Raw genomic sequence first — 61,202 nt, 5'->3', positions numbered from 1 at the left:
AAAATAATGTAGGAAAGGACTAAGTTTTTATTGATTTGGAACCAGGAAGGAAGAAAATTATGGAGATGGCGATACTGAAATATTTTCTAAACTATTAGCAGAAAAGGAGAATTCTTAGTAAACACAGGCTATACAACTTAAATAACTGAAATTATGGTGTGTCAGAACACCCCATTTGAGCACCGATGTCCTTCCTTTCCCAAACACGACCTCCAGCATCACTTCCACCCCTCTCAGCTGTGGGCTGATGCAGAGCTGCCTCCAGGTCTCTTCGTGGCCCGTGTCCAGCACTCCCTTGTCCGCAGTGACTGCTCCCTTCTTCAGCAGCAGCAGGCACACGATGCTTGCCCAGCAGTTGGGGTGCACAGCCCCGTGCTCCCCTTTGGCTCCCCATCCTTAGCTGTGGTCGCAGCTACGGGGTTATGGTCAGCCACCAAACCGGCGGAAGGAATCGCGAAGACGAATGGTGTCTCTGTCTGCCCCGTTACGGTCGTGCCCATCAGCTCTTCGTGCTGCTGGCTGGGTCCGTGGCTCTGGGTCGCTCTCGCCGCAGCTGACTGAGCGGTGCTGCCGGCATCCTGGACAGGCGCTCAGCTCGGAGCGCTGCTCCCTCCGTGCTGCCCAGCCCGGCTGCCCGGCTCCCGCAGCACAGCCCGGCCTCAGGGCACGGCCCCGGCCCGTCCGCCCGCGCTGCCGGAGCCGTGCTCCGGGGCTGTCCCGGGGGGAGCCGGCCTCTGGCAGAGCGGGCCGCGGGCTCCGGCCTGGCACGGCAGCGCCGGCCGGGGGCACGGCGGGGCCGCCCCGCTGGCTTCGCCCGCTAGAGGGCAAGAGAGCCCCGCACAAGCGCGGCTGCCCCTGCCCCGCAGCCCCCGGCCCGCTGCGCCCGGCACGCCCTGCCCCGGCGGGGTCAGCGGCGCGGCCCCGTGGGGAGCAGCCCCGGGTGGCCGCTGCAGGCCTGGGCTCGGGGCCGTTCGGCATGAAATGTCCTGGGTGGCCACGTTGCCGTGGAGGGAGAGGTAATCCCTTCCATCGGGAAAGCTCTCAAGGCCTTTGGCCGTTCCAGAAAACGGGCATAGAGCCATCACGGAGCTGGCACGGACCTAATCCGTCGGGGGACGGCGCACCGGGCTGCTGCCGCGCCTGCCGCAGCGCACATGGAGCGGTAAGTGGGGCACGCACCCTGCTCCTGCCGAGCTGGGCCGGTGCCGAGAGGCACCTTCTCCCTGCCCAGCAAGGCGGTGGGGACCTGGCTGCTGTCTGCAGCTCCAGTCTAGCACTGGTAAGTAGCATGGAGCCGATGGTCAAGCTACGTGTCTTGGTTGATGTACGAAGGCCGCCTCATCTTTCAGGCAGTGAGCTGTCTAAAGAGGAAGAATATCAGCCAAAGGAAGAGCCCCCGGGATGCCCTGCAGCCTGCTGACAAATCCAACCGAGACTGCAGCTACAACTGAGCGCCGACAGTATCGGAGCATGAAGAAGGCAGAAACTTCGGAGGAGGCACAGCGTGTGCTTGGGCAGGGAAGGTGTACAAAGCAAAGCACTGGCCGTGGCAAAGAGGTTCTCACAGTTCTGCAAGCCTTGCCACACAAATTGCTTGCCATGTGGAGGCTTCTGCAGTCACCTGCACACATGGCAACCCTGATTTTCTCCCTTTTTCTCCTTTCAATCAGTGGCACTTTGGCTCTCCAGCTGGAGGGTCATGCAACACAGTGGGCAATAAATTCATTACTAAAATAAGCAGATACAAGCTATGTAAAAATAAACACATCACAGAAATTTCATACATGTTTGGCAGCTTTCATACTTACATCACCCTATCTACTTTCAAGTATCACCAAGGACATGAATTCAAAAAGACTGTGTTGACACCTGTGTCAATGCACTTGACTTTATCCTAATAACTCCCTCCCTAGGATGATCACAAAGACCATATCCTGTCAGTATTTGTTTATGTGATTCACTGATTCCTGTACACTGCAAAATACCATAACACCATTAAAAGATATACCACTGTTGCTGTGTATTGCATGGTGACACTGACACTGGTGTTTTCTTGGACTTTTCCATCTAAATTGCATGTTTTACACTACTCTGGTGTGAAATTTTGATGAACTGTCCTTTTCCTGCTTAATTCTGGAATTTTTATAGGAATCTTTTTGGTCATAAATACTGCTACTTTTTTCTACACTCTCTAAAGTAAGAAAGTAAATACATTCCTCCAGTTTAAATTTTCTGAACTTGTAGACATTTGTTTTATTAATCCAGTTAACCTGAATCATATGGCTTTTTGTTTTGTTTTGTTTTCTTTTCACAAATGTTTTCTTTATTTCCAGTCAATCTAATGTTTGATAATAATGACTTTCAGTCATTTTTCATTGCTGAGATCACATGAGTTTTCTTTGGAGTGTAAATTTGTGTAGCTGTATTAATAGTTTAGTGCCCTCACCAGCCATTCTGGGGAAATGCTCAATCACATGTATAAGGCAGCAGGTGGGATCCATGCAGTTCTATCTAGACCTCTGTCATGTAGAAGTCTACATCTAATATAGGCTCCCTCCATACACGAGGAAGAATTAAGCATCTTTAACACATGAGTCATGTCATCCTAAAGTAGATGCCTAGAATAGGTCAGATGATTTGTGTCCTAAAATTGCTCCTATTTCTCTGTGTTAAAGAACAAGTCATTTATATCTTGATGTTTCAATTCTAGCAGCCTCAAGTGAGATGAGATTAATTAATAGTCATATCCAGGTTTATGTCATGCTTTGAAATACCCTGAAAATTCTTATTTGTCAAGCAAGCTGAAAATAGCATTACTTTTTATATTATTCTCCATTTATATATAAAAAAGGCTTTAAAAAGTTTTCTGCCTCAAGACATTTTAGTAAAAATGGCAAATGCCTTTTGTTTCATGGGAAAGTCATAACACCTCTCTTTTTAATAACTAAGTCTTTCAGTTCTCTCTCTGCAAGGTTGGAAAATAAATTAGTTAGATACATTAAAGGTCCAGAATAAGAACCTGCTCTTGGTGAAATTATACAATATGGGGGGAGTTAAAAAAAAAAAAAAACACCAAGAAAAAACTGTTTTGGCAGGCTGGATTATTTTTTAAATGACATTCAAAAATGATACGTGAAAAGATCTTTTAAAACTAAACTACGTGGCAGAGTACAGGTGAAACAGTTTTCTTTTAAAAGTGTCATAATATCTAAAACCTGATAGAGGTGTCACACTAGTGTGGTACATGTGAGGAGAATGTGTGCCAGGAACTCCTCAAGAAATGCAGGATCCTTCTGACCAGTTCTGCTCTCAGGAGTTAAAATCCTGCATAAAGCTGATGAGTAAGCTCTTGATGACTCACTGTGGCAGATGCAGTCTTTAATTCCAGGAGGGTATAAGGGAAGTGGGTGTGAATCTCGAGTAGAGGGGAGCTAGGGATGTTCCTGCCTCAGTGTCTTGGGGATAAAAGTGTAGGTTTTTAAAACAGCCCCAGCTATCAGCAATGCCAAACTTCTGTAAGGGGTAAGTTTGACATTACACATCACATTATGTGAAGCAAGGTTGGAATACCACCTACTCACAGATGGGTATGATTTTGGGGATGTCCTGCATAATTCATGTGTGGCTTTGATACTTATGAGTAATTCAGACATCAAAGCCTCAACTTAGATAACACTTTTATAACACTAAACTTCCTATAGCAAATAACCTGTAGGCTTTCATTTAAGTCCCTTAACAAAACAAAACAAAGCAAAACAGAAAAAAAAGGCAACTATTCCAATACTTTCTTCTTCACTTATTTTTTCATAAGGTAAGCTGGTGTGAAGTACAAGATAGAAAATACTGAAGCCTGAAATAGAGAAAAAAAATCTATATAATACTCTTCACTGGAACTAGAAATGTAAATTTAAAGCACTAGAAAGAAGGAACCTCTTTCCTTAGAGCACACCAAATACCAGGCCCTTATGGTCACTCGACAGTATTCCCCTCTGCTTTGCCAGTGGCACAAACCTTCACTTTTCCACAGTGCAATTTTTTAACAAGCAATTTTATGTTCTCTTCCAAGTTAGCCATTATGCATGGAAAAATCTCCCCATTAATAACCGTAAAGCTCCTTTATTGTTCTCCTTCAAAACTCCTTAAAACTTCCTTCTGACACCAAACACTTGTCACCGGCTGAGCCTGTTGCTTTTTATTCTCAAGGCTGTTTTTCCCTTATCCTTCCCCCATGGGTTTGTGCTATACACCTGTTGTCTTTCATCATGGGTTAAGATCATAAGCTCTTTGGGCATAGACCATCTCTCTTATTACATGTGTCTACAGTATCCGACACAATGGAACTGTGAGCCCTGAATGGGGCCTCCGGGTGCTGCCATGATCCACTTGATAAAGAATGATGATTTTTGACATGGTGAGTTCTGCAGTTTTTCCCAAGTCATTCTGCAGTTGTTCACGCTGGTATAACCAGTGTGTGAGAGCAGTGTCCTTAAATCCTAAAAAAAAAAAAAAAAAAAAAAAAGGATAAATGCTAAATGCTTTGGAAGTATTTGCTAGAGAGCAAGGACTTTACTGCTTTGGTGTTGGGGTTTTTTTTCTGTTCCTGCATATTGAAATGCATGGGCTGACATGCAGCAACTCTTTCTTTTTGTAGGTTTGTGCAGAACTAGTGATGTGTCTGCTCTGAAGCTTCTGCATCCTGTCCTTCAAATTGCAATAAAGACTGTTGGAGTCAAATAAAAGGGGGAGGGGAGGGGGGGTGGCTCCTGCACCACTGGCATGAGTCAGTTCCCTAAAGGTCTGTGTGGATTCAGGACACAGCTTTTCCTTGCTGCAGTTTCCCTGCTAGACATGGAAACTAGTTTCTCTCCCTCCTCTTGTGTTTAGTCACATTGGCAAGCGGGGGGATGCAGGAAAGCTGTACCAGCCAGAGCTGGACTGCTGCCTTTTGTGGTGGGGAAGGCAAGGAGAGCCACCCCCTCCATCACATGCCCATCGAGCAGGAGGACATGCAGAGTCGATTATTTTTAATTAACCCCCTTGCAAAATTCTCCTTTTCTAGAGTTCTCTTTCCAGGCTCCATCAGTGACCTTCCTGGACCCCGCTACCTCAGTGGTGCACATCATCATTCACACCATGCAATCTCTTCCCCCGGCCCCCAAGATATTATATTTCTCCTCCTTTTCTCCCTGCCTCTCTCTCTCCCCCAGCATTCCCAAATGAGCCTGTTTTTAGGTTTTGTGCTCAATTCAAGGGGCTGCCAGAGTGCCTTCTCCCTCGTGCAAGGCTCCGCATCGTGCCCAGTCCTTGAGCTCTGCTCAAGAACGCTTTTGCAAATGCAGGAGACCTTCTGGCCCTTTGCTGATTCACACAGCTCTTTTTGGAGGGCAAAACCACAATAACACCAATTCTGGGCATCATAAGAAGAAACAGAAACCCTCTCTCCACTCCCCGAATCTCTGCCGACAGTTTTAAATAACTTCATTTTGGGCGGCGGGGGAGGGGTTGGGGGCAAAGAGAACACGTATTTCGCACTGCACCCCTGTCTCCCCCCATACCACCTCCTACTCGCTGCTCCCTTCCCTCCACCGTGCTCTTACAAACTGGGGCCGAGCTAGGAGCCGGTGGCTCTTACAAACTGGGGCCGAACCGGTGGCCCGCGGGGCGTCCCGGGTGGCGGCAGGGCCCCGACTCTGCCCGCACCAGCAGCGGCATCCCCGAAACTACCCCCGGCAGCGCAGGGGCAGAGCGGGAGGGCTGCGGACTGCCGGGGCGGGGGGCCAGAGTGGAGAAGGCAAAAACTGCTGCGTGGGCAATACTGACCCCCACCACCCGCCCCAGCTCCCGAACTTCCCGCGCCCCGCCGGTTTGCCCACCGGAGCTGAGTTTGAACCCCGCTTGGGACAGCGGCAGCCCGGTTACCTGCGGCAGAGCGGGCCGGGCTGCGGAGCGGTGCGGGGCGGGCTCGCCTCCGCCTCCCCTGCGGCGGGGCCGGGCCCCGGGCCGAGCTCGGGCTGGGCGGGCAGGGCGCTGCCCGCCCCGCTCCCCCCGCCAATGTCAGCGGGGACTCGGGCTATGCGGGCATCTCCCGAGGAGCCCGCTTCCCGCAGCGGGCGGGCGCGGTATATTTAGCATCGCGTCGCTTTATTCCTCCCCCAAAGTTTCGCCCACTTATTTATTTATTTGCCGGCGAGCGCCGCGCTGCCGCAGAGCAGCAAGAGCCGCTCCGCGCCGTGCCGAGCGCTGGAAGCGGCTCGGTATTGCAGCAGGTAGGGCTGAGCGCTAGGACCTCGGAGAATCCTTCCAGCAGCAATCAGGACTACCTTAAACCCAGCCCAATGCCTCTTCCTGCGCCACTCTGCGTGCTGGATGGAGATCCACAGTCAAGAGCTGCAGCTCAGTGCTGGAGTACAACATTTCACAGGGAGCCCTGCAGAAGCAACACCTGTTTCGAGCCAGCCAAGAAAGACACAAGCACTTGTATGTTGCTGCTTTGCTTGTGGATCGTCAATAATCCTAAACCAGTGGACATCTGCTGAGCCTCCTGAGAATTCTGGATAATAGATTTGGACGTCAAAAGTTTTTTTTTTCCTTTTTCTTTTTTCCATTTTTTTTTTTTTTTTTGGATTTATCTCAGCCAACAACGTGAGATTTCCCCCCTCCCCCTTTGCAGGATTCATGCTGATGTATGCAGTCTGTTATAGAGTAAAAACAGCGCATGCCTTTCTGGAGTCAGAATCCATAAATCCTGACGTAGCCTGTGCATCTTAAAAAAAAAAAAAATCCCTATAACGCCTAGGTATTTAAGTTGCTATGGTCATTCTTATCTTAAACCAAATGGAGAAACTACGGATTTTTTTCTTTATTACAGTTGGATGGGCTGAAGACCGTATTGCTTGCTAAGAGCTGGGGATATATGCATTTATATAGATATACACATCTATATGTTTATAAATATGTCAGTGTGTGAGTATAAAGTGGTGGTTTCTTAGACTAACTGGTTTGACCTTGAACCTGTACCAGTCAAAACAGAATATTACTTTTATTTATGCATTTAATGGATTGAAGAAAGAACATTTTCTCTGTAACTGCGCTAGGGAGGGGAGAGGAGTGGAATATACCTAATCTTATATCTCCTGGGTTTGGCACCATCATTATTGTTTATTCTCATTCTCTAAAAGCAGAATCTTCTGATGGCTCCCTTAGGTGAAGTTGGGAACTATTTCGGTGTGCAGGATGCAGTACCCTTTGGGAATGTGCCCGTTTTGCCGGTGGATAGTCCGGTTTTGTTAAGTGACCACCTGGGTCAGTCTGAGGCAGGTGGGCTACCCAGGGGGCCTGCGGTCACGGACTTGGACCATTTAAAGGGGATCCTCAGGCGGAGGCAGCTATACTGCAGGACTGGATTTCATTTAGAAATCTTCCCCAATGGTACTATCCAGGGAACCAGGCAAGACCACAGCAGATTTGGTAGGTATTTTCCTTAACCCTTTAGTGGTCATGTGATGAAATAATGGGGCAGAACTGCGGGCGGGGGGACGGTGGGGGGTGCGAGGCGGGCGGGAAGGGGGGCTTGTGTTGATGGCTGATCCGCCGAGGGGAAAAATGAATGTGTCCGGGGGTGCAGATGTACACGAGCGGCAGCACCGCGGCGGAGCAGGAGCCCTTGCCGGGTGCTCGGTAGCGATGTTTGTGTAGCCCCAAGTTCGGCTTAAGAGCAGACGCGTACTGGGAGGTGGTGGTGGAGGTGGTGGAATTTTTGCTCGGGACGTTTCTGCTGAATGATTTGATTTCACGAGTTTAAAGGGTTTTTAATCATTAACCACCACAATTTAAAATTCACCGAGTTTCCTGGAGGGAGTGGCTCTCGTCCTATACGCAAATTGACGAGGGCTTTTCTTTCGTTTTCTCTGCCGATTACCTGCCCTAGTAAACTGCTCGAATTGCACAGCCTCTCTGGTTCGCTGCTCGGCGAGGATTTAGCGGCAGAGCACGCCGACCCGCAGCCAGGCTCTCCGCCCGCCCGAGCCCGCACCCGCAGCCGTGCGGCAGTGCCGGTGACAGGCGCCCCGGGAAAGAGGGAGCGCAGGTGGGGTCCGGAGCCAGCCGAGAATCCTGCGCCAAAACCTGCCTTTCTCGAGCTGTGTGGCGTGTCAGGCTGGCAGCGAATTTGAAAAGAGCGTTCCCTGGGTTTCCTTTCCAGGGGACACTATTTGTGACTCAGCAGCGAGGGCTGGAGGGCTGCTGGCCCCGGCCGCTCCGGAGAGCCTGTGCATGCACACACGCACACATGCACATGCACACGCGAGTCCAGTGGGCCTGGTGCTTCTCGGCTGCCAGGGAGTCTCTTAAAGGCCCGGCAGATCGAATGTATGAAAGTGACTAAAACAGCCTGGCTGAGCTGATACTTTGGGGTTTTTTTTTTTTTTTTTTTTTTTTTTTTTTTTTTTTTTTTAAGGAGGGGTGCGGAAAATATGCCAGGTTAGCTCGCCACGCTCCCAGTTGTTGGAAGGAGTTAACTTGTGAGTGAACCAACCTGACAACACTTAAATTCGGTCGTAAAAACAAAGTCCTGTGTTGATTTTTTTTCTCTCTTTGTATTTTAATGCCAGATGTTGAGCGATATCTAAGCTGCATTTTATTGCTTTGTGAGGCTATTTAGATAATGCCGGTGTTGAAGGAGATGATCTCCAAAGGGCTCATAAGGGAAGCGGAGAGGGAGGGACGGGGGAGGAGAGGACTGAGGCTCTCGCATGGTCGCAGGTTCATCCTCCATCCCCCTCCATCCGCTGCTCCCTGACACTCTCACGCTGCTTACAGGCTCTTCCTCCCTCCCACGCCGCCCTCCCGCGGTCTCCGGGGCTGGGTGCGGGGTGGGGGCAGGGTCGCGGCTCTCCCGGGGGCGCAACATCCACGCTTCCTGGCGAGAAAAAGTGCGGAAAGTGTTTAAGGCAGACGCTTACTGAGGGGAATAGGGCGGGGGTGGGGGGTGGGTGGGGGTGTGTTGCAGCTAGGCGTTTTCCTTGGCATGGGCAGGCGCCGCGCGTAGCTGCTGAGCCACCGCCGCAGGTTCCCCCTGCCCGCTGCGCTGCGGGCGCGGCGCTGCGCTGCGCGGGGCCGGCGGGGGAGGCGCGGAGCGGAGCCGCAGCAGGTGTAGGGCGCTGCGCGCACCGGCAGCCGGGACGGCGGGGGGCCGGCCGCCCGCGGGGCCCCGCCGCCCCCGGAGGAGGGCCGCCAGCTGTTCCCTTCGCGAGGCGGCGGTGACCACATTATTCGTGGGGTCTATTTTTAAAAATGGCTTTCCAGCCGCAGTTGTAGGAAGCTGACAATTCCGAGGGGCAGTTCTTCCACCCCTTGCAACGCCTTGGCTTCCACCCCTGGGTTTTAAAAAATTTTTTTTTTTTTTTTTTTTTTTGTCCTTGTCGGTTTGATATCCCTCTTCCCCCCACCGGGACGCGCCTCGGTGATAACTCCCCATGCAGCGCGTCGGTGTTGCCCCTGCTCGCTCCGGGGTTGGGAAGACCGGGCACGGCAAACCCGTGGGATGCCTAGGGGCTCCCGGCTTCTCTGCGGGAGGGAAGGGGATCTCGGTACTTTTGTATCGGTGCCGTGACATTGCTGTTTTGTTTGCCGGAAGGTCACAGAATAGCTGGTGATATTTGAGTTTTGGTGATTTTTGAAGTCTTCTGATGATCCTGGGGAGGTATGCATCCCAAATCGGGAGCTGCCCTGGGGAGAGCGGGCTCACATGGTCTCCTGCGAGCGTGTGCGGGAAACCTGCGTGCGCGTGTGTGGATGCGGGGGTACGCGTCAGGAGGAAGTTTTTCTCCAGGAATAAGGAGGACAAAGAGAAAACCCCGGGGGCTGCGCGTGAACTCCTCTCTGGGCTCTGCCCCGTGGGAATCCCCCTCCCCGCACACACCTCTGGAGAGACATCAGATAAGAGTAATTCTTTTGTGATGCTATGTTGGATGCGTGCCTATTGCGTACAATGAACCGAGCCATATTGTGTGTCTATACTCGCCCGGTTCTGGGAGACCTGGCATTTCGCAATTCCTGCAGCAAGATGTCCATCTCTAAAAGAAAAGCTCCCCGGGAGAACCCGGCTGGGTCCCCCCCGTAATGTGATCTCAGGTGATCAAAGCCTTATCTCTCCCGGGTCACAAAAGAAATTTTTTTGATGCAGTCTCCTTTAGTGTAGGGCATTGGCTAGACAGTAGAGTCATTGTAAATTCAGGAACTCTTTAACAGCGGAGAGGCGTGTCTCTGTGCGTCAGCACAAGTACTGCATGCACAGCATTAAAAAAATAGGAGCATGCAGGAAAAGGAAAAAAAAAAAAGCTTGTCAGCAGGTGACCTCCGCTCCCCGGGACCTGCTGCTACAAGGAACCGCTGCGTTCATCATCTGCGGGAGCCGCACATCCGCCCGCCCTCCCGCCTCCCGGCCCGCCCTGCCAGCTCGGGAGCTGGGCTGGCGGGGCGGGCTCAGCGCCGGGAGGGCGCAGGGGCGGCTCCGGACGGGGGTCCCTGCGGCTGCCCGCCCCTCCGCTGCTGGATGCTGGTGGGCGGGCCTGCCCCCCGCCCCGCGCTGTCTCTGGGGAGAGCCAGCAGACCGGGGCGGGGCAGGGGGAAGGTGATGCATGCGGGGAAGGCTCTGGCCCCCGGGACTGGGAATCGCGGGCCAGGTTTTAGGCGGAGGGAAAGGCGCCGAGCAGGCCCGACAGACTCCTCCGCTATTGAGCGTTGCAGAGGGGAGGGGATGGGGGGGCGGGCAAGGGCGCAGTGAGAGCCTGAAACTGAAGCAGGGCCCTGCTGCCTGGGGGTGCTGTGTCTGTCTGCGCTCCCGTCTTTTAATTGGCATCATGTGGGGGAGCGGGCGGGGTGGTGACAGCTGCGACAGGCGGGATGCATCCCGGCGGAGCGCTCAGCCCCACGTGTCTCCGCGCAGCTCCGCACCGCAGCTTCGGCCGGCAGGACGAGAGGGGGGCGCAGGGAAAGCTCCTTCCCCCTCCCCATCACTCGGCTGACCTCCCGGCGGCTTCTGAGACACGAAGGGCTCTGCTTCCCTCGCCCCGCTGCTCTCCTCGGCAGCACGGGGAGAGGACAGTCCAGAGGGTTCCCCTGCTCTCCCCTTTCCCTGGAAGCCCTACAAAGAGGTGGCCGGCAGAGATACTTGCTCACCGTCTTGGTTGTCATAGATGGTCAGTTGCGGTGCTAAGGGAAAGCTAAACTGCTCCATTCCATTGATACAAAGAAAGCCAACATATGTATAGCCAGAGACAAAAATGGGAAAAGGGCAAACCAGCAACAACATGAAACTGTGCAGTTACAGAGGTGTTCATTGCCTAAAAGTTAAGGAAATTGCTTCTGTAGGCCTGCTCTTCACCAGAGCTAAGACAGATAAAAATTAAAATTTCACTTTAGTCAACAACACACCTCCTCTCACCTGTGAGCGTGTCAGGACAGCAGGACAGCAGCATTTATGTCAGGCTGGTGTTCTGCACCATTCAGCATGGTCTGAATTGGATCATGTAGAAGAAGGTGTGTGAAGGGCTCATGTGGGTACGTAGGAAATAAATAGCTTCCCTGAAACTTTCTTCCTATCCTTGTGAAGGAAGCCTTTAAGCATTTTCCTTAATAAAACCAGTTCAATGCAGTGAGAAGAAATTCAGCACCCCATACTGAGTTATTTCCTCTCTACTTCTCTTCCCTTCCACATTTTTAGCTATAAATAGGGCCCTAGCTTTCAAAGTTTGGAGTTGTCCTGATTTCCATTTGATACAGCCTCATTTTGAAGAGGATTGTCTATTTTATTATCTAGTTCAGGTCCTGAGTACTCTCTGTATATTATAGACACTATACAGTGAAAATATGCACAGAACTGTGGGACAAATGCAATCCTTAAACTGACAAAGCTTCTGTAAGACTGGATGCTTGGCCCCAGATAATCTCATGAAGGACTTAATATGGCACATGAAAACTTGCTGTGAGTAGGCTTTTGAGTATTTCAAATGAAGAAGTTTCTATTCTGATCTCAAATATGTGCATGCTCTTTGCCAAGTACCTTAAATTAATTTTCTGCACTTACGATAGGACATGACAGTGCCTTTTTTGTTCTTTTGATGCACTAAGCAGCATGCATCCAAATATTTGAAATGATGACAGCAATTAAAGACTACATTTGGACTGATATGAAAAATGCCAGACTCACTAACTTAGCTATAGTAGTGTTTAATACACACTTAATGTAAGATTTAAACTCAGTTAAAATTGCTTGGTAACATGTATCAAGTAATATGATATTTTGGTAAAAGGTTTAGAGAAAAAGCCTTACTAAGAAACCTGAAAGTATTGCATGTCCAGATATAATGGGAATTTTGAAATTGTTTCAATGGATCAATTGTATCTGAGATACTACATACAATAGTGTGCTGCCACTTTATATTACTTAAATAATTACATAGTTGCAAAATATTTCCTCCCAGTATTTTTAATTTGTGCAAAGGTAGAGAATAATATAAAATGCCCAGCCCTTAAAAAAGGGTTTTCAAAACAATAATACTGTGGTGTTTGTAGTGTTGAATAATATATAAGGTAATGATCAATAATCCCTTACAGGTAATACTTTTCATCTTTACATTAGCTTGGTTATAAATTTTCCCTATTGGCTTCAACTTGTGCTAAGTTAGATCTCTGCAATTCATGCCTGCTATTGATTAGTGCAAAACTATTTTGTGGGAGATGTCAAATTAATTGTTAAAAAAAGCCACGAAAGTGCTTTTTTATTGGCCACGTGAGGCTCAACACCCACTATACTGTTATTTCATTATTTCATGTACATATAATTTCCAATAAGCTTTAAAAAATAGTTATACAGTGTGCTTAGACATGAAAATTCACATAATATATTGAAAAAGCTACTCTGTGCAGGACACACCTTATTTTGTGACTCAGAAAGTAGTGTAACACAGCAGCATGCTTCTGAATGTTGCTGGATAACTTCCTGTGAGATCATTACAGTCTTAGATAAGCACTCCCAAATAGATAGAAATTTCCATTTTTTAACACAAGATTCCTAGGCTTAGGCCAGATTTCACCAGTAGCATCCTCATTGAAGAGGTAACCAGTTTGCAGGGAAGGCTGCCAGAAAATCCCCAAACCCTCAGAACAAGATGAGCCAATACTTGATGCAGATACTTGTACTGTGCCACATGGATGTTGAACCTTGGAGATTTGCAAAAGCCGTGCTTCTCTGCAAAGTATTCTTATTTCTAAGTGAACAAATGTCGGTGTAAGGTTGCTGTTATTTGCATGGGAAAACTTAATTGTGTACACACTATTACACTTAGGTGTAAGATGTTTTCATACCTGAATTTTAGATGAGTAAATAATAACACACCAGAGAGAATGGTTACTATCTAAACAGAAATGCATGATACTGGACTATACTAAGGATTTTCATTTCTCACGCCTCTGGAAGATCATACTGTGAGTAAATCTTTCCCTGTATTTCTGATTCATTGATGTCTGAAAGGACATCTTTTGGTTCCATGTGTAACATTGCTTTATTTCACAATTCTGATTAAAATGTATTTTTTCAATTTATTTTGCAAGACAAGTTTCATAGGTTCCTCATTCATGCTATTTTGGCAATCTAAAAACTTTTTTTTTTCTCTGAATGTATTATCTGCTGTGAAAATCAGAATATCTGAGCTTAAGACACATGTTTAGGAATGCTGAGAAAGATTGAGAGCAATCTTTTAAATTGACACATTAATGCTGTTTGCAATGCATCATTCTGACAAAGACCCAATGTACTTGAAGTATTGTATATTAATTTTGTCCTCATCTTCTTCCAAACAACTCAGAAAATGGGAAAAAAGCCTTGAAAATAGCTTCTTGACACTCAGGGATAAGTCATATCTGGGGAAAAAAAAAACTTTCAATGGAAACAATACATACATTGTTTGTTTTTTCCTTCATTTCATAGGTATACTGGAATTTATCAGTATAGCAGTGGGCTTGGTCAGCATCCGAGGAGTCGACAGTGGACTTTACCTTGGAATGAATGAGAAAGGAGAACTGTATGGCTCGGTGAGTTCCTGCTGGCCTTGGGCAGCTATGATCCTTACATTCTGTGGGGGAAATGCTGGCTCCTACAAGCTCCCACTGCACTATGTGTGTGTGCTTTATGAGCACTCTTTCTGCTCTGAATATCTTGCAATCTAATTCAAAACAAGACCCTGTGGGTGACATAATGAATGTGGGAGAGGGAAAAGGTGACAAAATCAGGAATGAGTAATAATGCAGATGAATGGCAATTTAAATACAAACAGTAGAGACTGATGGCCAGAGCTGGTCACTGAAGACTAAAGGATGTACTATAAGATTTGTAAATGTCTCCTGTCAGTGGAAACCTAAATCCAGACAAAGTGGATTCCTTTTGTGTGTAGGCAGAGAGCTTTCTAGGAATTGACAAAATAAGGTAGAGGGGGAGGCAAAGGTTGGCATATGTGGATGAGAGAATGAGAAACATGAGTGTGACAGAAGTTATAAAAAGTATAGGAATGAGGGCAAGAGTCTTGGTGGTCTTGTCCTGAAAGTTTCGCTGCTGCTCCCTGAGGGATGGCAGCAGGAGTGAATAACGGGTGTGAGGGAGGAGTAAAACTTGGTATTTTAGATGTGGGAGTTTGCCAGCCTACCTGCAGCTGATGGGTGACTGTTCTTGGCAACATGGGCTGCCTTCCAACAGAGCAGAGAGAGAGAGAGAGAGTGTGTGTGTGTGCACGTGTCTGTATGACGTGGCTCTTACCTGGGACTATTGGAGGCACCTGATGTACAACCAGCTTCACACCCTGGGTAGATCGTGGGCAGGTTCATCTGAAATTTGGCAGATAATTCCCCAGATGGTAGAAGGCAAGCTCTTCTAGCAGTAAAATATCAACCCCCAAAGCTTACAAGGACAAGAGAAGCAGTGGTATTTGAGAAAAAGGATGGCAGAATTGAAGGGTAAGAGAATATCTGAGACAAAAGCGAATATCTGAAGCAAAGTGAAGCTCTGCATTCACAGGGGTTCATTAGAAGCAGAGGAGAACATTACAATGGTCCATTAGTGGTGTAAATGTTGAAGAGAAACACTCAAAAAGAAGTTACAATGATAGAGAAGGACTTTGGATGTAATTGAAAACACCTGTGTCACAGGGGAGTTGCAGTAACAGGGAAAAGGGTGGGGATGACAGTGAGAGTACGAGAAAACATGAGATGATGGTTGTGAGTGGGCAGGTGAAAACAGAAGGGGTAAGAGGGAGGTCCAGCTTCTATGTATATTATCCATTTAGAAGTATGAGGAAATGAAACCAGGAAAGTCCAGCAGAAATGTTTCCATAAGGGTGTCCAGGTTCACTGATCTCTTTCTAGTAAAATTTTGTGTGCGAGAGATGAAGAGGATTATCTTCTGAACAAAGAGCAAGCTAGGTGAAGAAACCATAAGATACAGATAATGACAGTGTGTGTGGGAGGCAGAAAAAGAGGTGGTAAAATGAGGGGTAAGGCTGGGATTGAGGATGAATGGACATGGGAGAAGAGGACATGCAGAGGTTGTGAGAGCCAGTGAGTGGGAAAGGCCAAAGAAAAGGGATTTAGCATAAATGTCAATATGGAGGAGGTAAAGTTTGGAAGGATGGAGAGGGAGTGAGAAAAGTAACTGATGCAATGACAGATGTAAACCTGTTGCCTGTGAGGAGCAAGTTGTCATAAGTCATAATCCTTGTGCAGCTGATGAATGTGATAAAAAACTAGCAAAGTACATAAGTACATCAGGTTCAGTTAGGCAGCAAAAAGGCAGAACAACAACATGTGAATAATATGAATCAGTAATGTTGATAATAATCAGTAAGAGTAATCGTTTCAACATATAAACATAGTGAATCAATTACTCTGCATTTCAGATATTCTGAGACAGGAAATGTGGTTATTGATAGAGCTTAAATACATAGACTTGGGAAAGCAAATGTTACATCACTTTCCTGTGCAATTTATGTTTTGTATTTGCAGTATGTTTGGCTGTCAGAGTGAATTAGTCAAGACAATCTTTGCTGAAGAAATATGCACAAGAAATTAGTAAGCTCACTGCATTTTAAAATAGTTGTTCCATGAACAGCAGTTCTAAAGGAGCCTGCTTTCCTAAGGAGTTGTGTCTCACAGTACAAGGCATGGATCTGTCTGACATTCTGTCCCTGCAGTAGCACAAATTCCCTAGTCTTTTGTGTTTCTTTTATGGAGAAAGGGACAGTGTTAGCTGTCCATGCTCACCAGACTGTCAGTTTGCAGGGGTTACATAGCTCACCACTCCCAAGTGGGATGTGCAAATAATTTCTCTTCTTTACCCTGCCTCTGATTAGTGAAAAACTGATAGGAACTTAATTTTCTTGAAGACCTTTGCCTCCTAATTGAAACTGGTTGACAAGCTAAGGAAAGACAAGCAGGCAAACAGATGTACAGTATAATTGGATAACCTCTTTTTCCTAAGAAATGACACTAAAAATATGAAGCCATTCATAATGGAGAACTGGCAATCTCTGAGGCTAGAATGCAAAGTTCAGGTTAAAATCTGATGGATGATATGGCTTATTGTCAGCATCCAGAGATGGGACTTACTAAAGAGTGATGGTAATTGAATTACATTACTTCCAATGAAATATAACCTCTAATGGCTACTCAGTGTGATGATGCTTTAAAGCCTTGTCAACACTAGCAATCCTAGTGCCTATATTTCAGCAACTGTCAGCCCCCTTAGAAACACTGAGATAAGCAGGCCTCAGAGCAGATTTTTAGATTTTTGTGCAGAATTGGCTAGACATTTTTAAGTGACAGGGTTTTGCTTTTGGTTTTGGTCAAAAAATGCAATTAATTGAAAATTAAATTCTCTGATGGGAATGAATTTGCTGCCTGAACCAGAAGCAAGGCACAATCCAGTACAGAATTATCTCTCCGGCAAAGTAGAAGATCAGGTTAAAAGAGATTAGTTTTGAGACTGATGTGTGTTAGACTGTGAAAAACTTAAATCAGTTTTTCACTTGCATTAAGCAGACCAATCTCTTCAGCTGTACTGTTCTGTAGCAGCAGTAAGCTGTCCTTGTGTTGCTGTGCTGTGAAGTGTATCCCTCTGTCTTGGTTCATTCCCTAAGGGCTGTGAACAGCATCAGCTTTGTCATGGAACAGGTACACTAAGGACACTGTGGCTGTGTTTCCTAAGATGGGAAACCCATGCACAACTGAGTAGCAACCTAAGAAATACTTGGTCTTGCTCTAAACCAGTGTTGGGGATCCAAGTAGGTGCTTAGATTCACAGCTTGTGAGGCATTCAGTACTTGGCACTATTGGAATGCATGCCCTGTGTCTGACACTATCATATTTATATTCTAATTACTGCATGAAAAATGCATTAGGCATGAACCAAATCAGTGACCTAAAAGACCTCTATCCTTCTATATTTCTATTTGAAACATTTGACACAGGAAGATTTTTTTTCCCAGCATAATTGTGCCACTGGAGATGGGACATATGGCAAAGCAGAGCAGCCAGGGTGGGTCATTGCTGCCAGTTTTCATGAAAGACAACAGTAAAGGCAGTTTCAGCGTATCTTGATCCAGTCATGTTCCTCTTGGCCTTCTCAAAGTTCTGCTTTCCTCATAGATTAGCTGCCTGACAAGCTCTTCCACCTCCCTGCTCTCACAGGGGGCAGTTCCTGCTGCATTTTCTGGTCAGAACAGCACAATGCCTCTCATGCTGCTTTCAGGCAGATGTGTAACGTAATGGGGCTGTTCTCAAATTCCTCCTCATGCCACGGATTTAGCCAGGGAAAGCTGAAAATACATGTGCGTGGCGCTGCAGAGAAGCCATTGGTAGCTACCTAACAATGACTTGGAACCTGGTTAGTGACAGCAGCTTTCCCTCCTGCCTCATCTGTCCCTGCTTTCCCTTTACCTTGCCTTTCCCTGGCAGCCTGCAGCTATGACTCATCATGTTTCACAGCAGCTACTGCACCTGTCCCTGGAAAGGAGGAAAAATGCAAACTACAGATAGGACCCAAAGGGGGTTAAGACGAGACATGGAGACCTTTTCCTTCCCAAGTGCCAAACAGCTTTTGCCAGCATGTCTTGCAAGGATGTTTGCAAATGTGTCTTAGCTGTGTTCCTCAGGGCCATGCCGTGGAGGGAGGGAAGTCTTTCTGATCAGTCCCACAACCTTCATGCTTTTATAAGCTGTCCCCATTGTCATGCTGCCCTTGGGAATATTAGCAGCTCCCACCCATGTGGCAGGCTGTGATATGTCCCTACACCATGGGTGCCCATCATTCCCACTGCAGGCTATCCTCTGGGGGAGTTCTGTGCTACCTCAAGCACAGATCAAGCAGGGACATGGGACACCCTTGCCTCAGATGCCCTGGTTATCCTGGGCTTTTCTGCAGTGGAGATCTGTGCTGCTTCTGACTGCTGGCATGCCCACCTCACTGATCTCCCAGAGACATGCACCTGCCCCGTTTCTCTCCTCAGACTGGATATAAAGAAAAAAATTTTTGGTGGTGTGTGTGGTGAGATGCAGGAACTGGTTGCCAAGAGACACTGTAGATGCCCCATTGCTAAAAACTCAAAGCCAGGTTGGACTGGGCTCTGAGCAAGTAGTTGAAGATGTGCATTGCAGGGGGGTTGGACTAAATGAGATTTAGAGGTACTTTTCAACCTTAACCAGTGAAATGCTGGTGCCTCCACTGCTCTTTGTGCCCTCGGCAGGTGGCAAAATTCAGCTCAGGTGGAGTATTGGTAGCTGCAAGATCTGGAGCAGCTACCAGGAGAGCTGTGCAGGTGGGGAGAGGAAGGCAGGAGAGGAGATGGAGGAGTGGTTGAGGAAGGGGAAAAGAGTGCTTGCAAGGAGAGCTCAGGGGAGCATAGAGAGCTTCATTTACTCACAGAGCAGCTGGGACAGAGCTGAAGAGCTCAGATCAGGAGCCAGGAAGGGAAGCTCCACACCTCTGGGTTGCAGACTTACAGGGTGTGTGCTGCAAGGTGAGATGTAGGAACGCTTTTAACAGGGTCATAAATTGCTGTCCTTCAAAAAGTGAACTGAAAGCTTGATCTGGGAGACTAAACTTGCCTTTTGCTCCTAAAACACTGGGGAGAGGGTGGAGGAGGAGGAGAGAAAGAGAGAGAGTTCTGTCCTTGAAGAAACATGTTTTCCCAGTAAGTGTGCAGGGAGGTGACGATATGCCTCTTTATTGTCCCAGCAGGGCTGCACCTGCAGTGTTTTATGCTTTTGTTTGGGTCCCCACAGTCCTGGAAGGGCTATGACGGTACAAAGACTGGTGAACAGAATTTTTTCTGACAAAAAAGGGACAATTTGTCATAGTTTACTGAAAATGTCTTGGTGTAGGCAAGGATTTCTTTGGCTGCATTCTAAAAATATCTTTTATGCTCCTGTGCAAATAAAGGAAGGGAATTGTTCAGCCCTTCAAATGGTAGGTCAAGGTGCACGGAAACAACATGAAGAAAAAAGCAGGTTGAAAGTGCATGTTGGTAACAGCATTTGGACCAAGTATATAAATATATATACTTCTGCTTAAATACAGGTATTTAAGAACTGGATAAATAAATAAATTACCCTCCAGTACCATCACACTTTCCTTTTAAATATTTCTGATCTAAAATTATTCTATATGTTTTAGATTGATTTTTTTTTTTAAATAATAGTCTAGATTATCTGTTCTCAGTGTCCAGGTACCACGATTGAGGTAAACCTGGAAACAGGACAGTTTCAGTGCACAATTTTTTGGAAGGAGAATTAAAAGCAATTTCCTTGAGTGAAGGCAGAGACTTCTAGGCTAAGAGTGGTCAAATCCCAGGAGAGATAATGGCTGTGGCACCTGGTTTAACGCCTTTCTGCTTGTGTTATTATTATTTACAAAAATAAACTGCCTTCTGGTAAATGGTATAAATGGAGAGACAGAGGGTGATCCCTATGGCAGCTGGCTTGTAAGGAGTGGTCAGGCTTTCTGCACGAGCAGCTTGGCTCAGGAAAAACTGGCACTCCCATGATCAAAAACCCGATGGTGTCTTTTACTGATGACAGCGACTCGTGTCTCCCTGGATACATCTGCTTTAAGAGGAGACTGCAAGAAGCAGGCCTGTAGTTAATTAGATGGGCAAACTCTGAAGAGGCCCAGTTCAAAAAGGTGGTTATGGCTCTGAAGGAAGGAAACCTGAAGCTTTGCCAGAGGTGCAGAAATCCTGTGGAAGTGAAGGGTGAAACTGTGTGTGAGGATTTGGCACAATCTGCAAAGTATGGGAGTAGGGAAGGCTGAAGAAAAGATTGTGTCTTAGAGATGTAGAGGCATGGGGATAAAATGGAAATTGATGGAATAAAGCTGATTTGGGCCCTGAAATGTGTACTAAGACTTTTATAAGGTGAAAAGTTTTTAAGCTATATACCTGGAAAGGGAGCAGAAGTCTTTACCAACACAGTGTATTCAGGCAGGAATGTAAATGCCATACAGTTTGAATGTGGATGAAAATTGGGCTAGTCCTGTTTCTGATAAAGTCCTTTGGGTGGTAGCTTGTGTCTGGGGAGCTCCCTGTTGGGGGATGAACAAAGGGAGCAGGGCCAGCCAACACTACTGCTGAAAGAAATGGCTATTTTCCCTCCAACCATCCATCCCCTCCCTTTTGCTGGCACAAGTGTTTCTTTGCTGCCTGGGGAATTGAAGCACAAAACTGGAAAACAAATCTGGCCAAGCAAAAGGGCTTCAGCCACAGTGGTTCCCTTCCCGGTCCCTGGAAGGTGCAGCACAAAGGTGGGAGCAAGCCCTGGGTGAGAGAGTGTTTGCTTCCCTTTGAGGCAATGCGGGTGTTTTCCAGCCTGGAGTGTGTGTGTACCTGGGGCTGTGTGGTTTGTCTTTGGCTGGAGGGCTGTCAGTCTGCCTTGGGATGTGCTTGGCACATTAGGAACCTCCTTTTAAATGGAAGAGTAGAGGAAGTACATGAATGGTGAGTTTACTGAAGCAGGATAAATAGTTTCAGGCGAGCATAGTATTTTATTTTGGTGGGAATATCTTTCTCTAGAAATGGAAAATAGTGCTAATCTTCAGGGCTGTGTTAAGTATGACCTACAGAAGAGAGTGTTTGTTACAGTGGGTAGAATGAGTTTTATTAGAAGTCTTATATGATAGATGGTGAAAACTCTGAAGAGAAGACAGCAATGGGGAGTGCTGAAAGGTATTAGACTGGAGTGAAGCTATTAGTGGAGTTTTTATGGATTGGTCCCTGGACTGATTTTATTCCCTGGTTTTATTAGGAACATTAAACATCTTGTAATAAAAAGGTAGTGGTGTGTTATTGAATTTTTTTGCAAGCTGGGAAGTATTTTCAGCGCAGGAGACAACCTCACAGAAGTGAGGCCTAAAATATTTACACATGAGGAGAGCTCTATCAGTGCCAGTCCATACAACGCTAGGAGGATCCAGTCTAAATGCAAAATGCATTTGGTCACTGTGTTAAAGAACATTAATTGAAACCAAAACAGGTACAGAAAGGGCATGCTGGGATGATCAGAGGGATGAAAAGACTATCAAATGATAGACTCTAATGATCTTGACTTACTTAGCCTGCAGAATGAAAACTGAGAGGGTATGCTCTTGCTCTCTGTAAGTACTTTGAGGTGTAACACTAGGGAGGAAAAAAAAAGTCCTTGAAATAGAGTACAAGAATGCATTTGTTTGAATGGGTCACAAGAAAGTTTAGGCTGCATAATGAGGAAGATTCAGGCTGTGAGCAAATTGGTTTTTGAGCTGTCCAGAGGGATTTTTGAAGGGAGGTGTAGATGAGACATAAATGCTTTCTCTGCACTGTACAGTAGGAAACAGCTTTGTGACTGTGGACATTTCCTTTGTGGAGGGTATAGAGCTGAGAGAAGTCCATATACTTGAGTTACCTCATCTACTTCACCCTTGCAGATAACCAATCTTAGAATTTGGATGGACAGTTTTGCTGAAATCTGGGTACTGTTAAATGGTGTTCCCTACAAGCACCAGCATGGGGAATGAGGCAGAAATTGCAACGTGCTCAGCAAAGTATGAAGGAATCTATGGAACAAAAAGGTCTTTTGAGATGTGGGTACTAGTGTCAAGTCTATGGTCTTCCTCAGAGGACTTAATTTCAAATGCTGACTAGGTCTGAAGACAATTTTTTTTTCTGGGAGAAAACCCTCAGTGATCCCCTTGCCTTGGTCTGCAATTCTGTGTTGATCTTGGATTCTCACTACATGCCTTGGACAAGAAAGTATGAGTAACTTCTATATAAATCATGTGTTTGTATGCTTGTGCATATATATATATATACATATACACACATATCTGTATACACACACACACACACACACACACACACACACACATGTTTATGTGTGTGTGTATATATAAAAGATAAGCTTTGGTAAAGTAAGATCCTACTCAAACCTAAGTATAATGATTTGCTTTCCCGTAAAAAAAGGTGCTGAAATTTTGTGTTCTCATGAAAACAGGAGTCTAGAGATGCTGCTTGAGGAGGCAGCCAGTGTGACCTTGCAGAAGCCTCTCCCAGAAAGGGTAGTTCTGATTCCCTGCTAGTGCTGCATGCTTCTGCTTTCTTCCATGCTCCAACACTGGCACTCATCTGACCTGTCAGGAGATCCAGTTGAGGGATATAAAGCCACAGGAAAATGTTCAGCTTCCTGAACTGGCTTGCTGCCTGTTTGGGCAAGCACTAGGGCTCAGTGGGAGAATCAGGTGCAGTGTGGGATGGTTGAAGGGTTGAGCACCATGCTTTCAACAGCAGGGAGTGGTTAAAGCGGCATAACTGCATTGCAAACCCAAATCATACCCAGCAAGCAAGAGTGGGACATCTTCAGATTCTTTTCTTTGCAGTTGTGTTGTTCCCCGTCACTGCAGCCTTGAGCCTTTCTGCAGCTGGCTGTGTAAGGACACAGGGGTGTGAAAATGTTCAGTGTCTTTGGCTGATCTGAGAATAGTGTGTTGAAGTGACATACTAAAAGCATCAGCAACACTGAGATGTGCTTGGGGATTATTCACTGCATCAGATAAAGATCCGATGTGCTCTGTTTCTGATTCAGGAGCCAGTGGTATGTGAACGTGGTACTCTCTCCCACTTTGCCATTCATCATTTTCAAAGAGAGAGTAGAAAAAGTCTGCCCTGTAGGGACTTCATTAGGGATTTTGACTAGGTTGAGATTTGTTTTGCAGTTTGAATGTGCTTAGGCTGATTTGGTGATGTGCAGTAATGTGGTTCATTTATGTCGCATTCAAAAAGCTTAAGAAATAAAGCTTGTTATAGTGCAAATACATATTTTTCCCTTCTATAAGGGTCTTTTGTTTCTTTTTCATTTCTTTTATACTGGCAGATATCTGATTTGAGGATAAAATTTTATATTTGTGTTCCACAGGCTGCTGCTGAGATAAAACTTGTGTTCTAGTGTGGATGCTGCATACTTTTGAGGTCTGGCCCAGGTTGTGCATCTTTAATCTGCTAAACTTTTCTCTTCAAATTTAACACAATTATAGAGGCAATTGTGACTCAAGAGAAATTTTGACTTGATTCTATTATGGTTGAAATACCATTGCCTTCAATGGAATCAGGATTGGACCTGCTCCTGTAAAACCACCAATTAGTTTTATGGTTGTGTCAGCAGATCCCAATCAAGATAAAAGCTGTATTGTATTCATCATTTTAAAAACCTAAATCGAGACAGGGTTCCTGCCTATGAGAATCTGCAATCTAGAGACAATCTTTTAACATGTAATCTTACTTTTTCATGACAAGGGGGATTTTGTCCTGCTGATGCCTTTGTTAGGACATCATATGACGTAAAATCTGACCTCAGAACAGAAAAGTTATTGCAGAAGACTTCAGCAAAATATTTTTATTTATTTTAGAATACACAAATGTTGTAAAGTTTAAACAAAATAGCAAGTTTTTTTTTCTTTTTCACTTTAAAAACCTGATTTCTTTGGAAGATCCATGTTTGCAGGTACCTGGAAGACCAACAACCTGGTCTTTGAGCTCTTCAGTCACTAGTTCTGTTGAAGTTATTACTGTATATCTTTTGGGTTTTTTTCAGACAGAATGACAACTTCTTTCATCAAAGCTGAAATTAACTGCATGACTGAAGTTTTACCCATTGAAAGACAGGCCCACTGGTGTGCATGTGAGGAGCAGGAGTCTTGTGAGGAGCAGAGCCTCCAGTTCTTCCCAAAGACTTGGTCAGCCATATCACTGACAACATAAGTCATGGGATAGCAACACCAAAGATGTATGGATTTTCTGAGAGATATTAAGGAAATACCCTTTATTCTACTCAGAAAACAAGATAGTAAAATTGTGTAACTAAATCCAAGACTTTGTGGTGGGATTGCCCCTGGAAATGGAATGGGGGAAGTGTCCAAAAAGTGACTCCTGGAGAGGCTGTTTGTGAGAAGTGTTTGCCAAGGGAGGGGGCACTTCTGTCTGTAAAGGGAAGTGTGACATCTTTTCTTCAGCAGCAACTATTTGAAATGCTGGCCTTCCTTCCTTTCCAAACAAAGTGGGAAATCAAAAAGCCTCATTTTTAAACAATTTAAACTGAATAAGCAATTGAGCCCTGCTAGGTAAAGATCATAGTGTGCCAATCCTTTGCTGTAGTGCCCACCAAAGCATGTAATTTTTAAAATTTCTCTGTGAAGCTTGTTGGTTTTCAAGACCCCAGTGGATATGTGGCATTTCAGTGAGAATCTTTCCAAAATGCGATGCTGTGTTTGTTTGGTGACCCCTGTCCAGAATGACAATATGGTCAGTAATGTCCTTGTCCTCTGAGCTAGTGCCTAGCCAGTAGCTTTGCATAAAATTAATAGCAAAATATAGAGACAGGCTTTTGTTCATAAGTCCTTGACCAAATCATCTTGCTGAAAGAATAAAACATGAATTACTTTTATTATGTACGTTTATATCACTATGTATGTATAATAATTATTTGGTCCCCATGGCAAAGTGTTTCATGAAGAGTCCTGAGCATTCTGCTCTTTTTATGATGGCACCGGGTAGCTGAGAGATGAGGTGCTTCTTTAATGGTGGATAAATCCATTTTGTGGGGTACTCACTGAATGTAGAGGTTCATGCAGATCAAGTACTTTTTATCCCTCACTTTACAATGTTTTTCAGCATGTGAATTTAGCTCACTTAAGCAGCACTTTGTGCTGAATGAGGTCTATCTGTCCTTTAAGGCTGTGTTCTGTGCTTAGAGAATCGCAGAACAAGGCAAAAAATACTGACAAAACACTTTGTTCCATCTTAGTTGGATTTAAGGAAAGCATGTTTTATTTACAAATCTCTGTCTGGGTAAAACCTTAACAGGTATTCAGGCTAAAAACTGTGTGTAGCTGTAGGGTGTCAGCCCTGCTATGACATACAGGTTGTCTTTTGATAGAAGAGAATTTGTGAGGTGGGGAGCTGGGGAAGGTCAAGTTACAACTTTCAGTAAATCTGAGTGTGCTTGAAATGGTTCTTTTAATGTCTTAAAATATTTGTTGCCTTCTTATCATTGCAAGGCTGATCCATGTTCCATTTAAGCTGACGGAAACCCTTCTCCCATCTTCTTTAAAAATTGGCTCTGGCCCCTGTATCAGATTGCATACCACCTTGCTTTCTGATTCTTGGAAGGGTTCAGCCAAGCGTTATGAATTAGATGCTTAGATAACATTGATGACTGCAGTTCTTTATTGTGCCAAAGGAATCAAAAATAAATAGAGGTTAGAAGTGTGATTAGTAAATGACACAGTGTGGGCCTGGTCCTGCTGGCATGGAAGGGAGGGGAACAGACCTGCTTGTTTATTTGTTTTCTAAGAGTCGACTTTGTCCTGGTCCTGCTCTGTTGTGGCGTGGAGAAGGAAGCTCATCAGCTTCCAGAGAAAAGACACTGTGACAGCTTATGTAGCCTGAGATATGTCCCTGGAGTTTTGTCAAGACTTCCAGCAGCATCATGAGCAGATCTTGGGTGTTTAGGTGAAAATGAGTTTTCATCTCTTGCGCTTGGCTGAGCAGATATAAACTGAGCCTTTGTGAACTTGAAGCATGGCTGTTGATGGGCCTCCTATCCTCAGGCACAGTGGGGTTGCTCGTCCCATAATGATTTCATGTCCAGGGAGGGCATGCTTAAAACTTGACAGATGCTGCAAACCTGAAATCTCAAAGGAGAGGATATCAGTAAAACCAAGAGCTGAGGAGTTGGCAGTGGCAAAAATGGATGGAGGCCTAATTGGCATCTCATCCTCCTGCAGCTCACATCAGAAGAGCTCTGTAAACAGCCCTGGGGTAGCAGAGTGCTCTGTGCCAGCCTGGTCTCTTCCCCAGAAGGTTCTTAATAGTGTGGAGAGCAAGGGAGCGGGAGAAGAGCAGCAATGGGACAAAGGGGTGAAGGATAAATCCCTCCTGCACTGACAGAGTCCTGGGATTTTACTGTTGGTGCTGGAGGCTGCTTATTTTGTCCAGGATGTGCTGCTTTTCTGTTGTCTGCATCAGGGCATGGAAGTACCACAGTGTCTGCATCTATGTAGGTGTTGTGGCTTTTGGCAATCATGATCCCAAGGGGTTCAAGTTCTGCTGGGTCTTGGGATCTTTACAAGCTTTTTGTATGAAAGATGCTAATCTTTAAGCACCATCATTACTTCTGCATGGCAGCAGCACAAAACAGTCACACTTGATTATTATTTTGTATGTGGGGATTGATGTATAATAAAAACTTTATACAAATTAACTAAGAGGTTTAGGGGAAGAAAGTAAGATGGATACTGGATGTACTCTGTGAGAGTACAAGGTGACCTCAGGAAGGGAGAATGCAGTTGCCTAACTGTGGTTTTGCCAGGGACACCTTGCCTGATTTCCCTCATCTTATTTAACGTGCCATGGAATATGAAAAGTATATTAGTGGCAGCATTGGTGCCTGACTGCTTGTCTCTCCTCTGGCCCTGAAGGCTTTCCTGCTGTCTGTCTAAAAGGCTTTTGGAGAGCTACTGACACAAACACAAAAAACCAGTCAGCTAGTCCTCTTGGCAGACTATTTTTTCCCCATTTTTTTCATGTTTTGTCAAATTATCAAACAAAGCATTCTGAAAAGAGGCTGCTTGGAGAAACTCATCAAAGAAAGCTCTGTGACACTCACCAAGTCAGACACACAGTGTGCAGGGCTTAACTCACACTGTGGTCTAATTTGGAAAAGAAAGTGGTTCTGCTTGGACACTGGTATTTGGCTTCTCATTGTGGCTGGAGGTGGTTCATCCAGCCAGAAACTAACAGGCTTAGCATGAGAGTACAGAAAATGCCACAGCAAATGCTAAGCTAGACCTTTATTTATGACAGCTCTGGATGAGTGTTAATTATTAGCTGAACATAGTGTGTTCTAGAGGCTGTTTGCATTACAGCATGGGAAGGGCCAATGGCATGTAAAATGCGTGTGTTGGTAGGCAGAACAGCAAAGCAAACTGCTTCAGAGGAGAAGAGGGCTTTTCTTTGTTTCCCTTCACTACATATACAGTTTTTAGTAATGCCATGTAGCCATAATGAGGGATTTGCATGAAATTACTCAGGAGATTATACATATAAACATGACTTTTATTAAGACAGGGTGGATTAACAAGGTGTTAGTGAGCAGCAGGTATAGATCAAGTGTTGTCTACATCAGATATATTTCTTGTTAATAGTTGTTTGGACTTCTGGATTAGGTGTTTTCTTGTCTCTACTGAATCAGTGTAGCAGTTTGCAAAAGGGAAAACTACACATGGCATAGAACATAGTAGTTTACTTGGCATGAAAGGCACTTGCTGTGATTTTAGGAATGATGGTCTGCAGAGGCTTTCTTTTGTCAGGTTACAAAATAAATTGAAGTTTTAGCTCCATAGGGTTGTAAGAAGGAAAGAAAGAAAGAAAGAAAGAAAGAAAGAAAGAAAGAAAGAAAGAAAGAAAGAAAGAAAGAAAGAAAGAAAGAAAGAAAGAAAGAAAGAAAGGAGAGAGTATTGATGTGTTTTATGCAAGACCCTGTACTGTTCTTTCAAGTACCAAGCTGCACGAATGTCTTACATTCTTTAGAGTCATGAAACCATTCTCTGAGCAGCATACATGTGTTTTATGTGTTTCTACTTATTTGCAATTAACTACTTCACATGGATAGCTATTTTAAAACAAGCTTGCAGAACTTTCATTTTGATGCCTGTAACCATGCACTTTATTAATTTAGAATCTGACTTTTAATCAGTCTGCCTGGAAATAGAATAACATAATTATTTTCTTCTCTTGTTAAGGGGTGGAGAATGTAGAAAGGGAAAAGGGTCCTGAGCTTGCTGACACTGACCAGCCACTAGCAGTTTTCTGCAATAAATCTTTCTTGGGGTTTTGTTTTTGTGATATGTGCATCTTTGTACAATTCGATTATTTGAACATTCTGAGTTAAGTAACAGGTTAAAAAACCAAACAGGTGAAGTGTGGAAATGTAGCAAAATGAAAATCAATCACTTTGTAGTTGAATACTCTATGAACAGCTCTCACAGAAAACATGTGGAATGTGGTGCAACATCTGATTTATATAATTTTGAGGTCACCTCCTTATTTGGCCCTGAATTAAATGATTTGAGCAAGGCAGGCAGCCTCCCCTTTCACAGGAATGCAGGTTACTTTCCATAGCTGTTCCAGTTGGGTATGTTTGGTATTTGTGTCAGCTTTTGACAAAGATGTCCAGCAACTTTAAGCATAGTGCAAGGAAATATTTGCACTGGAAAATTGACAGAGAAGTCAGTTGCTGGAATAAAAGTATGCAAAAATTGCTGTATTGTAGGGCTAAATCTTGCCCTTCAAATGTGCATAGACGGACTTCTAAAAGTCATAGCCAGAAGGAGAAATGTGATCAGGAAATGCCATATCCTTTCCATACTGGGAGAGTCGGGTTTCAGCAAGACTTTCCCTTCCTAAGATGGTGAGACAAGAGGGGGTGTTGGCAGCATGGACCAGCCTCACCCCTGTGTTATGCTCAGTCCTGGCTGGAATAAAGACATGCATACTTACAATGAGAGCACAAGGTATTAATGCTATGTAGGGCTGTGGTGGTGCATCGTTTAGGGGTGGGCTCACCAGGGTTAGTTTAATGGTCGGACTCCGGGATCTTAAAGGTCCTTTGCAGCCCAAAGGATTCTGTGATTCTGTATAAATTACTGTTCTGGTGGATGTTGATTTCTGTCTCTCTTGGTACTAGATGAAACATCATTGTAAGGCTCTCCCAGGGCCTGGGAAGAAGGATGTTATGGGATTGTAGTGTCCCACATTACTTACAGGATCTGATCCAAAGTCCATCAACACTGATTTACTCCAATGGTATCTGACCACAACCAGAATTTCTAAGTCTCCTAGAAGGAAAATGTTTGACTGTATAAAGAAATGATTGAATTTCTTTTAAAGAGTGATTGTTAATGTCCCTACCTATCTGATCCCACATCCTGATTGCTCTGTCATTTTCATGTTGAAGTATTTGCCTCATGTTTGTACATGAATTTCTGAGAATTTTGAAGAAGGACAAAAGAGATGTATTGTAAGTGAACAGAATGTTAAAATAGGACAAGCTTGTAAAATGAAGATTGAATTTGTGAGCTTGAAATCCATTTAACTCATCCAGAGTGCAGTGCAATGCAAACCCCCAGATTCAGGGTCTGCTAGTTACGTGTACCACAGCACTGTCATGATTCATCAAACCTGCCAGATAAAGGGAGGCTATTTTAAAATTTCTCCTTCAGGGCATGGGGAAGTAGTTCTTGCAAAGATAGAAATTTATGATGATGCTAAAAAAAAATGCAGATGAAGTGAATAATTAATGAATTCACGACAGGACTGAAATATCTTCCTAAAATGCTGCTATTTTTAGCAGGGAGTTCTTCTGCAGTGCTTGTCATGTGATGCTATTGCCTTCTGAGAGCAGGAAAACAATTTGAATTAGTTTCTCTTTCCCCATGGACTTATGTAAGTCCAGTATATAATACCCCTTAGCATCTGAATCTGCCTTAGGACAAACACAGATGATTTAAAACCTCATGCAAAATAAAACACTAATGAAATCTATACTTAAGGATAATCTTCTCTGCAGCAGATTACCTTTCATAATAGTTTGTACTTCTGAGGCTGTACAAGGGGAATACTGCAATGGGTGTAACTGGCAGCTGCTGCTGGTCTGGTGATGCTCAATGCGGCTGCGGTTTCAAGCTGGCAAAGGACACAGAGGCAATTATCAATAGGAGGTTGCAGGGTATGGCTCACAGATAAGGGTTTAATGTGAACAGATTTGTGCTTCTTTTGCCTATAACCAGTGTAGACTATTGCTCTGTTTGAAGTACTTTGAACTAAAAATGTCATAGTCAGAAATTACTCTAAAAAAAGCTGTCACATCCACAAAGGGATATGGTCACTGCCATAGTGAATTTTCAAGTGTTGAACATGTGAAACCAGGTCCTGTCTGGGATTTCTGCTTCCTGAGTGGTAATGAGGTACCCAGTGACCATTAAAGGGGATGTCAGGAGCAGCTCACTTGCTGCTTTCCTTGCCTACTGGAGTTGCCACAAATTTAATTTAGAAGAACCCTCCAAATCCCAAACCTTTAGGTGTTTGGGAGGGCCTGAGGAGGACCCTGTCTTTGCAGCTCAATACCCACTTTGTACAGGTGCAGAGGGGTGTTGGTTTCCTTTCCCCATTTGCATGGAGTTGTTTCCCCCACATGGGATAGTTCCTGGTGACTTTGTAAGGTGTATACGGCTCCTTGGACCTCGCTTGTCCCCAGCCCAGGTGGGCTGCCTTGGGAGCAGAGTGCTTGCCACAAAAAACAGCAGCTAAACACCTGGGCTGAAGCACATTGGTTTGGGAAAGTGTGAGCTGAGTCTCAAGCAGCAGAGGTGGCCCCAAAGGCACCTGCAACTTTGGGGAAGCTGCAGCTTTGGGGATGGTAGACCTTGGGAAGCTCCTTGGTAAAGTCATGGAAGGTGGTTTCTTAGGGGTGCTTGAGCTGTGGCTCCTTAGTTGTGTGCAGGCACAAGTTTATGGCTTAGGTGCCATACACACTTTGCTGCATCTGGGCCTTGGTCTCTGTTTTCCCACCTCCATGCTCCAATCTAAAAGAACTGTTTTAAGATTTAATGTCTGTAAAACACATGCATTGTATGGAGCTTTGTAATAATTAGAAATTGATCCTCAGCTGGAAGCCGAGTGTAGTTGATTGAAATGAGAACTTGTTATGAAAAATACATTGAATTATCACTTTTTTTTTTCTTTTGCCTGGTGAAAAGACTATTTTCAGGCTTATTTTTCCCAGCTTTCCATCAGTTCTCCCATGCTCACCACCTTTTTTCCCAGTAATTTGTGTGAGTCCTTCCTAAAATGAATCTGGTTATCAGGTGGCTGTGTTTTAAGCACTCTATTAAGCAATTTTTTTACAAGCAAATTTAAGCAATGTTAAAGATGTAGAAGGCAACACACAGAACTGGAAGGAGTGGGATTCTGTGGTGGCAGGGGGATCTGATGAGGATCTGATGATCCTCAGTGGGTCCTGTCCTCAGTAGGATGGGATACAAGGATAACGCTGATAATGCAAACCTGGAGGGCTTTTCCTTGCCTGCTTCATCTCAGCACACAGGGTTCATGTTCCTGTTGGGTTGTGGCTTCATGATACAAATAGTAAATCAAATGGAGGGGTAGCAAATTGCACGTCTTTAAATTAATAAAATGCATCAAGTTCTCCATGAGTTGAAAAGACATAGAGATTTTAAGACTGTAAATTTTATAACAGCCCTGCAAACAGGTTCTAGTTTCCTTTATTTATATCTGTTTGAATGCCTGCACTCACCATTGAAACCATTTGTTACAGAAGTTCGGTAAGGTCTTGTGAGCTGCTTGGGAACTATCAGAAATAAAAAGTATCTGTTTTCATCTTTGTTGTTACTGTATTGATTTGGGCAATGAGGCTTTGAGAGTCATTTTTACTTCACATAGAATTATCCACCCTTCTGACTGTCTCTTGAAACACTCAGCAATACAGATCTTCATAGCTAAAAGTAGGAGAATTGAAATAATTTATTCTGCAACTTATTGAGCTGATACCAGTTTCAAGCCATTAAAACAGTGTTTTTTTTAACAAGTAGCTTATTTTAGTGGCTGTCTCCTTACTGCTCTTTCTTTTCTTTCCACAGGAGAAATTAACCCAGGAGTGTGTATTCAGAGAGCAATTTGAAGAAAACTGGTATAACACATATTCATCAAATCTATATAAACATGTGGACACTGGAAGACGATACTACGTTGCGTTAAATAAAGATGGGACTCCAAGAGAAGGGACTAGGACTAAACGGCATCAAAAATTTACACATTTTTTACCTAGACCAGTGGACCCTGAGAAAGTACCAGAACTATATAAGGATATTTTAAGCCAAAGTTGACAAAGACAATTCCTTCACTTGAGCCCTTAAAAAGTAACCACTATAAAGGTTTCATGCGGTGGGTTCTTATTGATTAGCTGTGTCATCACATCAGCTCCACTGTTGCCAAACTTTGTCGCATGCATAATGTATGATGGAGGCTTGGATGGAACATGCTGATTTTGTTCTGCACTTAAAGGTTTGTCCTCCTGGAGGAGAGCCTATGCCCACTCGCTTGATTTAGTACGAGAGGGAGCGCGAGAGAGTGAGTGCGAGAGGGAGAGAAAGGGAGAGGATGAATGGGAGTGAGAGCGCGAGAGAGGGGAGCCGAGGGGAGGAGGAGGGTGAGGAGGAGGAGGAGGAGGAGGAAGGCCTGATGCATGCTGGGGAATAGACTCGCTTTTAAATTTTTGATCAGTTGTACTTCGTCATATATCAGCATAGCTGCCATACTTCGATTCATCAGGATTTCTGGCTGGTGGCCTGCTCAAGTGTACGCTGCATTTACAAAGGCATGGAGGGTGCAGTCTTACTTAAACAAGAGACTTTTCAGTTAATCGCTCTCTGGGTCTCACCCCACTGAGTTTAAAGCAAAGACCTCTTAGTAAAAAAAAAAAAAATAATAAAAAGTTAAATTTATTTATAGAAATTCCAAAGGCAACATTTTATTTATTTTATATATTTATTTATTATATAGAGTTTATTTTTAATGAAATATGTACAGGCCAGATAGGCATTTTGGAAGCTTTAGGCTCTGTAAGCATTGAAATGGCAAAGGCCACTATGAACCTGTGGTAAATTCATGCAAGTAAATATAAAGGTGCATGGATAAAAAAAAAAAGCCAACAATAAAAAGGTAATAATAATAATAAATTCTAGTGACCCTCATGTACTAAAGGCGACAATCTCTTTTGTGCCCGTATTATTGTACAAGTATGCACACCACTCATGACACTGAGTCCTCACTCTTCTGACTGCTTGTTTCATAGCTTACCCCAGAGGATTAAAAAGAAAACTGGGTCTTCAACTTTTTTTTATGTGTCTGTAATATTTCCTCTCTGATAAAGTGACTTCTTACATCATTGTAAATTTCACAGCTGTGGAAAATATAGGGGTTGGAATATATTCTACTTGTTAAAACCTATTGCAGATTATACCAAAGCTAAATGATAAATATGCTATTTTTTTCCTAAAGAGAATGCCAGAAACAACATAAGTAATACCAACAACAATTATACTAATTTTAAGATTCCACAAAGAACACATAAATATTTCAGAAGGCAAGAACCAGGTTAACAGGATCACTCTTGTAAACATGTTTATTTGTGCACTTGACTATCTACTATGAAATTATACAAGTTCCATAGGGGTCATTGTAATACCTTTTATGGAAAATTGCTTTCAGTGTGAACTGTCATAATACATGATATTAGCACCCTTCCTAAAGTAAAACTTGCAAAGTGAAACTAATAAATCTCTATCAATAATGACAATGAGGGGGACAGTATAAGACTTATTTTTATTGTTTTTCCTAAAGGATGTTCAAATATTCATGAACCCTAAGTGAGAAAACAGTATATAGTATTTAAAGGTATGTAACATTTTAAGATAAGCACACAAACACATTGATTAGCAGTTACCATTGGGAAATTAACCCTCAGGAAGAGGCATTTTTTCCCTAATACTCTGAAGAAAAGGGGAGAAAAAGAGATGAAAACCATGTGTCAAGATCCATATAACAAATGCATTTTGTAGTTTTATCCCTTAGGATTTCAATCCAGTGCCATTACGTTGAGTGTAGCCTTCACCACTGGATATGTTGGGAGCAAGGCTGGTCCTGCCACCCTGGCTGTCTGCATACACACAGGGACTCCTTTGGAGGAGTGATATAAAAGGTTGTAGCCTACTTGTAATTAAGAAATTTTTGCTCTACAGCACTCATCTGATTGATATTATTTGAAGCTTATTTCTGTTCTGGAATGGCCTCTGGCTTGGTGTGCTGAACAAATGTTCCCTTTCCGTGCTGAAGCAGGTAGGAGGAGCCATGTCTCAACCGTCGATATCAGTGATCTCCAACACAACATGGCGTTTTGTTGTAATTGTTCATGGATGATAAAGAGACGTAAATTACATTAGTTGATTTGTAGGATACTTGTCTAGGGACTGTTATTGCCTAGGAATTTACAGCCTTCAGCTGCAGCCCAGGCGTTTGTCTCCCAGCCTTTGGGCGGGATGGTTCGGCGGCTGTGGGTTGGTCTGGTGCCGGATCATTCGTGTGGGCGATGCAGAGGCCGTAGGAGAAGGAAAGGTGCTCCTGGGCAGGACCAGGGCTCATTGCTCCGTGCTAAATGCATCAAGCCCACCACAAGGAAGGGAGGTTGCAACTCTCTGCTGTTTCAGTAAATCCGACATACACCAGGAAATTATTTGCAAAGGTTAAAATGACTTTGAGTCGAGGCCGCAATACTAGGCCACAGTTAAAGTCTTAATGTTAAATTGACTTGGATTTTTTTAGTCATAGGCTAATCATTACTACTAGTTAACGTGTTTTATTTAATTTATTTTTTTTTGTATTTTTCTACAGAAAGGATTAAACTCGAGAAAAATGTTATGAGTTTATGGCAGTCCTTCTAAATAAACTGTAACCGATTTACTCGAATAACCCGTAATGGTGTGTAAATACTGACTTTATGTAAATATAGAAACATGTAATTTAACTTAGGCATTATTGCAAGACTGGAAGGCCCAGGAGCTGGCAGTTTGCCACTCCCTGCAGGTTCACTGGGTCAAATTTGGCCTGTTTCGGGTAGCGAACAACAGATTCTGTTCAGTCCCTTGTGTAAAATGAGCTATTTCTGTTTGTTTTCGGGTGGGGGATGGGCAAAACGATTGTCACCTGGGTGCTGCTCAGCTCCTTTGCCAAGGCATGAAGGGGTACGGACGCCCTCCTGCTCCTTACGTGATCCTGCTAAAACAGGGCTGCAGAGAGCTGACACGGCAAAGAGGGAGGCTTGCAGTGCCTCCCCTCCTGTGCTGTGGACAAACAGAAGCCTTCACCTTCTAGTGCTGTCCATCTGGCACCTTTCTCGAGCTCTGAAATTGACTTGAAGAAAAATCTGAGGGAAAAAGAAAAGAACGAGTGGTGTTATTTTTACTTGGTATTCTGTAATGGTGTGTAAATACATACAGAATTCTGTAATTTGTATAAATATATTGCTATAGAATTTTGAAAGTTGGTATTATTTGCTTGATGTCCCTTCAGAGCATTTTCTTAAAAGTGCACATGTGTAATAATGGGATGGCAAAGAGATGTCCTTGCTTATTCCTAGAAAGAGTGTGAGAATATTCCAGGAAAACAAAAATCATCAACATTTTCTATGCCTTTTTGCTAATCTGGGAAAAATCAGGGAAATGTCTTTTTGGCAAGAACTGTGTTAGCATTTCACCTGAAGCAGATCTGTCTGGGCAAGCAGTATGGCCCAAAAGATGATGGAGATCCAGACCAGTGTTATAATATGGGCTGGTGTGGAGCTGCATTTGGTAGTGTGTAAGGCAGCACTCCCAAACATAGGTGGGGTCAATGAAACATGGCAGAGCTGTGCAGTGCAGAGTGGAAAGAGAAAAATCCTAGGAAAATTGCCTTAAGTTTCTACCAATCAGTGCAGGACTCAAACTGCCTGCCAACTGGATGGAAAAAAAAGGGTATCTTTTGAGAACGACAGTGTATAAGATGTGGAGGCTGGAGATGAGACTCTGGCCTAAAATATCAAGCTTTTCTGTTGTCTCCCTGAAAATAAGATAAATGTGAGTTTAATAAATATGCAAAGAAGAGGAAGTAGAAAAGATGCTTCTGAGGCAGTTTCTTTGTATACAGAATATTGCAAGAGATAAGAGAAGATGCTTCTGCAGCATGCCTTTCACAGTCCCTAGCTTATGCTCTGCTCTGCCTCTTGTACCAAGTAAAGAAGTGTCTCTTATGTTCAGCTCTGTTACTCATGATTATAGGAGCAGAAATGGATGGGCTGTGAGCCATGCTGAAAACCTTTTTGTATGAACTCCTGTCCCACCTAGTGAATTCTCACAAGATCCCCATGAGATATGTCCAGGCTCCTTAAAACTGCAGTTTGCTTTGCAGAAATTGAGAGGTTCCAGATTCTTTGGAATTTTGATGAAAAACTTGGAAACTCAGGTCTCTCCTCATTTAGCTGTGTATGTGCAGGTAGCTGTATTTGTAGGTAAACAGGAGAAAGAAGTAGACAACCATGTAATCCTCAATATTTTATTCCACATGGCCCATTGTTTACTGATCTGAGAATAAAACCAGAAGGCTTCTGTTTTCCAGAATTTTATCTCTGTTCTTAAACTGTTAGAGCTCTCCATGGGTTGTTCACAAATCAGTTCTGTCCTGCCTTTTTGTTATCTTTCACCTTTCCATAATACTACAAGGTGGTTTTCCCATCTGACCCCCAAGTAAGTTCCAGTAGTAAAAGCTCATCTCCTCTTGTCAGGAAGCTGGAACAGCCTGCCCTAGAGTTTGTTGCTGAACTCTTTGGCACTGAAGTATGCAGGTCATGGATAATGGGCACGCACCTTAAATCTAGGCCTCAAAAGATAATTAGTGATTAGAAACAAAAAATGCTGTTGCGAAGTTGCCTTGCCAGGTCAGATGCCAGAAGTTTGAAAGCAGAAAATATTTAATGGTGTTCTGGAAATTTTAAGTGAGGATAATAACCAAGTTCCACCTGCAAAGTAATTTATAAAACCCAGACTTTTTGCTTTTTTCCCCTCATGGTTTTCTACCTTTAATATCTTTTGTGTGTGTTTTCTTCTTTCTTCTTCATGGTAGTGAAAATGATTCTTTTATTTTTTCATTCATGATTTCTGAATTCCAGCTACCTTTGTAAAATTTTTCAGAGTTATTCTGGTCGGAGCCCTTGGGCAGGAAAATTGCCATGTGATTCTGGGTTAGGATAGAGCACAGGTTGCAAAGATGCTGCTGTTGTACTCAGAGTAGCTGTTAACAGTCCATAGAATGTTTTCTTACCTTTTCTTACCATATCTATTACGTGGAGGGTTACAACATTAATTGTACTTTAATACTTTGTATGTTGTTGTTATCATGGGAGAAATCTTTCCAAATGGTCCTCAAGTCATGCCAGCTTTATTAAACCCATATCTGTTGCTTGAACAATCTCTCACAAGTATACTGCTGCCGAGAGCTGTGTTTAAAAGAAATTTTAGCTCTATGTTGTTTAGTGATGCAAAAGATAGAAAAAAAACCACCAAAACCAAACAAACCCCACCCAGCCCAAAAAAAAATCACCAACAAAAAACCCCCCAAAAACCTTCACAAACCCCAAAACCTGCCCTTTAGATTGGGTTCTCCCAACCTTTTCCTTTAGGTTGAGGGAAATTATTTTTATGTGCACCACTCTTAGCTAGCAACTACATAGCCAAAAGAATTCTGGAATTAGGCTGAACTGTCAAAATGTTTCTCACATTTCTGTTTTCTTGAGAAATCACAGGCCATCAAATTATGGTGATATGCAAAATATGCCCTGTAGATATTTTTTTCCATGTCCAGAGGGTCTGGATTTATATATATCTTACAGTTGGAGGCAGTCAGTCTAGGTGAAAAGAGCATTTCTGTAATGTTGGAACTCATTCATTTTATTGACAACCTCCCCCTGCCCCCGCAGAGAGTAGCTTTAGTTAAAATTATTATTGTTATTTCTACCCTTGTTGAGAGAGTTGATGTAAACATTGAAACAGTGTCTTGAAATACTCCCTCACAGCTGTGCTCTTGAATGCATACTTTTTTCTTTTGTATTTCTTATGTAGTATGATTTCTATTGCTTTTTAGAAATCTTTATGCTTGTTATGAATGTCCACACACAGAAGTAGTTGCAGTCAAATTATCTATTTCTGGCTTCTTTGGTTAAGTAAATTTTCTAAGTCTCTAATGTTTTGGCTGGCAAGGCTGTAACTTCTCAGGCAGGACTCTAATTTTTCCTTTTCTCTTCTTCCTGCTGCAATACATCTTTTTTTCATTCTTGGACTGTAGTTAATTTCACAAACCTTCACAAAGAACCTGCATGGTAGGTCCATCTTATCTTCATTCCTAGGAAGCAGAAGACTTGCTGGTAAGCAGTTCTCTGTCCATTTTTATCTTTGATAAGTTTTTTGGTTCAACTGACTCCAGAAGAAAGCAGTGCTTGCATCTTCCTGTTCAGGATGGGTTTGGGTCTTCATCATACTGTGTCCCTAGTGTGACCATTAGAAGGGTGTTCTATATATAATGTCAGTTTATTTGGATATGGTGTATCCATTCAATTTCTCCTTTCACTAAGTGCTCTGTGCAAGCCTTTGTTTATTATCCATTAAGATAATTTAACATCTAACTACATTGTAGACATCACCTTATTAACTTGAAATCTCTTGATCAGCTATGTTGCATTACTTCGTGTTGGCAACTCATTGAATTATAAGGACTTGACATGTGTGTTAAATTTGGTTGTCAATTCCTTTTGTTGTAAGATCTGGACTGTTCTCTGAAGAATGAAAGTCAGGTTCACATTCCCAGTTCCATTAAGGATATTTTCCTCATTGGCTCCCATCCACCTCACTGTCCTTTGGAGGTAAAGCAGTTCTTTTGGCCTCTTCAATGTGCATGGGAATCACTCCCAAATAGCCTGCTGTATTATGTGCTCTCCTCTATTAGCACTCCTCCTCCTAACAAAACCCAGTATTTTTAAGGTTCTTCTTCCTATCACCTCAACCTTTCTAAAATAATTTTGTGGTATTTGGGTATTTAGGCTGATGCTATCAATGAAACCTGTATTTTGTAATTGTGATTGAGTCCAGTGTAGTCTCATTACCAAGCAAGTCAGTCTTTACCCAGTAAAAAAATTTGGAAGAAACAGTGTAGGAAAAGAAAACTGCATGTTATCCCTTATCTCTAGTGGGCTTGAAGGAGACAAATGTGAACTTGCTCATGCTATGATCCCTCTCAACAGATTTCCATACTCTTAACTGTGTTTCTGGGATTCTGTAATATCCCATTACTTTCCAGTTGATACTATCTGTCATCTTAGCAAAAGCTTTTGTCAGTGTCTGTGAAGTTGATGTACAGTGAACTCCACGAATGCTCTGCTAAGGGGATGGTGTTGCACACTGCATTAGTCACTGACATTTCCTTTTGCTTGAGATCAGCCTGCTCTCTTCCAAGTGGAATGTCCCCTTCTTGTTCCAGCCTCTGTAACAATGTGCCTGCCAGGCTGCTGCTTGGTATAGAAAGGAAGCTGCTGTCTTTTGGTTTATTGTACTGCACAAGCAGTTCCCTCAGCAAGAGACTGCCTTCCTCGTTCCAGGACCACATGAAGGAGTTCATGCTTGACTTCAGTAGAATTTGCACCTCTTATCTTTCCCACCTCAGCCCATATTCCATGCACCTAATTAATGTTTCTATTTTTATGGCCTTATTATCTATCTGAAAAATGCACTGTTGGTGTATGCCTGAAGGCTGCTCTGAGTAGACTGTCGTTTTCCTTCTGTACTGTGTGTGAGTTGTTACATACACACAGATATTCTGCTAGAAGCATCTCATAGCCTTCCTTCTCTTTAAGACAAACAAGCCTGCTTGATTAGATTAAGGTGGGATCCCAGGAGTATCCCCACTCTTCTGTAGCAGCAAAGCGGCAAACAAGCAAAGTTCTGATCTCAGCTGTCAATAATTGTCTTTGCTGTGTACATTTGGTGGCTGTGATATCTTAACACCAGTCCCCCCCCCCCCCCCCCCCCCCCCCCCCCCCAAACTAGATGAACAATAGGCTTGACAGTACATGTGAACCTGTTTATTTCCACTTCCTCTCTTGTATTACTTAAATAAACAATTAAAAATTAGCCCAGATACTCTTGAGTTGAAATTTTGAAGTCAAAGCTGTGTTATTTGTAGCCATATTTTCAGTTGTCATAATAGATAAGTGTTCCACAGCTCATGAAGTAGTTTTCAGCTGAGCATCCATTTCTTTTTTAATGGAAAATGTGATTTGTTCACAGAGATGTAGTCTTGGAGACCATATTCAGGTGTTACATGGGTATGCCAGGCCTCTGATGCACAGTAGAAGTGCTTACCTCCCCACCTGCTGCAGAGGCCTCTTAAACCTCCCCTCAGCTGCTGCTGCCCAGCTCCAGGGTTAACTTCCACCAAGGCAAAGTGCTCACTCAGGCACGCTGAGGAACTTGTCTGCACTGCAGGGAAAGAACTTGTCTGCACTCTCGGAAACAGGGAAGCCATGTCCCTGTGGAGAGGCAGCAAAAGGGTTCATCTAAGCAGGGGTACAAGGAAGTTCCTAGGTTTGCCGGGGGGAAATTAGCACAGTCTGAAATGTAATAAAACAGAAATATAAGTGTTTCTGTTTCTTCTCTCTGCTTTGCCTGGGAGAGTGCTACCCCTTTTCCCCCAAGCACACTCTCTCCACTTTCCAGGTAACTGATGCTTCTTAGCAACTTCAGAAGACCATGTGCTGCACACCTTTAATGAGTGATCGATCTCAAGGGTCAGTTCCATAATGTAAGTGGTGCTAAAAGGACTCAGAGCAGAGAAGAGGGTCTGTTTTGGGGCTGGGAAACTCTTCCTCCATGTACTGAGAACTGAACAGCCTCACTGTTGACATGAGTGGGTGCTGCAGAGCCTGGTCTGCCGAAGTGTGTGCTGGGTTGTGGTGCTGACAACCAAGGTGGCTGCTGAGCAGGGCCATGTCTGACATCAGGAGAGGTCTGTGCTCCTTCTTTGCAAAATTCCCAGTTGACCACAGGCAGCTACTTAAGATACAGGCAATTTGTTCCTAACTGGTCTTTGTGTAAGTGAGTTTAGGGCTAAGCCCTGGCTTGGAGGAAATCAATATCTGCATGATCAGTACAACTGACACAGGCTTAATAGTGAGAGGAGGTAGGATAGCCTTGAAGTTTTCCTCTCTTCCACAGTTCTCCTTGTCACAGGCATGAATCAATAATTTTTGTAGAGGTGCTCCTGTTGCTAAGGTCATGCTTATTCACTGCTTTGTCTCCAAGAGCCAGTTAGGATGTATTATGAGAGCTATTGCCTTCTGTAGCAATAAATAGGATGAAAACAACATTGTGAGCACCACAAAGGGTGAAAATAACAAGAAAATAAGATATGTTTACTTCTAGATTGGCCTGAACCAAAAGTCAAACATCTCAAGTAGGATGGCTTGGTAACCTTCGGCTTCTTCCCCCACTGCTGCTGTTGTTGCTGGGATCTGCTGTTTGTCTCTGCGGGCAGCAGCAGGCAGGGTGCCCAGTACCTGATGGGGGAATCTCCCTGCCCTTGACTCACCCCTCCTACAGTTTTGGGGGTAAGGGCTGGTACAGGAGGGATGTAGTTGTCCACTGATTCAGAGGAGCAAGGAAAGACCAGCCCTCCCAGCCTCCATGCACTCAAACAGTGGCACTGGTGGACAGGACCAAAGCCATTCCAATGCTGGCATCAGTCCTTGACCTCTCTCTCACAGCAAAAGCTCCCTGAATTTCAGAACTAACATCTGGTTTAAAAAGGAGGTTTTCTCCTAGAGGCATTATTTGATCAAGACAAATGGGAAAATTTGTATCTTACTGTTATTTTTTCAGGCAAGCTATCAGGAAAGTCCACAGATTGAGGAGTTTTTTTTCTTTTTTTTTCTTTTTTTTTTTTTTTTTTGTATTTTATACTTCCAAGTAAAAACCAAAGGCAATTGCCCACTTTTTCCCTCCTTGAGGAGGTCATTGGTTCTGGAAAGACATGGATGGGAGCGTGTTACAGGGCAATTTAGGAAATGAAGCTGCACAAAGCTTATCATTGCAAGGGGACTAGTACAGTAGTAGATGAGCCAACACCTGATTTCATGTTGTAATTTTTGGACACAAACCCCCCAACTCTCTTGCTTCTGAAGTCTCTAAATAGTTGGAAAAATGACTTCAACAACAACCAATAAAATGAAATAGCTACTTGGTAGTGAGTAGTGAGTGGAAACAGAAGAACAGTGGAGGCTCTGCCACTTGGACCCTCCCACTTCAGGTCACTAAGTAGCCATTTATTTACACAGTCTTGGAACTCCATTGGCTTCCCCTTGGTTTATTTTCTGCTCCTATTTTGACTCAGGTCTTGTCATCCTTGTCCTTTAGGCAGCAGTAGGAACTTCATATGCCCTTGCAGGTAATTTGTTGTGAATATCTTGGTAATTCTCTAGGTTAAACCTTCTCTATTTCATGCTTCCCTCTTGAACTGTGTGTGGTACAAAACTAGGCACAGCAGTTCCCATTTTTTACACACTGCAGACTTGCCCCATCTCCTTTATCAAAAATGAAGGGGCTCCGACAAACAAAGTTCCTTTCATACCATGAGATACAGTTTTTGAACCCTCATCCTCTTCCTTGTCCCTGCTTTAAAGTATTAGAGCATCATGTCCAATTATTTAAGCACATCCAAAGGAAGAGAAGGTCTCCTAGAAGTGCTTGGTTGACAGGACTAAATCTCTGCATTTGCTGCAGAGTGTGTTGCAGCAGAATGTGTTGCAGCAGAGTGTGTTGGCTCCTTCAGAAGAAAGTGACCTTCAGAAACAAAATCCTTTCTCTGAAAGCAAAAACCTATTTAGTATGTTAATTACTCTGCAGCCAGCAGGCTTGGTTTTAATTTATGTTCATGACAACACATATTTAAGAAGAAGCAGTTGAAAAAGGGTCCATACTTACTGTGGAAACTGGACCAGGGAAATTTTAGGGAAATGTTCCTATTTTGTTTCATGTGCCTTGGCTTTACTGGAGCTTCTGATTGTGTGGACTGACCTGTGTGAATTACATTAAAAGGTGGCTAAAAAGCAAAGTACAGAGAAATAGGCCAAAATATAATTTCCCTTCATGTGACCTTTACTTCTTTAGTGCTACAGAAACTTGCTCACTTCACTTTGTAGGCGGTGGGGAGGCAGTAGCTGTGAGCCTGGGCCTGTGGCACTGAGGTGGGCAGTGCTGCAGCCCAACAAGGTGGTCAAGGCTGCTGCTCTCAGAGTCAGAGGCAGAGCCAATAGCTTCAGCAGTGACAATGCAGCTGGGGCACCTCAGGGACACTGGAAAGAGTCCTGTGGGCTTGGAGATAGGCTTTAGTTCAACTTCTGCTTAAGGCACCCCTTGCTTGCCTTCCTTTTAGCCACCAAAAAATACCTACCTAGGCTGATGATTTGATCCCAAAAGTCAAACATTACAACAGCTGCCAGGCATAACACTGGGTCTTGGCTAATGTGCCAGCTTTGATTTTCTTTGCTGCTGCAGTGAATAAGCAAAAGCAGAGCTCCTAACTCCAGGAAAGATGAGCAGCATGAGTCAGGATTCAGCTAAGCAAATTCCCTGTGGCTAGGGTAGTTGCCATTCTGTAAACTCATCTTCCTCTTCTGCTGGGACAGAAAAGAAGACAAGTTAAGGAAACTGTACAGTTCTGCTGTTGTAGATACCATGTTCTTTCAGCATTTGTCACCCTTCCTGAAGAGATGTTTATTTTCTCTATTTCCTGGTGTCCTTATTAAGACAGACAGAGAAAGATACACAATGGGCAGCACTGCTCCTGGCCAGGTACAGCTTACTTACCTGGGCAAGCTCAGACTCTGTTTAGTTTTGTTGCTTAGGTCTGTCTGGGGCTGCCATAATTGTCTGTCTCAGACAGCAGCGACCACCCGACCAGGCTTTAGCAAATAAAATACCACAAATACATTCTGAAAAATGTGAACATAATACCCATGAAGGACTATTAATGTGTACAGAAACTATGCAGGCTGCAAATACACCTTCGTCCTGACCTTCAACATTCCTCTTAGTTTAGTCCTAATGGAGATGGCCAATTATGGTTTTATGATATAGATTACGGGTAAGCACCTGGTGCTGTTTGTGCCAATCAGAGTCTTGTTGTTGGCTTCAGCAAGGTCTGAGTTTCTTTTGTGTCTAAAGAGAGGGAAGCTATACAAGTTACTCTACAAGCTAGTTTAGTTATAAATATACACAAAGGTCATTGTTATTTCAAAGTGATATATATTTTTTTTAACTTGACACACTATATCCAAAACTACCAACTGCAGATGTAAAAAAACCCGAATGAAATACTTCAAAGGATGTTGCATAACAACTAGGATTACTTCTTGCTAGATTTTTTAATATTTTAAACCCTCTGAAAATAAAAAATGCCATCTCAGAGGCATAGGAGTCCTCACTTGCTGTCAGTGGAAGAACAATAATAATCAACATCTTCAGTGAGAAAACTTCAGCTCAACTAGACAGTTAAGGAGGGAAGTCCTATCTGAAAAATATATTTTTGATATGTAAAATTTAGACAATATTTAACTTAGACATTTTCAATTAGACAAGACTGAGTTCATGGAAGGTCATGCATGCAAGTTTCATTTTTCATAACTTTTTGTTCCATGACGGAATCACAAGATGGGGAAACCCAAAAAGGGATTTTGGAAGTTCCTGCAAGCCACAAGGAGGTCTCAAGGACTGAGTCACACAACATTGAATTGTGATATTACTTTAAAACTGAAGGAAACATGAGGTGGCATTTCCTCCTCACAGACTGAACAGGTACATAAAGGTGGAAATATTCTGAATGAGGCTGCAGTGTATCTGATGTGTCCTACTGTGCTGTGATTTCAGTTGCAAAAATGGGAGTGCAGGAGCTGATACTTGCATGTCTGTAGTGTGAGTTACACAGAGGACTCAGTGCTACAAACAGTTAATTCCTGCCAGCTCCATATGGAGTCTGGTTTCTCATATTTTCCATTTGACAGTATCTTCTTATTGTTCGTATAGATACTAGAGGTATTTCCTTCATGGGATCTTTAGGTTTTACCCCTGTTCACCCAGAGCCTCCAGCTAGATGGACAAAAGATGGACATCTGGGAACATCCCCATATGACCAATCCTGCATCCAGGACGTCAGCTATGCTAACAGCACTGAGATATCCCCCAGGGAAAGAACAGCACTATTGCTCTCCTCAGTCTGTTCTCCCCAAACTTGTTTGACCTTTCCAGTGCAAATGAGTATCTGTCCCCAAACCACCAGTAAGGCTTATGCTTTCAGGAGAAGTGGCTGCAGGTCGCTGTTTCTAAGAACACCACACTTGCAAATTCCTAGAACACTTCTGCTCTGTGTAAGTAAGCTGGGAACATTGTTTTGCTAGACAGAGTATGCGAATGACCCAGTGCCCATTTACTCAAGTCCTCTGGAATGTGAATAGATTTGCAGCATGGGGCTGAGTACTTCTGTTTGTTAACTTTGGAAACCACTTGGCATAGGAACATGTTCGAATCATGATGCAGGCTTTTGAAATTCATACTGTCAGGAGATCCAGCTAAAAGGAGCTGTGAAACCAAACTTGGTTTTTTCAGGTTAGTTCACTAGAAAACGTTCTAGAAAGTCAGTGCTGCAGGTTTTCCATTTCTGTTCTGACAGAACTGATCCTGAAATTACCTGCCTTGATGTACTAAAATATTTCTAGCCCAGAAAGGGGTCGTGAAATGCCGAGACACAAGATGCAGGAGATACCTAATTAATCAAAGTAACTTCTCAACATATTTGCCATGTTACATTGTGTCAAATCTCAACAATTCCCTGGAATTTAGAGATGAATATTCAGAAAACTGCTGTGTTTCTTCCCCCTCCAAACCCATGTGGCTTCACTCAGACCCTCATGCTGGCAGAATACCTGTGCAAATGGTCATTGAAGTGCAGGCATGGTCAGAGCTTTCATGTTTGGCTTCCTTCATGTTCATGGTAAGCTGTGTTTTTGGGTTCACTTGGCATAGGGACACAAAATAGGACAATCAGGAAACTTTGTAATTACAGTTTAGTGAACTGACAATTTTTATAAGGCTAAACTTCAGCACCAAGTAAAAATCTACTTTCATGCATTACCTTCCTTTGTTAAGGGCATATATTTAAAAGTAGGACTACTCTCAGCTCACTTCATACTCTCAGCTCCAATTCCCTGTTTAACCCAATTTTAGCTGCCACAGCAGATACTGGAGCTGATGATTGATCATGATGCTTCTAGTGCTCAGACTTTCGGAGTGTAGCTTTGAAAATTTATAAAGACCTGAAGAAGAAGAAAGTATGGTGATGCTGGAGCAGCATGAGGGTAAAATCGATCAGTTCATGAACTGCTGGCTAAAGAGAATCAATTTCATCCCCTTAAGGAAAAGGATTTGATTTGGTATTAACATAAAACTGAGATCTTCAGAGTTTCCCAAGATTTGAGTTTTTGCTTTAAATTTCAAATAATGGTGCATGAAATTCTGTAAACTTCTAGGTAATCAATAGAATTTTATGCGTGAGCTTAGTTATTATGAATCACAGTCTTTGTGAAAGCTGTTTTTTATACAATGTAGCTACAAAGAACTTCTACAAATGGATTTTTATTTTTTTTAACTAGATCTAAAAATAACTTCATACACAACTGAATTGATTTTATTATAATTTAAAAAGGAAAGGGAAGTCCAGTGCAGCAATGGTGAGCTGATGGGTCTGGCCAGTTGAGAAACTAAAGGGTATCTAACTAAGAATAAGAAAAATATCTGCTCCTTCCTTTTTTCTTTCCTTTTTTTTTTTTTTTTTTATTTTTTTTCAGTTTTTCTCCTTTTCCTTCAGTTTTTCTTCCTTTTTCTCTTTGCCTGCATGAGACATGGAATAAAATAAGAAACTTGTTAATCTGCAGGGCGTCCTGTTCCAAACATGGGTTAAGACTGAAGAGGGTTATCTGCAGTGCTGAATGAACTGAGTGGGATGATAATGATAAGAAAAGACGAACATTTTCTGACTTGCTTTTCTCCAGAAATAGGTTTCAGGAAAAATTTTGGGAGAGCCTTTGTGGCCATGCATATCAGAAATGATTGCATTGGCTTACAGATGTTTTTAAAGAAGTGTTTCTAAGCAGCTGCATACAGGACAAATTGTCTTGAGAGGGTGAGGGGTAGGAGTCTCTTGGCCACTGGTGGTGACCACTCACAGCTGTGATTTTGGACAACCTCTGTGGACAAAAGTGGCTCAGCTGAGCAACTTCTGTGCTGCTGCTGCTGCTCTTCTTTGAATGTGTTTTTCCCTATTTCCCCAGCACCCTCTGATAAATAATTACAGAGAGGTAACAAATATGAGTGTGTGCTTCTGCAGGCTCAGCTCAGTATGGTGTTATACATCATTCCCTTCTTGCTTATGTGCTGAATTGTCAGTATAAGCAGTAGGTTGTTTTTATATTTAGAAAGTAAGGTATTAGCTGAGTGGCAGTTTGTCTGGCACGTGGTTTGCTATCTTTCTTTGTCCAGCTTTGTGCAATTTAATTTTAGGAGGCAGCATTTTCCACCTTCAAAAGAACATCTTGGCAACATTTTCAATTCCCATTTGTTAGAGGTTATTATTGAAGAAAAGATTCCTGCTCATTGTGCACAGCTTGCCTAGTACAAGCTTCTTTCATAGGCTTTAAAGTGTCAGATTGACTCCAGGGGAGCTGACACAGCATCCAGTGGGTTGGGCTGTACCCAGTCGTGGTAACGCCGTCCCCTTTGCCACCAGCACTGAGGTACTGAGAACTTCATCACAGATCCAGTAAAGACAGAGAGGTGACAGGATATAATTCAAGCTTAATGTGAGATTGAAGTAGCTTTTGCTTTACAGATTGTCAAAACACTGGGAACTTTAAAGAAGCTTGACATCCCAGTTGGACTGGTGGAAAGGGGCCTTCCAAGAAGCCTGTGTGGGCAAACTTGTGTAGTGGTAGCTGCCTCCATGGGACAAGGACTGGAAACTGGAGGGGAGTTAGTGGGGAAGGGGTCCAAGTCTGTGGGTGAGTGGGGAAGCCTTTAAGGTAGTGGGGCAAGACACAGTTTGGGGGGGCCTTACTTTATGGGGCCTTGGGGATTGGAAAATCACTGGGTCAGTGAGCAAAGAAACTATCTCCTGAGGTTTGAATCCTGCTGGGTTCAGGGCAGAAGGACCTTATGTAAAGTCTAAATAAATAGGACTGCAGCAAAAAATAAAAGAAATTCTTGTTTGCGTCATTTTCTTCCCAATAGAGACAACATGTAGGACACTGAAATTTGGTTACTTACTCAAGTTGCAAAAAGTCTGGGTATTAAGGAACAGTGGAAGGAAAGGGGATATTCATAGACAGCAAATTATTTAGAAATGTGGTGTGAAGCAGAAATAATTGGTGAAACTACAGAAGAGGAAGAGGGAATTATGTTAACCATAAAGGAACACTGATAATGACTCCTCTATCTTTGGTACACAGAAGAGGGTTGAGACCAAGCTAGGTACAGAAAATATTTCAGTGAGGCAATTTTCAAACTCGAGATACAGTTATTGGAAGATATTTGTAAGTTTGTAAAAAGACATGGTGTCCAGCCTTCAATCACAACATGTCCACTTCCAAAATTAAATATGTGTTCTGCCACAGTGAGACCTGAGCTGTTGCTGTCCTCACCAGGAACAATGAGACTTTTGGAAATATTTCTCACATTTGTGTGGGTTCAGGTCCTGAGGATGGACACCTCAGACCAGCTCCACCCCCTGTGCTGGGCACTGTGGAGAAGGCAGCAGTGGGATCTGCACTCTGCCAGACTTCCTCATGCAGCAGCCAAGCACAGCAGAGCTGCAGTGCAGCACGGAGGAGAAGCCCGCGCCACTCAGGGGGAGGCAAACACAGGGAGGGAGTAATGCAACTGTGGGTAAACTGCCTGGCTGACACTCAAGATGCCTGGCACTCATCTCATTTTTGCCCTGTGTGGGGCACTTTTGCCCACAGTGTGGGGAGTTAAAATACTGTCCTCCTAAAGTGCTGAATGTGCTGAGTGTGCTGTGGGGGATGAGATGCTGCAAGCCAGGCTGGGCTGCTAGAGCTTCCCAGAAAGGTGGTAGCTGACAGCAGGCAGCACTGCCAAATGTTTTTTCTCAGCCTTTAATAAAACTGTGAGATTCCTTTTACAGCTGTGCAGTCCTGGAGAAGCTGGAGGCTTGCATGGATTTACACGATGGCAGAGTTTGTCCCTGGGTGTATAGGAGGGGGAAACTGTTAGCATTCTTGTACAAAGAATATGACCAGAGACAGCTGGCAACCTATTTCTGGTACACACCACTTCAGTTTCTCAGGTGACATCTGAGAGCACCTACCAGCATTTAATTCTCATTAGTACATTCTCAACAATTTTTGTAGTTTGCATGATTTGTGAATTCTGAGCCTCTTTTCCTTTGCTATGCATTAGGGGAAAAATTGTCATGGGAGACACACATCCAACTGTTTTCTCCAAGCCTTGTGATTCCCACTGTGCTTTGGTTTGTATGCAGCCATGACTGCTTTTAACAGGCAGTGTAAAGTTACTCCACCCTCCCCTTCCTTTGTTTCTCTGCTCTAAACATAAAGAAGTGAGAAATGAGCCAAAAATGTACAAAGAATTTTTGTCAGCAGTCAATAAACTAAAAAATCTTGAATGCTGTAATTGAAAGTAGTATGATAAGGGATGTCTGGAGTTTACCAATATATAACCCAGGGTCAAAAATAGGAGGGAGGTGGCTTTTGTTGTCTGCTTCAGGCTATGTCAGGCTTTAAACTGAGGTACAATTCAGTCTGCTTCAGGCAGGTACCTCCAAGACATGCTTGAGGTGAGGCAGAGACACTTTCTGGAGGACAGCCTTGCTCTGGAGAAAAGGATGGAGTCAGCAGTCTCTGCTCTGCCAGATCTCTGAGGACAAGGAGGGGAGGAGAGACTGGGCTACTGGAAGGCAGCTCATCCTGGTGATGAAAGGTCATGTAATCATCCAGGGGAGGAAGAGATGGAAAGTCCCCCAGATCGAGGGGGAAGATAATATTCAGGTGGGTGGTGAACAACTGATATCTAAAAAGGGACTGAGTGCACAACTGGTGCATGAAGGCTACCTGGCTTTCAGGGTGAACACTTTTATTCTGCTGCTTTTGCTGTTCTTTGTGAGGACTATGTTTTCTCTGCTTCTGCTTATTTCACTTTATGCTTTTCCTTTAGGCTTTCCTTAAAGTCAGCTTTAATATTGGGAAAGAGAGAAGAAGAATTGACCTTGATTCAAATGTGGGCTTGTGAGCAAATGAGAACTTCTTGAGATCTGTAAATCCCCGGATCTAGACAGATATTTCAATTTTTTCAGCAGTTTCTTATACTGAGACTGCCTTTAGGCTCAAGTCCTCACATCTTGGGAACAAATAGGACAGTATCAAACATTCATTTTACCTTGAAGAGGGACCCCTGGTAGCATGACCCTTCATAAGATAATGTGTTTCTATCAAACAGTACAGTGAGTTTTTTCTTAGAGTTTGGTGAATATTTTTGGTCTCTGACTAAAAGAAGAAAGGAAATGAGCTTTTTCTTACAGCATAGAAGCAGTAGGGGAATGGTTGGTACAAAAATGGATTAAAAAACATAAAAAGCCACACATGACAAGAAGAAAAGAAAGCCGCCCTTGTGTCTATCAACTTGTCCTCCTACTTCCATCCTCCAAGGTCAACCATCACTGCAACAGAGACATGGACTATGCTGTAGGAGTGGAAGAGGGTTTTGGATCTTTTTGAGCAAGAATGTGCCCTTTGTAGCAGCTTTGTTGGGCTGGATCTGCCCAACTTTGCCACCAGCAAATCTGCCAGCACCAAATGGGTCTGGTGGCTGAAGACTTCAGTGCTGTGTGCAGGAATCTCTCCCCACTGGACACTTGCTGCCTGGAGTGGGTGCATGTGTCTCCTCTGGCATCTGTTATGGAGATGTCAGGCTGCTGACTCAGCATCCTGTCTCACAGACATGCTTTCCTCACCTGCTCCTGGATTCTTCTGTTTGGGGGAAATTCCCAGGCTCAAAAACAGCACTGCAAAACAATTTACACTGAGACTAAAATGGTGCTAGCTTCCTCTTGCTCTATTTTTTCAGCTAATAGAGAAGCAATGAAGCACACCTCCTCTTACAGGTGGAAGGAGCAGTACTCACCCAGGTGCCGATGGCTTTGGGGTGCAGTGCCCCCAGCAGCACAGCACCCGTTGCCTGGGAGTTCCTGGAGGAGCTCTGCTGCTGTTTGGGTGTTGCTGGCATGGCTGTGGGATGAGTGATGTGAGGCGTGTTGGGATGACCAGGCAGGATGTGGGCAGCAGCAATGGGAGCAAGGCAGGAGGTTGGAAGCTGCTGCTGATGGAGCAGTAGGACTGTGGCACCACTCAGTGCTGGCAGGAGCCAGAGAGCACCAGAGCCTCATGCTGGGTCTCACAGAGTGTAGTGGGTTTTGGTCAGAGCTTTCTAGAGTGCAGGATAACAACTTCTGTTTCTGGTCACTACAGGACTGTGTGTGGCTTGGGAAACAGCTCCAGTGGGGGCCAGGGCAAAGCTGTCAGAGCCATTCCGGGAGTAGCCTTGGGATGCATTGCTACATGACACCCGAGGCAGCCCCCTGGGAGGGCTCTGCGCACAGCTGGACACTCTGCAGAGGCTCACCCCCACCCCACTGAGTCTCAGCCCTTTGGCAGTGCCTTTGCTGGGAACCCCTGTGAGCTACTCGGGAGAAAAGTAGGCTCAAATTCCTCCTGCTGACAAAGGAAACCTGAGGAAAGGCCATACATGGATGTCAGAGTTATTTGCAATGACAAAGGCTCTGTGATGCATCTCTGATCTGCTTACACCCACGCTGTGTTTAAACTGCAGACTGCAGATGACCTCTGTATGATGTGAATCTTATGCTGGTTTGGAGTCTAAACACACGCAGTTATTTTCACACAATCTCCACTGACATGCAAACTGAGTTCAGTTTTTGAGCTGAGAGGATACAAGATGTGCATTTCCAGCTTCTGAATGAGGAGGGAAGAGCTGTGTGCTCTCCCAGACCTCAGGGCCAGGCTTGTGGAGGAGGGTGCAGAAGATGTGCTGCTTGGATGTTTTGAAGTTATTCTGGGGAAAAATAAAAACCAGGAAGCATACAGTAGGAGTAATCCCAATCCAGGAGGGAGGTGAACTGCCTAACACCAACAGGTGCTTTCTGTCCAGCTTTCATGAAGCAGGGTGGTTGTGTACTTGGAGCAAGAGTAATTAAGGCTCTCAGGACAAGTTAGGAAAACAACCACTGGATTTAATAACCACTGCACATGGGACAGCGTACCCCCACCAAAACTCCCCATGAGGCCGTGGCAGAGGTGCCAGCCCTTGACAGGTGTCTGCTTTAGTGGCAGGGACTGGTTGTTCCAGTGATGCCTCAGACCTCCTCTACACTCTTGAAAGAGTCCAGAATCTTTAAACCTGTGCCCTCAGGTGTGCCCCTAAGCTGGAACAATACCTCACCCTCCCAGCCCAGCAGGGTTACTTTCCTGTGAATAAATTTTTCATTTTTCACACAGCAAGTAGAAATCCTGTTTTCAAACAACTCTCAGGCTTGAGTAAAACCAAAATTTGAAAGGAAAAAGCATATAATTAGCTTAAAAATTTCTAAAGATACCAAACAATATTGCAGAACCAAACCAATCCTAAACCCGTTTCAACTCTGTAAACTGCTGCCCCGCCATTCTACCTTCCGTCCTGTGTCCTGCAACCTGCTTCATATCTAATCTCACTATATTGCACAAGGTGTTTTCTAGCATCCAAAGTATCTTTTGCTGTTCTGAATGCTCTTATCAACATCTCGGTGTAAGCAGTAAGCCTGACTAGGCAAACAAACACCTTTTCACATTAAATTTCACTTAATAACTGACCAAAAATTCACCTTCTCCAATTAATAAAATGCTGAGCTGGAACCATCTCAGACTTTTTGAGCACACCTTCTGAATATTTGCATCTGGAAAGTACACAGTGTTTACAAGAACTCATGTTTATTTATCCAAGAACACTTCCACAGAAAAGCTTCTTTATGACTAGCCGTACATTTTTCTTTGCCAGTTTATTGACCTTTTGCAATGCATGGCTATTTGTTTGGTAAAAACGATAGCATTGATCTCAACCTGCCATGTGTAATACATCTTGGTAACTTGCCATTGAAAAAAGATATATTTTGGGTGCCAGAAAGCCCCCCATGTCACAGGGAAGAGCGTTTTAATCCAGTGCAGCCCAGTAGTAAGCAAATATCACTATCTGATGACCCTTGCTAAGTGGCTGTAGGAAAATGAGTCCATGCTGGGAGCTCACTTGTTAGTACAACCCCAGTGATCCTGCTAACACTTTCAAGCTCTTCTAATAATTTTTATCCTTGGGCGAATGAGGCCATGCAGCTGGATGCTCTGCTGCTCAGGTGCCCTGCCAGGTGCTGCCAGGGCTGGCTGGGACTCAGGCAACTGCTGCCTCTTCCCTGGTTAATGGGACAGCTTTCATTCCCCTCTCTGCCTAGTCTGGCATTTCCTCAGAGCTAAGCATGTTTGTCCAAGAGCACTTCCGCAGAAAAGCTCCTTTATGCTTTGCTGTGCATCTTTCCTGCCAGCATCCTGACCTTCAGCACTCACCTGCAGGTTTGCCTCAAGAAAGTTCATCTCAGCAGAGCCCTCGCTGGACTGCGCAGAGGCCAGCGGGCACCGATGTGGGGCTGCTGCTGTCTGCCAGGGTCCACTGTGTGCAGAGCTGGGCTTCCACGAAATATATCTGGCTGTGCCAGGTGCTGCTGATTTTCCAGCTCTCCAAGTACCTGGCTAAGCAAAGCCGAACTGCTCAGAAGTGAGGGAAGGCAGGAAAGACAGAGGAAGGCACGTGGGCATACTGTAGATGTTGATGTAGATGTAGATGTTGGCTGACGCCCCCCCCCCCTCCTCAAATTACAGGGATAAAGAGTTTTTAATTTAGTCCCTTTTATGAATTGAGGTTACCTCCAAGTTTGAGTTAATTAAAGGAGGTTTCATGCAGCATTTCTCTCCTTACAGAGGAAGCTGTTTTCATGTGCAGGAAGAGATTTGAGATAAAGACCTGAATTTCTATTTCATTATTCGATGGTTTCATATTAGATTAGCACAGGAGCAGAAACTGCATCTGATTTTCTGTGATTCCAAGGGCCCTAAGCCCAAGCTGCAGAATCATGACCATTGTTTCTCAGCCCAAGAAATAACTGGACCTTGCAGGTTAGAGTGGCTGGAAGGCTGGAAAGTGGTATTGCAGATATCTGCACATGAAGGGCTCACTGTGCCACAGGTGGTAGCTGCAAGTCCAAGATGGGACCTGAGGATGGGGAGTCTGTGCATGAAGGCCCTGAGCACTGGGTTCATACGGGCAATTAGTCATTGGAAGGGCTTCATTTGAAGGCTTTAAATCAAGACTAGAAACCTTAAAACACTACTTGTGGACTCCTTAGGAAGACATTGCTTTTAACCAAGGAACAATCAGGGTAAATTCTGAGCTGAGCTTTGTGCAGGTATTCCAGGTAGATGTCCAGTGCACTATGGCTGGGGTTCCTCTGGCAAGGTCTGGGAGTGCCATGCACTGATCTGAGATAATACCTGAGCCTGGCTTCACCTCTCCCTCTGGCAGACTCTTGACCTAGATGAAGGGAAAGGGTGCAAAAAGAGCAGAAGCTGCAGTGAGTTCTGGAAAAGCAGTGGGGAGGTAGAGGCATCTTGGGAACCTGGCTAGGCTTTATGCTGAGTCTCCTCCCTTGGTTTGTGCAGTCAGAACTTAAACGTGAATTGCCAGGGAGAGGGCCTTCTGATCTGAGGAGGAACAGCCTTTGGGGATCTACATGAGGGCAGAGAGCAAGTGTCAATAAGCTACTGCAGGAGCTGTAGGATATGTATATCATCAAGCTACCAGTGGAGAAAGGTAAGAGAACCAGAGCTCTCTGTAGCCTGTTTTCTCCAAAATTTTCTCTATAGCTGATAAAATAATAGCTTCATTTTCAAATGCTCTGAGGTCTGATTTCAGTAACTGCATTTCTTCTTTGGTGTGAGAGCAGAGCAAAACAAGTGATCCATCAGGTAAGTGACGTACTATGTACTCTGTTTCTGCTCCTAACTACTCAAATCTAATTTTGGTCAGCCCTGGACTTGAGCCCTCTGGGGATGTGCAGAGCCAAGGAGTAGGTGCTCATCCAACAAGGATGATCACAACAGTCCAGTCTGACTTTTAAACCATGTAAAACCTCCAAAGTGCAAAGCAGCCTAAAAAGTTCACTGGGAGTTGATGGCATTTGGTGCCTCCCAGGTCTGGGCTGTCAAAGCACATTAAGTATGAGATGCTGGAACGTGATCAAGACCTAACACAAGGAAGTAGCTTTTAATTAACAAGTTCCACATGCTATGTATGAAAAGTAACAGCCATTAAAATTTATTAGAATTAAGTTGCATATCAAAACCCCTTCAGTATTGAGTTTGACTTCAATTTAAAATGAACATTTCTACACTGAGGTGGCACAAAAGAAAATTTGCTTAAGTTTGATTTTCATACTACTAAAAAGGATTTAACAGCTTAGAATATATGCTTTACTTCACACCATACAACTGGTGAAAATTGGATTAATTATACTGCTTTCAGCAATACTACTGGCATAAACCATTAGCAATTTAGACTCACAGAGTTTCATTTGCTTAATTTATTTCCAAAAAATAATTTTTACTGTAGAATGCTAAATTAACATGTAAGCAAACATTTATGTTTACATGGTGAGTTTCAGCTGGTAAAACCCATAGCTGGAATAGCATGAACTGTGTTTGGATTTTGAAATTTTAGAGAGTTTAATCAAAAGCAATCCTATTAAACCAGAAACTTGAAGATGTAGTTTGGTTCGATTTTGCTGAAGTTTTTGAGCTAACATGAATTATAGCATTGCTGTAATAAGAACTAGAGGGGTGAAGTCCTGCTTAACTGCAACAGTTCTGTTGTCTCCCAAGTCTCCCTAGCTTTGGCATGTCATTTTAGTAGGCAGAAGATACCTTTTAATGTTCTTACAATGCCATAGTGCTCTGCTGCTACCTCTGGAGGACTGGCTAGAGCATCAGATGACGGAATGTGCATCTTTTGAAGTCCTTTTCACAAATTAGATCACAATCTGTGTTTTCATACATTTTTTAGCAGTTTTTAACTGTTGCACGAAAGCTCATTTGGAGTTTCTATTTAAAAATAAAATATCCCAGAATGTAACTGTATGGAGGGAGAAAGGAATAGACAGGTCTGGAGGGGACCTCTAAGGTCACCGAATCTGGTCTCTGCTAATGCAACTAACTGCATCACAGCAATTCATACAGCAATTCATAGGTCTTCAGAGAACCTTCTCCACTATGCAGAGCCTTTGATATTGAGTGCAGGCTAATTTTTTAGCACATACATTCCTGATTAAAAGGAGAGGGAGAAGAAAATTTAAGTCTGTGCTGATTGAAGTTAATATTTGCCGAATAGCGGAGACCATCATTCCACCCACTAAAATGTGATTAATGAGAGCTTGCTCTGTTGCCCAGTACAGCCAAAGACAGGAACTGCTTTGCAGGCTCATGTTGTGTACAGATCACTAGCCACCATCCCTGGAGAGTAGCTGTGCTGCCCACACTCCTGGGGTAGGAGGTTTTGGTTCAGCCTCCTGTCTGCTGCTGCTGTATTGCCTGTCCCCCACACTCCCAAGCCACCACAAGCACCATAAATGTCATCAAACAAGTAAATATTGTCATTTTTTAGGCTGGGATCCTGAAGCTTTTTGATTTAGAGTTTTCAAGTTTTTCTCCATAGTCAGCAGGGCCCCATTTGCTTTTATGAAAGTGATGGCTCAAACTCCACTGTGTAAACTCTCCTCTGTGTGTCAGGAGTAAAAGCTTATCCCAAGAAGGCCAGAGAAGCCTACAGGCTTCCTGGTAAAACAGGCAGCTCCCTGTGGGCAGAGTGGTTCTTGCATGTGATTTTTCTCACAGTGTTTTGCATCCCCATGTCATATGGACTTTAAGATAATTCTGCTTGTCTATCCCTGTTGCTGTGTTGGTGGCCCTTGTGCAAGACACCGCATGGCAGTCACAGGAGGATGCTTTGATTGATGCCTTGTTTGCTAAAACGCCTTTCTGCAGATACAGATCTACCTTTAGTGTATGGTCTGACAATCACTTGTTTGAATGCTGAACACTTCATGCTTCCCTAACTCCTGCTCCTTCCTGGGCACTCTTCCAGAGCCCCACAGCCAAGCTGCTGCAGATGCTGCTTGGCTGCTTGCTGTTCGCATGAGCAGAGGTCCCCATATTGGTTTAAGGGGTTCACTGAGATCTGAGGTTCCCACGTCCAGAAAAACAAGGTCTTCGGAATTAATATGAGCTTTGGCAATTTCATTTTCTACTCTAAAAATCACGCTCTAAAGCCTCTTGTGCCCGTTCTTTCACATCCATGCAGGCCTATCAGTGCTACCCAGCACATCCCACACAGCCACCCCTTGGCTCTCCCTTCCTCTGCTGGTGGTCAGGCCTGCATCTTTGCCATGCCAGCTGTCTGGATTAATTGCACTCTCTCTCTTTCCACCTCACCAATTCCCCATCTGTTTTTCTGCTATAGCTTAAATCCCTTTTGATCCGATCCCAAAATACTGACTGCTACAAGAACCTCTGCACACAGGCTGTTCCTGGGAGCAGGTCTCTCCCTCTCTCCCACTCCGTGGCTCCATGTGAAGTTAGCCTAAGGGGCTTATTGCTGCAATATTGAAATTCTCCTTGTCAAGATCTGAATCCTGAGAAATTGTGGGAACCATGGTCTTCATCTCCAAGAGTGCACAGATAGCTGTGTATTTTTGGGAGCCTATTAATTTAGTTGAATTCCAGACTGTACTTAGGGTTTGTCTGGAGAACATCCAGACCATGCAGCACATTGCAGGGTGGAACCTTTCTATCCTAAACTGTTCTATTGGCATGCTACAATGCACAGTATAGCCAAGCACATAGGGAGCACTGGTCCTCTCATTTAATTTAAAAGACATTTTATTCAACCTAGCAGTAATTTAACGCCATTATCTATTTATTCAGTTTAGTTAACTTAATGCACCACGACTTGGACAACATATTTGGACTGGAGACAGAGACCATCACGTTAATTGAAACTGCAACATGGTTCAGTTATTATGTACTCATGAGAACTTAATTGTGTGATCAGAAACCGTTATTTACTGCTGGTGACTCTTTTGTATCCCAAACACTGGCATTGATTGTAAACCAAAAGGCCAAAAATTATACATAACAACAATCTTCACAGCCTCATCTGTCTTCTGGATCTTGAAAAGTAGTAACACAGAATGCCCTATTCACCAAACATTTCTCAAGACCGAGGAAGCCTTTTTCACCCATGGGTGAAGTGATTAAGCAGCATATTTATGAACAGTTTGGTTGTGCACTTTCCAAATGTGTACTTCAAAGTGTCTGTGTTTTCTTGGTGCTCTGATAGATAAAACAGGTACACACAAGATCCCTCTACTCTCACAAACATGAATGCAAGGGACCAGAGTACATACATTGTAATTACAGGATAAGCAGGGAGACATTAATATAAACTGTTACTGAGGAATGTGTGTTTGGGCATCCCTTTTTATATGCAGGAGCTAAGCAGAGAAAAGGATCAAGGCAAGCTTGCAGGTGAGCACAGAAATCAGCAAAATAGAAAAGCAGTATCTGGGAATTATCTGAAACACCTAATCCATATAAGAAATTACTGTACCAATCTTTTTTTAATAGGCTGATAAATGGAATGGGGTAGATTACACCAGCAAGGAAACCAGTATCTTGGGTGAAGATTTGAAAATTTATAGAAAAGAGAACAAATGGTAATCATCACTTGATGTAAACCAAAGGAGAAAGCTGAACTTCAGGGGCTACCATTAAGCCTGCTTTTAAGGTTTGATCTTGCAAAGCACTGAATATTCTCAGCTCCCACTTCAGTCAAAAGAAGTTAAATGTCTTTTGCAAAAAAGTGGAGTCAGCAGGGTTAGGTGATTTATTGTATGCAAAATACTGAAGGTGATTTTGTGACATCAGAAGTTCTAGAAAGATCTGGAAGGAAAACCAAAATCCTGTTAGAGAAAAATAGCAATTTGTGATATTGGAACAATGAGACCCTTATAGGGGCTAGAAGGGAGAGGGTGGGTTACCAGACACCTGGTTAAATAAGGGCTTACAGGGATATCAGTGTGAGGGCAGGAAAGGGGCAGATTTGTGGAAGCAGTCCCCATGGGCTCCATGATTGTATTTAGTTTCATGTTTGACTATTACCCCAGACTTAAGCTGGCATAAACAGAAGGAAAGAAAGAACTGGCAGTGATGTGCTTATGGAGGGACCCAGAGGAAAAGGGGTGCAAGGGCTTGCTGGGCTGCCTGGAATCCTTCCATACTTGGCCCTTCTCTGTGCCAGCTTTACCTGTCCTCTGCTTTTCCTCAGGGTCATGAGACAAGGCACAGCTGCCTTTGCCTGAGGTACCTGATCCAGCTGTGTACCATCTCCCCAAGTTCCCGCACTACAGTCCTTACCAGGACTGGCATCCCATCCTAGGCATAACACCTCAGGCTTGTATGTGCTCTTTTGCCAGCCCTGAGGGCCCAGACAATTCAGTCCTGCTCAGTGAAAAGGTCTTACTGAGGGTGGAAGGTATACAAGCTCTGCTCAGCTGCTCTTACCATGATGTCTGGTGCAGGCCTCATCTTGGCTTTTGAGTAATTTTCCTTCATTCTTCTCTGGCATCAAAAAGCTCCAGCCACTATAAAATTACTTTTCCCCTGTAAGGCACTGCTAGAAAGACTGAAGGGTGACAAGAGACCTTTCCCCTCCCAGCTGTGTTGGACTGGCTGGATTGGACTGCCCCAGCTGCAGGTGCTTCCTTTCTGTGTCCCCCAGTTCCCTCAGCCCAGCCAGACTCTGCTCTTGCAGCTTTTTGGAGGAAAGGACAAAGAAAGTGGAAGGTTTATGGAAGAAACACTGGGTTCAGCCCAGGAAAAAAAGCAAGGCTGAGATTTCTGCTGCTCTCTGTGGTCCCTGAAGAGTCATGCTGGGAGTTTTTGGAGCTTTTGATGGCTGAGGGGCAAAGCATCTTTGCTCTCTGATACCCACACAGCTCCCACCCACCTGAGGCTCCTCAAGTCTCCTAACTGTCCAGCAAATTTGAGCTGAATCCAAGTAAGCTGGACTCAGCAGTGCCATGTTTGGGATCTGGGAGGCACACAGGCTACTTGGCTGGCAGCAGGCTACTCTTTGCTAATGAGCTCTGTCTCTCTCCAAGATTTGTTTGACTTGAGCAGAACTCTGGGCTGACCAGATTGTTCTGGAGGGGTCTGTGCCGCTTGCTGACAGGCCCTGCTTGTGCTTATCTGCCCCTTCTACCTCCCAGCAGGAACTGAGCTTGATTCTTGAGTATACATTTAGAAAAGAAGCTTAGGACCAGCTTGTGTTTCTGCATCCAGTTTGCAGCTCACAGTTCTTGTTTCATGAGCTGTATGCTGTACAACTTCAGATCTCTGCAAGAGCCCTTTAGCTACCCTGCCTGTGCTGTGAAAAGAAGTATGCTATTTTACAGTTGCTGCGGCATGAAAGGGCATGGAGAAACTACCCACAGAGGAAGAGGCAAGGATATGTATGTGTGCATGTAAGACAGGCAGATAGAGCTTGGAAGAAAGGAAAGTGAAGAATGCAAAGCAAAGCCATACCTGGAATTCATTGGGCTATCTGCAAAAGTACTTAAGGGGGCCTCCTTTGGGTTACT

General features: G+C 43.9%; 2 protein-coding genes across 2 annotated transcripts; both read left to right on the top strand.

The window, feature by feature from the left end:
• Window positions 1–463: 463 nt before the first annotated feature.
• Window positions 464–1,885, top strand: LOC121341984 (translation initiation factor IF-2-like). The gene is made up of 2 exons (XM_041416020.1): window positions 464–1,162; window positions 1,350–1,885. The coding sequence occupies exons 1-2, from the start codon at window positions 464–466 to the stop codon at window positions 1,449–1,451; spliced, it is 801 nt and encodes a 266-aa protein (XP_041271954.1). The 3' UTR covers window positions 1,452–1,885.
• A 5,305-nt stretch (window positions 1,886–7,190) lies between these two features.
• On the top strand, window positions 7,191–32,719 carry FGF9 (fibroblast growth factor 9). Its single transcript, XM_041416061.1, has 3 exons — window positions 7,191–7,467; window positions 13,988–14,091; window positions 32,282–32,719. The coding sequence occupies exons 1-3, from the start codon at window positions 7,191–7,193 to the stop codon at window positions 32,525–32,527; spliced, it is 627 nt and encodes a 208-aa protein (XP_041271995.1). The 3' UTR covers window positions 32,528–32,719.
• The last annotated feature ends 28,483 nt before the right edge of the window (window positions 32,720–61,202 follow it).

Source organism: Onychostruthus taczanowskii, unplaced genomic scaffold, assembly GCF_017590055.1.
Source record: "Onychostruthus taczanowskii isolate IOZ18803 unplaced genomic scaffold, ASM1759005v1 scaffold50, whole genome shotgun sequence".
NCBI lineage: Eukaryota > Metazoa > Chordata > Aves > Passeriformes > Passeridae > Onychostruthus > Onychostruthus taczanowskii.
This window is presented reverse-complemented; position numbering and strand designations above follow the sequence as displayed.

Excerpts from the sequence above, each read along its gene's own strand:
- FGF9 (XM_041416061.1), top strand. The coding sequence starts at position 7,191 with ATGGCTCCCTTAGGTGAAGTTGGGAACTATTTCGGTGTGCAGGATGCA. Across the intron at positions 7,468-13,987 it reads GCAAGACCACAGCAGATTTG|GTATACTGGAATTTATCAGT; the intron begins GTAGGTATTTTC and ends TTCATTTCATAG. Across the intron at positions 14,092-32,281 it reads AAGGAGAACTGTATGGCTCG|GAGAAATTAACCCAGGAGTG; the intron begins GTGAGTTCCTGC and ends TTCTTTCCACAG.
- LOC121341984 (XM_041416020.1), top strand. The coding sequence starts at position 464 with ATGGTGTCTCTGTCTGCCCCGTTACGGTCGTGCCCATCAGCTCTTCGT. Across the intron at positions 1,163-1,349 it reads GCCGCAGCGCACATGGAGCG|GCAGTGAGCTGTCTAAAGAG; the intron begins GTAAGTGGGGCA and ends CTCATCTTTCAG.